The sequence below is a fragment of the Halichoerus grypus genome, chromosome 6 (assembly GCF_964656455.1).
Source record: "Halichoerus grypus chromosome 6, mHalGry1.hap1.1, whole genome shotgun sequence".
Taxonomy (NCBI): Eukaryota; Metazoa; Chordata; class Mammalia; order Carnivora; family Phocidae; genus Halichoerus; species Halichoerus grypus.
Window position 1 is genome coordinate 116,322,739 of NC_135717.1, and position 51,712 is coordinate 116,374,450.

At 54.4% G+C, this 51,712-nt stretch overlaps 3 protein-coding genes across 4 annotated transcripts; all 3 read left to right on the plus strand.

Annotated features, from left to right (window-relative positions):
* Positions 1-18,213: 18,213 nt before the first annotated feature.
* LOC118548830 (aquaporin-2) lies at positions 18,214-23,151 on the plus strand. Its single transcript, XM_036112965.1, has 4 exons — positions 18,214-18,573; positions 21,648-21,812; positions 22,165-22,245; positions 22,942-23,151. The coding sequence occupies exons 1-4, from the start codon at positions 18,214-18,216 to the stop codon at positions 23,149-23,151; spliced, it is 816 nt and encodes a 271-aa protein (XP_035968858.1).
* A 6,987-nt stretch (positions 23,152-30,138) lies between these two features.
* LOC118548838 (aquaporin-5) lies at positions 30,139-38,968 on the plus strand. 2 transcript variants are annotated; one of them, XR_013449186.1, is made up of 5 exons: positions 30,139-31,237; positions 32,296-32,460; positions 32,871-32,954; positions 36,797-36,980; positions 38,670-38,968. XR_013449186.1 is itself a non-coding variant. In XM_036112982.2 (4 exons), exons 1-4 carry the CDS (start codon positions 30,476-30,478, stop codon positions 33,953-33,955), a joined length of 1,197 nt encoding a protein of 398 aa, XP_035968875.2. In that variant the 5' UTR covers positions 30,139-30,475; the 3' UTR covers positions 33,956-34,493. The 2 variants fall into 2 exon arrangements, 1 of the variants encoding a protein (XP_035968875.2); XM_036112982.2 differs by lacking the exons at positions 36,797-36,980; positions 38,670-38,968 and adding an exon at positions 33,770-34,493.
* Positions 38,969-40,755: 1,787 nt separating this feature from the next.
* AQP6 (aquaporin 6) lies at positions 40,756-43,933 on the plus strand. The gene is made up of 4 exons (XM_036112980.2): positions 40,756-41,715; positions 42,498-42,656; positions 42,920-43,000; positions 43,657-43,933. Exons 1-4 carry the CDS (start codon positions 41,353-41,355, stop codon positions 43,867-43,869), a joined length of 816 nt encoding a protein of 271 aa, XP_035968873.2. The 5' UTR covers positions 40,756-41,352; the 3' UTR covers positions 43,870-43,933.
* The last annotated feature ends 7,779 nt before the right edge of the window (positions 43,934-51,712 follow it).

Genomic DNA, 51,712 nt, shown 5'->3' on the forward strand with positions numbered 1-51,712 from the left:
TGGTGCTTTAGATGTCATATCTAAGAAAGCACCTACTCCAAGGTCAAAGAGACTAACCCGTATGTTTTCTTCGACAGTTTTATAGTCTCTTACATTAGGCCTTTGATCATTTGACTTAATTTTAGTCAAGGGGTCTAAATTCATTCTTTTGCATGTTAGACATCCAGGTGTCCCAGCATCATTGGTTGAAAGATTATTATTTCCTCACTGAATTGTCCTGACACCTTCGCTGAAAATCACTTACCCATAAATATATGGGCCTATTTCTGGATTGTCAAGTCCATTCCATTCATGGAACCACAGTCTTGATTCAGAATACCACTGCAGCTTTTAGTAAGTTCAAATCAGGAAGTGTGACTCCTCCAACTTTGTTCTTTTCCAAGATTTTTTCGGCCATGCTGAAGCGTGAATTACTTTTGTAGAAAGAAAAAAAAAATCCTATTTAAATAAATCCTACATATTTAACTCATTCCAACCCCAAAGCCACCTCCTCCAGGGAACTTCTCCCAGACTCTTCATTCAGGATCTGCCTTCCTCTGGACATCTCACTAGTAGGATACTTCTCTTACAGCATCTTGTACTCTCGTGGGGTTGGTGGGATCACCCATCTCACTGAAAGACAAGCTCACTGAGGGCAAGGCTGGTGTCTTCTTTACTTGAAAATATTTCCCATGGCCCCTGGCATGGAGCCCAGGACTGTGGTGGGGTTGAGTATATGCTGTGTGCATAAATGAATGAGTGGACAAATGAATGAACGCTATTGAGTCACTCACATAGTTCATACTCTGATCAGAACCTGGACAAACACCCTTTACAAAAGACTTAGGAAATGCATTCATTAAATTCACGGTTACACCTCTATTGAGAAGTGTAGTCATGTGTTGTTTCACCTGAGGTTTCCATAGCTTATTACAGTCATTACAATGCTTGTCAATAAGAGAAAATTGTGCCAAATTACTGGAGGAATTATGTGTGAATTGCATACTCAGGCATTCCACAGCGAGGGCCTGGCTTCAATCAATACTGTAACAATGACAGGTCTTACTGAAGCATCAGAACTTGCTTAAACTAAAAGATTATTAGCCTTTGAATTAGCACTCCAAACAGGGCTCTTAATTAATCCGCTAATGATTTTCTTTGTTTAGAGGGATTAGCCCTGATCAATCCTAATACATGCTCCCAGAGCTAGGTGCGTGCATTTGTCCCTTCCATGGTCCTTCGGAGAGCTGGGGTTGGAGCCCCTGCCCTCGGGAGCACACAGTCCAGGAGTGGAGCTGGCCACACGCCACCCCTCGGAGTCGGGGGGCCGCGTCCTGGCTCACACAGGGGCCCAGAGCAGGAGGGCAGGAGTCATTCTGGCTGCGAGGCAGGGAGGTGTCAGACCACATCAGGCCTTTGAACTGATCCTGGACACCTGCCTAGGATGCTGTGAGGTGGAGACTAGGACGGGAGGGTTGCAGGCAGGGTGCGTAAGGTGTTTCCGGCAGATGGAATGGCTAGAGCACAGGCGTGTTCACAAGCACACACGGGAACCCATACACACTCTGGCGCTCAGATGCGTCCTTCTCCCAAGAACCGGGCAAGTCCGAAACTGTCTAAAAGATGTCATTATGTCCACCTGAGTCAGCACACGGCTCAAAGTCCCACCAGGCTCTGGATTCCAGTGGTCCTTTCCTCAAGAGGGCTTTCAATGTCTGCCATCCCCAGCCTTCCTTGCCATCGACGTATCTCTGTCACCAGCTGGACATTCTCCTCAGGGTCCTTACTCACTGCACACTTTGACACTCTCCCGGGAGGCCCGGTGGGAACTGGGCCAGAGGTGACCGGTCCTGATGAAGCTTGGGTGTTGCAAGATGCGGACTTTTCCATCTGTCCCTGGGGGGGCCTTTGGCTGACCGGCCAAGCTGTGGGGGCAGGGAGAGCCTCCACAGCACTGTGGACCGCTGATGGGGGCGGGGGCTGTAGTTTTGTCCCATATTTAAAGCATGGGTTAGAAACAGTCCCAAAGTGCTTTCTTCCATCTATCAATGACAAGTGTTTATTGATCACATACCTCTTAAAGTTTTTAATTGGCATATTACAAACATACGTCAAGATGCACATGTCATTAGTAAAAAGCCTGATGTATTTTCACCGACTGAACACACCTGTGTAACCAGAACTGGATCAAGACACAGAACGTGACCAGCACCACCGAACTCCTCTCGCTCCCTCCCCAGCACCACCTACCCCAAGGATAACCACTGTCCCGGCTTGTGACAGCATAGATCAATTTTGTCTGATTTTGTACCTTATATAGATGGAATCATACAGTATGAACTTTCTTGGCACTTACTCTTTTTTTTTCAATTGAGATGTAATTGACCTGTAACATTCTATTAGTTCCAGGTGAACAACGTCATGATTTGATATATATATATACATTGCAAAATGACCACAAATCTAATTACCCTCCGTCACCATGCCAACTTACAATTTTTTCGTCTTGTAGTGGGAACTTTTAAGATTTACTCTTAGTAACTTTCAAATACACCATACAATATTATTGACTATAGTTACCATGCTGTACCCCATGACTTAATGTATTTTATAACTGAAAGGTGGTACCTCTTGGCCCCCTTCACCCATTTCACCCGACTCCCCAACCCACCCTGGCAACAACCAATCCATTCTCTGTATCTATGAGTTTTGTTTTGTTTTGTTCATTTGTTTATTTTGTTTTTTAGATTCCACATATAAGTGAAATCATATGGTATCTGTCTTTCTCTGACTTATTTTACTGAGCACAATATCCTCCAGGTTCATCCATAGTATTGACTTTCTCGGCACTTACTCTTTTTCTTTTATTGAGGTCTAGTTCACATACAACATTATAGCAGCTTCAGGTGTACAACATGACCCTTCGATATTTGTATACACTGTGAAATGATCACTGCAATAAAGCCTAGTTACCATCCATCACCATACCGACTCACAAATTTTTTTCTTGTGGTGAGAACTTTTAAGACTTACTATTTTAGCAACATTTAAATATGCAATATAGTAGGGGTGCCTGGGTGGTTCAGTGGGTTAAGCGTGGACTCTTGGTTTCGGCTCGGCTCGGGTCATGATCTCAGGGTCGTGGCATCAGCATCTGCTTTGGGCTTCTTGCTCAGCAGGGAGTGTGCTTGGGATTCTGTATCTCCCTCTCCCTCTGCCCCTCTCCCTGCTTGTGCACTCTCTCTCTCAAGTAAGTAACTAAATCTTTAAAAAAAATAAATATGCAATACAATACAATTGACTAGGGGCACCATGCTTGAATAAATAGATTGGTCAAGGACTCTAAAGAGGGTGTTTGAAAGACTGACTCTCATAAGGAATAGGGACCCACAAATGTAAAATGGAGCCGATCATGTGTATTGGGGTGTAGTCTCTATTCTCCCTGGGAGGAGGGAGAGGGCAGGTGGCCTGGTGGAAAGTGCTCTGGTCTGGGAGTTGGAAACTTGGATTCAAATTTGATATTTATCAGCTGTGCCACCTTGGAAAATCTCTTTCCCTCTCTGGACCTCAGCTGCATCCTCTGTAGGGTTGGCATGGATAATAATATCCTACCTTTTCACCATCAAAGACACCTTCTGTTATCTATTCCTACCCCCTACTAGTGCCATGGACATCATGCTTTGAAAAATGTTTCCAACCGAGCGGACCACATGTAAGTAATGATTAATTTGTTCCCTCATTTGTCGTTAATGGAAGATGTATGGAGCAGACTCAGGTCTGTAGCAGATAGAAAGCGGTGCCAACCTGGCTTGATGGAATTCCAGGAAAAAGCAGAGGCTCTTTATGGCTGAGTTACTTGATGGCAGCTTCATGTCAGGGAAATGTTCAAAGCCTGGTGCACCTGATGAATTATAGTGAAGAGCTTGAGAACCCCCACCCCAGCCTTCGTGAAGCCCTGGACGCAGGAACCACTGATGAGACAGGTCATCACCAGCTTTCCTTCTGGCTCTCATGAGCCAAGGGACTGGGCGTTGTCCAGCTGCCACTAAAATTGACTGCAGAGGTGTGGAGTGGGGACCTGCTTCCCAGGGTGACCTCAACCCCCAACCCCACTCTGTGTCCACAGCTAGACAAGTCCTCAGGGGCTCAGGACTCACGTTGCTCCCGGGGACTGTTTGGAAGGCGCTGATGGAACGTGAATCCCTGGGGCACTGTGCTAACTGCCCTCTGCAGCTCCAGGCAGCCCCCACCAGTCTGGGGAGAGAATTCCAGTGTGCTCTTCAGGACTGTGACCTGCTGCCTTCTTCAGGGACTGCCTCCTCCTCCAGTCCTGGCTGCTCAGACTCAGGCTCTGGGGCCTCACTCCACTTTGTGCACCCCCAAGAGCTCTCTACTTTCCAGCCCTGCCCCCATTTCTGTCCCTGAACCCAGGATGGGATGAAGCCTGCTTGAGGACAGGACTCGTGCTCGCTGATGGGGTATAGCACCACACCCACGAGAGATCAGAATCTGTCCAGAGCTGGGGGCAGCGAGGGAGTTGGGAGGGGTAGAATTTGGTCAAAGAGAGCTTCTTGGCAAAGACGTGACTGTGGAAGGAGGAGGGGGCAGAGCTAAACGGAACGAGGTGTTGTGGGGGGTCATTTGGCTCAGACAGTCTCCATGCAGGATTCTGGGCAGGATGAGGGTGTACGGGGCACCCAAGGAGTCACCCCTACAGGAATGAGGTAACCAGAAATTCTCTAGGGGGCAGTGGCCGTGGTGGTCGTGGTGAGGGCAACATGGTGTGGAGGCTACGGGCAGCGGTTTCAGAACTCAGCACACCTTGGTTGAACCCCAGCGATGGTTGTTATCACCTTGAAGATGGCCCAGAACTCAGCCTTCAACAAGCAGTTTCAGGGAGGCTGGGAGGTGCGAAGGGTCAGCATCACCCAGGGAGCTTTCTCAGTATGTAGGCGCCACCCCTCCCCATTCTCACCCATACGTGATTCAGACAATATGACCTCCAGGGAGGTTGACAGTTGTATGGTGAAAAGCCATCCCGGTAACTCTGATCCATCCCAGACACTGTCTTTCTACCCCCCGAACAACTATCCAGGGATGCCATTGGAAGAGGAACAAGACACTATTCCTTTGAACTAATTAGACCACCAGTAGCTCAGCCCAGCCCAATTCAACCAACTAGTACATTCATTCAAGACACTTTTATTGAGCTTCTACACTGGGCCAGACCCTAGGCCTGGTGTTAGAGACCTAAGACCCAGCTCTTGTACCATCCATGGTGGGGAAGGCAGGCCAGAGCAGAGACGTCACAATGTTGTGATGGCTCTGTGATAAGGAAAGCCCAGAACACTCTAGGAACACCTAGGAGGGGCAGTCTTGGATCATTCGGGAAGGCTTCTTGGGGGAAGAAAAGGATGGGGCCAGGAGCCAGCCGGGAGGTGGAGAAGGCCTTTCAGGAGGAAGGTACTGTGTGCACAGCCTGGAGGCGAGAACAGAGACTGTTCAGGGAAGTACAAGTAGTCCCAAGCTCAGCCTGTGTGGTGTAAGAAGATTTGGTGGTGGGGGGGGGGGGGAAACGGGGTGGAGTTTATCCTGTGGGGGGATGGAGTGCAGGCAGGGAAGGGTTCTGGGGAAGACTACAGGGCCAAGGTTGCTCTGGGGAATAAAGGGGCCTGGAAAGAGAAGTCTGTGGGGTCAGGGGATAGATACATTTGCTGTTTGGGGGATCAGAGCAAAAGATGCTGAAGGCCTGAATGAAGAGAGTGTCCATGGGGCCAGAGAAGAGGGCCTGGGTTCCTCAGAAACACAACTCCAGCTGTGGCTGACCCCTCCTGAGAGGCCTGCTGCCCCCATGCAGCAGGGGCCCCCAGAGGGGGTTGTTCTGGAAGTATTGTATCCAGGCTTCACCATCTGAGCTGAGTCCATGTAGCCATCCAGCTTTTCCCTGCTTTTTCATCTCTCTGCTTCTCTTCTCTCTCTCCCTCCCCAGCCTTCCTGTCTCCTCAGCTTTGTCCTTAAACCTCCTCTCCACCTGCTGGAAGCCCAGCTCTCTTCCTGTGTGGGGAAGATCCACCTCTGTTCTGTCCATTAACCTTCTCAAACCCAAAGGCCTCCTCATCTCCACCTCAGTGGAGTCCCTCCCATAGCCACGGCCTAGAGCTTGTCTTTCCTAAAATGTTTGCACGACTCAAAGCTTAGATTAAACACTTGGTTCATTGGTCACATCCCTCTGTGCTTCTGATTTTCACTCCCTCATTCCTGCCTCCTGTCCCAGAGTCCCGCTCACCTAGACTGCCACTGTGCCCGGCCTCCACCTTCTCCTCCTGCCCCAAGGCCCTCTGGCCTTCACACCCTCCCCAGCCCCTGCCTGGCTGCCCACTGTGCCCTCCTGGCACCCGCTGGGCTGATGAGCCGGCTGCCTTCCCAGCTTCCATGCCTTGGCTGCCTCATCCAGCTGGAGAACAGCAAGCCCCCAAGGAGATCCTGGCCTCTTACCTCAAACAGGCCCTTTCCACGGCTCCCCACGGGTCCTCTCTCAGTTCTGCACTCTAGCTCTTTCAAAGCCTCTCCAGTGCCCTCTAGCCTCCACCTTTCCCAGACCCTCTGAGCAGCTGACCTGCCTCCTCATTCACAAAGAAAGCAGAAGTGCTAAGACGGCAATACCCTCAAGTTCTTGCCACGCACCTTCACGTTGCAACATCCCACCCATACCCTGCCTTTCTTTCTTCGGAAACACACATTTCCCCCCTCCTGACAAGGCCGAGTCTGGAGGCTGGATCCCAGCTCCTCCCTCCTCCTTGGGCATGGAGCACCATCTGTTATCCCCTCCCTCATCCCTCTCTCCAACTGCGTATTCTTCCCCAGCTCCTCCCATGAGCCCTGAAACCCCCTCTGGCCTCCCCTTCTGTCTCCTCTCCCATTCGCTCCTACCCACTGCTTTTGGCTTTGGCAACTCCCCCAGAAACTTCTTCGAGCCATCCCAGAAGCACCTCAACATCCAGACCCATCTCATCATTTCTCTCCCAACCTGCTCCCCCTCCAGGCCTCCCCATCTTGGTAAAGGGCAGCAGGGCCCAACTACACACCTGGAGTCACTCTGTCCTCGTCCCTCCCTCGACCCCACATCTCACCACCCACCAAGGCCCCTGGAAGCTCCTTTCTAATGTGCCCAGAACCCACCTTTATGCTCTGCTAAGTGCCCAGCACTTACCCTGCAGGTTCTTGGTTTATTCTTTCACACATTCGTTCAACAACCATTTCTTGGAAAGCCCAACTGAGGCAGCCCCGACTGACGCGTTCACGAGTCCAACTCAGACAGACAGCCCACTTGCCACCTGACTTCCCTCATCCTAATACCAGTGATTGACCTGAACTCCACCCTTACTGACCAACTCTGTCTTACCTCCTAAGCTACCCGGGAGTTTGGCTGTTCCTTCTCGTTGCCATGTCTGGTTTCTGCAGCCTCATCCTGACTGTCCGTGGCGATTGGATGAGTTGTGGTGCTCATGAATGCTCAGTGTGGCAGTGGCAGTAATGGGGAAACCATCAGAGCTGGCGCTGCTGGGGGAAATGACTTGATCAGATTTCCCTTAGGGACGTTTATTAATCTATGCACTCAATAAACATTTATCAAGCATCTACTGTATGCCAGGCACTAAGCTAAGTCCTAGGGATACATCAGGAAGCCAACCATACACAGGTTCCCTTTTCTCTCCAGAATCTTACAGTTTAGTAGGGGAGACATTCATCATATAAACGTCATAATTATGACCAAGACAAGTGCTCCACCAGGGTGGCCCATGGTGGTCAAGCATGTAATAGGGGGCTTGATCCTCTCTGTGGAAGTCACGGTTACACTGAGATCTGAAGGATGAACTAAAAGAAGACAGGAGGGATGAGCATCCCAGGTAGCAGGAACAGCATGTGCAAAGGCCCTGGGGTGGGGGTGGGGGGAGTAGAAGCAATACATGGAGCAAGAAGTCCCACACAGCACACCCTTTTGGTTTTTAACTGTAAAATAACATAACACAAAATTTTCACCATTTCAACCATCTCAAAGCGTGCAACTCAGTGGCATTGGGTAAATTCACAGTGTTGTGAATCTCCAGTTTCAGAATATTTCATTAAGCCCACAAGGAGACCCTATACTCATCAAGCAGTCGCTCTCCCTCCCCTCCTCCCCCAGCCCCTGGCAACCACTCATCTGCTGTATGTCTCTCTGGATTTGCCTCTTCTGGACATTTCACATCGGTGGACTCACCAGTTTGTGGCTTTTTGTGTCTGGCTTCTTTCCCTCGGCAGTAATCTCAAAAGGTTCATCCACGTCATTGCACGTATCAGTGCTTCACTCCTTTTTATGGCTGGATCATACTCCATTGTGTAAATAGACTGCATTTTGCTTATCCACTCATCTGTAGACGGCCATCTGGGTAGTTCCCACCTTTGGGCTATCGTGAATGGAGTTACTATGGACATGTGTGCACAAGTTCTTGTTTGGACGCCTGGTTTCATCTCCTTTGGATAAACACTTAGGAGTGGAATTGCAGGATCACGTGGGAACTGTCGAACTTTTGGAGGAACAGCACACACTGATCATTGCGCTCGTGTGACACGACTTAAATTCGAGCTGTGGCAGTAAGACGGGGGCGAAGGTGACAGCTGAGAGGAGACACTGTGATTTTCCAATATTTTCAGTTTCTTTTCATGTCCTGTCGTTCATGTTGTTTAACATGGAGAAGAGGGGCGCCTGGGTGGCTCAGTCGTTAAGCGTCTGCCTTCGGCTCAGGTCACGATCTTGGGGTCCTGGGATCAGCCCCGCATCAGGCTCTCTGCTCCGCGGGGAGTCTGCTTCTCCCTCTGCCTCTGCCCCTCTCCTCACTCATTCTCTCTCTCTCTCAAATAAATAAATAAATTCTTAAAAAAAAAAAAAAGTGGAGGAGAACAGGCTGGGAAAGGCCATCTAATAAACTGCCCCTTGGACTGAGAAACCGGCCCATAGAGTCAACCCTGCCAGGCAGGGGATCTTTGTCAGTTTCGTTCCCTGACGTATCTCAAGCCTAAAACAGTGGTTGGCGCACAGCTGGTGCTCAGTAACTGTTGCTTGAATAAATAAATACAATGAACTGTTTCAAGTGCCCTAAAATCCTAAGAAAATGGACATTCGTCAGCTAGAACCAGAGAGAATGGGCCAACATTGCAGCCAGAAGGTGGGTGGTTAAATAAGGAAAGGACTTCCCAGAGCCATGGGCCCTCAGCCCCTGGGGAAGTGAACACGCACCACGTGCAGGCACTTTGACGTTTGTTTACCTGGACGCTGGGAGAGCCTGTGCGGCTTTGGATCCCAGAGCCAGACAGCCTAAGAGGTGGGATCAGGATCCACCCCCAGGCCGCTGGACACCCAGGCCTTGCTCCCTTAGTGGGGACAGCAGTCCCTCCCTCCCAAGGTCAATGCTCAGCTCTCAGCTGAGCATGCCTGGGGTGTGGTCAGCCTCAGGGACTTCCAGGGGGCCCTCAGAGGTGCTATAGGGAGTCCTCAGTCCTCCCTTCCCCCAGCAGAGGCCGGAGGGAGGAGGGTAGGATGGCAGCAGAGCATGAAAATTGGAGGCTAGTATTAAATTGCAGCAAAATGAGCAGAGGATTAGGTGCCCCACCTGGACCCACCCCCGGAGAATACCAAGGCCTGGGCTGGCTCTCGTGAGAAGCTGGCAGGCCCAGTACCAGGTGGAAATCTGGTTGGATGAACAGGGGTCACGAGGAGGTAGCCGAGGCCACAGGCAGGAAACACAGTTGTTTTGGCTGAGGTCTTCCTGTCCAGGGCCCCGCCCCCCCAGGCCTGGGCATCCCACATTCACAGAGCTCCTCTTGGGTTCTGGGGGCAGAGCTGGGGGGTCAGAACCAGGCTGGGATGCCGTCTCAGGACCCTGCCTTCAGGGACTGTGGGGGAGAAGGGGGATAAGAACGCACCAAACACCCAGTATTCTGGGGAGTGGGGTGGACAAGGCTCCCTTGATTAAGTCAAGGAAGGCTTCCTGAAGGAGGGTTAAGGGTGTGGGGCTGGGTTGGGCTTCAGGAAGATCTGAGTTTGAGTTATGACTTAGCTATTTCCTAGCTATTTTGACCTTGGGTAAACAGTTTATTTTACAAACATTCTTTTGAGCGTCTACTATATGCCAATCACGTGCTGAGCAGTGTGACTACAAAGATGAATCTGACAGTACCTGTCCTCAGAGCTTAGCAACTCAGCCAGAAGCATGTTCTGTGCTCTCAGGGAGGTGAGGCAGGGGGCTGTGGAGTGGGGGCAGAGGAGGTGGTAGCCAGCTTAATGTTCCCGAGCCTCCCTCACCCTAATCCTTAAAATGGGGTTGGTACCCACTTCACCACACAATTGAGATGACCGGGTGAGAGGAGTGTGAGCCCAGCACTTCACGCGATGGACGTGCAGGGCAGGCCTCAAGGAGAGGTGTGAGGCCGACAGAGGCTGAGGCCTGGGAAGGACACGAAGGGGTGAGGCGCCAGGGAGGGAGGAAGGTGGGCACGATGGCACGGTGGGGAGGAGAGGGACCCGGCACAGAGTCTGAACCGGGTTCTGCAAGTTACCTAGTCACTGGAGCCCACAGAGCCCTCACTGGAGGCCGGCACCCGGGAGCCAGGGTGGTTTAGCTGCCGCTGTTCTGAGTGAGGAGTTAAACAGGTTTGGGTGACCTTTGCGAGCAAGGTGGTGGGGCGCTGCCCGTAACCCTTCCAGCTCATTACCACCCCTTCCCTGGTAATGACCCCGGCGTGCCCTGGCATTTGCAGCCCCTCTCTATCCCTATAGGGCAGAGACACAGGCTCTCCTGGCCATCTGGCGAATACTTTCCCACTCTGCCCTTGAGCCCTGTGGGAGGAGCCCCCCAGGGTGGGTGGAAACCCAGGGAGCCATGGGGCCACTGAGGCACCCTTGAGGGACACCTGTGTGGCTCAGTCAGCTAAGCATCTGCCTTCAGTTCAGGTCATGGTCCCAGGGTCCTGGGATTGAGCCCCACGTTGGGCTCCCTGCTCAGTGGGGAGTCTGCTTCTCCCTCTGTTCCTCCCTGCCCCGCTCTTACTCTCTCTCTCAAATAAGTAACATCTTAAAAAAAAAAAAAAGGGCACCCTTGGCTCTTTGGGGCCTCCAGCCTGGCCGCCTCCCCCAGATGTCATAGGGGATGAAGCCGGGGACTAGGAGGAGTTCAGTCAAGGGAGGAACAGTATGCCCTCCTGCAGCCCCCAGCCCCAGCTGGTCTCCCTGCTGCTAGCACCCACAATGGCTCCCAGCTGCCCCCTGTAAGGAGGCTCCATTAGCTTGCAGCCTGGGCTTCTCCATGCTGCAGAGCTAGCTGTATTGGTCCCCATTAGGCAGTTTGTCCAGCCTTCCCCCCTCACGCAGCAACTCCTGCTGCTGCCCCAGCTTCCCCGGTGTTTGCTCGGCTTTTGTGGGACTCCCCGAAGCGACTGGGAACTCCCTACTTCACGAGGCAGGGTTATTAAAAGGTCTTCCTGCCCCCAGCCCCTTACTCACACCTGATCCTTTTCAAATGAGGACAAACTTGTTCCTGACCCTTCCTTACCCCACCAGAGCACAAATACACACTCCCCCTTTCCACCCAGGCTCTGAGTTCTCTCCTAAATCAGGTCCCTAAAGAATGCCATGTGGCTGCAACATAGAGGGCGTGGGACAGGGTGCAGGGAGGGGGGACAGGGGGGCTTGGAGGGACAAGAGCTGATGGTTTTGCTCATTTATTCCCTTGATGAGCATTTATCAAGTACGTATAATATGCTAGGCCTTGTACTAGGCCCCGGGGGTGCAACGGGGAGCAAACCCAGATAGGGTCCCTGCAGTCTGGGAGTTCACAGTCCAGGGGAGGAGTCAGACATGAGCAGATCATTACAAGCCTCTGAGTGATACGAAAGGGCAAGGCACACCATGGGGTTGTCCTAGAAGTGCGTGTTACTGGGGCTATAGGAAGTCTTCCCCAATGAGAAAGTGACTTTTGAGCCAGGATCAAAAGCAGTATTTTTCAAACTGTGAGTGGCAACCCATTAGTAGGTCATGAAATCAATTTAGTAGTTGTGACCTAAATTGCTTTTTCAGTGAAATAGAATAGGATTTTAAAGCCTCAGAATGAGGAAATATTGTTTGGGAAATAGAAGTTTCAGCTATCTATGGCCATATCCACATCTATATTATCCATCTACCTACTGAGATCACGTCGGTGGGTTAGGGTATCAAGTGTGTGTCTTCTGTCAGAAAGGCTGGCGAGCCACTGGCCCGGAGTTCAAGGAAGAGGTACCCACGAGAAAGTGCTGGTCACACGTGTCCCAGGCAGAGGGCACACACTTATCAGGACCCAGAGATGATGGGCTTGGAAGGAGGATGTGCCAAGCTCAAGGTCCTGCCTTGTCTTGTGGGCAGTGGGGAGCTCTGCGAGGCTAGGTGAGATCCCTGGGCCCCACCCCCTGGGAAGGAGACAGAGGGCTGGAGTTGCAATTGTCCCCGCCTAGACCCTGGCCGTGGCCATTGGGACTGCCTGGCCTTTGAGGTGGGGTTTGGAGGACAAAGGCAACCAATCAATGGAGGTAAAGCCTGAACTTCTTTTTTTTTTTTTAATTAAATTCAAATAATTAACATATAATGTATTAGTAGTTTCAGAGGTAGAGGTCAGTGATTCATCAGTCTTATGTAATACCCAGCGCTCATTACATCACTTGCCCTCCTTAACATCCATCACCCAGTTACCTCATCCCCCACCCCCTCCCCTCCAGCAACCCTGTTTCCTATGATTAAGAGTCTCTTATGGTTTATCTCCCTCTCTGATTTCGTCTTGTTTTATTTTTTCCTCTCTTCTCCTATGATCCTCTGTTTTGTTTCTTAAATTCCACATATCAGCAAGATTATATGATAATTGTCTTTCTCTGATTGACTTATTTCGCTTAGCATAATGCCCTCTAGTTCCATCCACATCATTGCAAATATCAAGATTGCGGGGTTTTTTTATGGCTAAGTAGTATTCCATTGTATATATGGGCCACATCTTCTTTATCCATTCATCTGTTGATGGACATCTGGGCTCTTTCTATAGTTTGGCTATTGTGGACATTGCTACTATAAACATTGGAGTGCAGGTGCCCCTTCGGATCACTACACTTGTATCTTTGGGGTAAATCTCTAATAGTGCAGTTGCTGAGTCATAGGGTAGCTCTATTTTCAACTTTTTGAGGAACCTCCACACTGTTTTCCAGAGTGGCTGCACCAGCTTGCATTCCCACCAACAGTGTAAGAGGGTTCCCCTTTCTCCTCATCCTTGCCAACATCTGTCGTTTCCTGACTTGTTAATTTTAGCCATTCTGACTGGTGTGAGGTGGTATCTCATTGTGGTTTTGATTTGTATCTCCCTGATGCTGAGTGATGTGGAGCATTTTTTCATGTGTCTGTTGGCCATTTGGATGTCTTCTTTGGAGAAATGTCTGTTCATGTCTTCTGCCCATTTCTTGATTGGATTACTTGTTCTTTGGATGTTGAGTTTGATAAGTTCTTTATAGATTTTGGATACTAGCCCTTTATCTGATAAGACATTTGCAAATATCTTCTCCCATTCTGTCGGTTGTCTTTTGGTTTTGTCGAATGTTTCCTTTGCTGTGCAGAAGATTTTTATCTTTTCTTTTTCTTTAAGATTTTGTTTATTTATTTGACAGAGAGACACAGCGAGAGAGGGAACACAAGCAGGGGGAGCGGCAGAGGGAGAGGAAGAAGGCTTCCTGCCGAGCAGGGAGCCTGATGCAGGGCTTGATGCAGGGCTCGATCCCAGGACCCTGGGACCATGACCTGAGCCAAAGGCAGACGCCTAACGACTGAGCCACCCAGGCACCCCGGAAGTTTTTTATCTTGATGAAGTCCCAATAGTTCATTTTTTCCCTTGCTTCCCTTGCCTTTGGAGATGTGTCTAGCAAGAAGTTGCTGCGGTCGAGGTCATAGAGGTTGTTGCCTGTGTTCTCCTCTAGAATTTTGATGGATTCCTGTCTCACATTTAGGTCTTTCATCCATTTTGAGTCTACTTTTGTGTGTGGTGTAAGGAAATGGTCCAGTTTCATTCTTCTGCATGTGGCTGTCCAATTTCCCCAACACCACTTGTTGAAGAGACTTTTTTCCATTAGAAATTCTTTCCTACTTTGTTGAAGATTAGTTGGCCATAGAGTTGGGGGTCCGTTTCTGGGCTCTCTATTCTGTTCCATTGATCTATGTGTCTGGTTTTGTGCCAGTACCATACTGTCTCGATGATGACAGCTTTGTAACAGAGCTTGAAGTCTGGAATTGTGATGCCACCAGTTTTGGTTTTCTTTTTCAACATTCCTTTAAGCCTGAATTTCTGTATCAGACAGACCTGTATCCATAGCTCATTTCCTCCACTTACCAGACTTGTGATCCCAGACAACTTTTACAACCTCTCTCTGCCTTAGTTTTCTCCTGTATAAAATGGGGCTAGTGAGACTCAACCCCAAAAGTCCTTGTAAGACTTAGTTTGAAACCCAGCTGTCCCCAGGTCTTCAGACCTCTGGGTTCCCCCTTCACTTTCAAATAGAATAGGGTTGCCAGATTTAACAAATAAAAATACAGGACAACCAGTTAAATTTCAATTATAGATAACAGGTAACTTTTCAGTGTGAGTATGTCCTAAATATTGCTTGGAATATACTTATGCTAAAAATGTATTTGTTATTTTTCTGAAATTCAAACATACTCAGGCATTGTGTATTTTATCTGTAACCCTATGTAGAAATCCAATGGCTTACACCTTGTCCCCGAACTGTACGGACTTGACACCCTACGGTACTTCTCATGCCTCCTACGGGGCTGAGCCCCAGTCTCCCACCCTTCCCTCCACTGCTGCCCGGAGTTGCTCTCTTCGCTCTGTTCCACTTCACCTGACCATGGATTGGCCCTGTCCCTTTTCCCTCATTCCCTGAAGTCCCAGCCTCACAAGCTGTAGAGTGTGACCCACTTTTACTGACCTTGTGGGGAGAATGGAGGGCATTTGCAGCTCAGCTCAGAGCAGGAAACACACCTTATGTCAACTGTCAGACAGCACCAGCCCTGAATTCTGTCCCTGCACTCCCTCGTGGGGCAGCCTTGCTGGCCCGGCTCCCCACACACACCCTCTTCCTACCTCTGCTTTTCCAGGCTCTCAGCCCCTCCTTCGGGCCACCAGCAGATGACACACACACTCATATTTTCTCACGAAACAACAGCCAGCTGTCTTATAGGACCTAGGAAAGGAAGAGTCCCAGATGTAGATGAAACTGTGTTATGTCTGATTACCGAGACCAGGGCCAAATGATTGCCAGTCACGTGTGAAGCAAGAAAACACGTGTGGCAGAGCCTACGGAATGAGTGTCTGAAGCTTGGAAAGAAATTCTGGACATGATCGCGGACACTCTTGTAGAAAATGGTACGTCACCATACTCCTGATGGCACAGAGGGTGATGCCGTGTAGGAAAACCCTGAGTGCTCTGAATCAAAAAGAAATTTAAGAAATGTGGACTCCGAATGTGAAGACATTTGGGGACTATCTTAGCCAGTTTGCTTTACCGATCATTTCCTTTTCGATAATTGCAAAAGAGTGATTTTGACTTAAAAAAAAAAAAACAACTGATATCTAAATCAATCCGAAAGATTTCTTTCATTAGATATAAACCAAAATTGGTAAGAAAGCATTTTTTGGGTCGTTTTCCTTCATGGCTTTTTAAAATTATTTTTAATTATGGCAAAATACACATAACATAAAACCATTCTAACCATTTATGACTACACAGTTAAGTGGTGTTAGGTACATACACATTTTTGTGCAACTGTTACCACAATCTATCGCCAAGAAGGCATTTTTGCAATACTAATTAATGATGCCTCATACGATTGATGGCACCTTGGACCTCGTGAGACATGGCGTCGTGGTCACCGTAGACAAAATGCAGTCCTCGCCTGGGGGAGCTCCACTGCCCACCAGGACCCACAGCTTGAACTCCACCCCCCACACCCTCCCACCCCGGACTCTGGCAGGTACACCTTCTTCCTCCCTGGCTCAAAAGGAATGCACAGCACACGTAGGGCCCAGTCATGGTTGTTGCTCTCCCCTCCTCCCAGTCCCGGGCCCAGACCCGAACGTGAGTAAGTCTTAATCTCTCTGGACTGCAGGTTCTTATCTGTAAAGTGAGATCCGTAGGCTAGATGACCTTTAAGATCCCATTGGGTTCTAAATTTATGACTGTGACTGAATGACCACACACACACACACACACACACACACACACACATACACATTTGGGTTGGGAATTAATGGGCTTACAGAAAGAAACCGTGACACTTCTGGGTTTATGGGGAGGTAAGAGATTTTCACTTGACGAGGTGAGGGCAGGTCCTGCCCAGAATCAGGGGTCAGCAGGCCACTCCCTCTCTCCGTCTCTCAAAATCATAAACACCTTGACCAAAGAGGAGAGACCAGAAGGGGTGCATGGTCCGTCTAAGGGCCCACAAACGGCTCCACTCTGCAGTCTCCGATCCCTCCCAGACTTCTGTTCCTACGACTGTGACTTGTCTGGGGTCCTGCTGGACAGGAGGTAGAGCAGGGTCTGGAGCCAATCCTCCTAACTTCCCTCTGAGCCTGACCCTGTGTTTGGGTCCCCAGGAGAGGGAACAGGGCCAGAGGGATGAGGGAAGAGCAAGGGGAGTGGGGCCTGGGGACTCCCAGACCCAAATGTCTCCTAGATCCCAGGCCAGGGCAGCACTGATGGTGGGAGGTGGCATTGCCCAGAGGCTGGGCTGAGTGGGCAGCAAGGCCAAAGAGTCGCTTCCGGATCATTGTGGCCTCCCTAAGCCTGCACAGCTCACTGCCTCACAGAAATGTCCTCCCCATGTGGCTTGGGTGGCTCTGAGCTCCAGGGGGTGCCTACAACCTGTCACAGCTTCTGGGACACTCTTTGTGAGTTTAGGGAGACCTTTTCTCCTCCTCCGAGTATTCAGAGTATAAATAAATAACGCTATTAATAATAGCTGATATTGGGGCGCCTGGGTGGCTCAGTCATTAAGCATCTGCCTCCGGCTCAGGTCATGATCCCAGGGTCCTGGGATCGAGCCCCCACATCGGGCTCCCTGCTCCGCGGGAAGCCTGCTTCTCCCTCTCCCACTCACCCTGCTTGTGTTCCCTCTCTCGCTGTGTCTCTCTCTGTCAAATAAATAAATAAAATCTTAAAAAAAAAATAATAGCTGATATTAATTGATGGTTGACTGTGGGCCAGGTGAGGCTCTGAGCACTTTACATTATTTCATTTAATCCAAACCCCAACCCCATGTAGGTTTATTACCCCCTGTTTACAGAGACGGACAAGAAAGGGTAAATCACAGAGATGGACCAGGGTGATGCTGGAATGGAAGCTGGAAGCTTCCTCAGGCAACTGCATGTTGATCCCATCACCCAGGACAGGGTCCCCCTGCCACTGATACCACCCCCTCCCTCCAGGCTATGGGAGTTGCCTTTTGGCTGGAGTTCCAGGGAGGACATGAAGCTTAAGAACTTCTGGGTAATTGACTACAAGAAAGTGAGCCCAGAAGAGACGAAATCTTTATGCCTTGGAAGGTTCACCTCACAAGCCAACCTGTTGTTTTCCATTCCCTTCAAGAAGGAATAATTGAAGGTCAACAACAGGAAGAACTTCCCAATCACTAGAAGGAGTAGCATGGACATCCTCCCTCATGGTCAGTCTTGGGTGAGGTGTTGTCCCTGCCTTGACCAATAGTTGGAGTCAGAGGGAGGGGGTTTGGCATCATCCCCTCAGAGAAGCCCCACTCACAGAACCAGTGGGGGTGGGGGAAGCCCTGGGGCCTCAGCCCTAGGGGAACCAGGGAACAAACACGGAAAATCAGGGGACGTCAGTCCTTATCTGGAGCTTATTAATGGGGAACATTAGTCAGCTGTGAAGGCCAAGATGGGGTGATAGGCATGCGGGTGGGCAGGGGTGGGGGTGGGGGCAGCCATAGGAGAGACAAGCTACGGACCCAGACTCCACCTCCGCCTCACGTGTCCCAATCCGGGATGGAAGAACCCTATAAATGCCCCTAGCCCAGCCTCCCCAGAGACCCTGAGAGAGAGAGAGAGAGAGAGAGAGAGCGTGCCCCACAAGCTTCCTTCGGCTGTGACTGCCGGGCCAGCCCACAGAGGGCACAGCATGTGGGAACTCCGGTCCATAGCCTTCTCCAGGGCCGTGTTTGCCGAGTTCCTGGCCACACTCCTCTTCGTCTTCTTCGGCCTCGGTTCGGCCCTCAACTGGCCACAGGCCCTGCCCTCTGTGCTGCAGATTGCCATGGCCTTCGGCCTGGGTATTGGCACCCTGGTGCAGGCTCTGGGCCACGTCAGCGGGGCTCACATCAACCCTGCCGTGACCGTGGCCTGCCTGGTGGGCTGCCACGTCTCCTTTCTCCGAGCTGCCTTCTACGTGGCTGCCCAGCTGCTGGGGGCTGTGGCAGGGGCCGCTCTGCTCCATGAGATCACACCACCTGACATTCGAGGGGACCTGGCTGTGAATGCAGTGAGTAGCCAGAACTTTGTTCCTTCCCCAAGGGGCAGGTCCTGGGGAGTCCCTTGGAAAGGGTGAGATGGGGGGGGACCAGATCTGGGTGAGGGTCTGGATGGGGAGAGAGAAAGATGGAGGGCGGGTAGGAGGGAGAGAGGGAGAGATGCTGGAGCCAGAAACACAGGTGCCATAAGGGAGTCGGGGTAGAAAGAGCAATAAGGTCTGAGCAGAGGCAGGATCCAGGCAGGTCTGCTGGCACCTTCTGCCCTGAGTCTCATGGGGGAAGAGCAGCATCAGGGTTGACCTGACGCCTGCTTTACAGTGAGGGCTGGGCTAGAACTCAGCAGAAGACAAAGTCCCAAAGCAGATGTGCTTTCTGAACTGGGAGCAACCTCAGAGTGCTAGTCCCAAGGGTCGTCTCGAGGGAAGAAGGATCCAGTATTTCTCCAGCATCCGTGTGTGAGCCTCACAGCAGGGGCTCCTCACAAGCCACACGTTGACACCTCACAACAGAGCTTCGAGGTAGGGATGGGTGTATCCATTGCGTAAGGTGCCAGAAGCCAGCCTTCAAACCCAGGCTTGACTGCAAAACTCATGATCTTTCCACCTGACCAATGTCCCCTCCCTGAGCCATCAACTAAGATTTGTTTAGCACACAAGGAAACTAAGGCTCAGAGAAGGGAAGGGATGGGCTAAGAGTTCTACAGTATGTCAATACCAGAGAAAGCACCAGAACTCAAGGGAAAGCTGAAGAGGCAAGGTCTCTCCAGACCCTGGAGAAGGTCCCCAGAGCCCGTGACTAACTGCTGATTACACGAGCAGTGGCTAATCGGACACCTTAGGCACTTTGGGAGCTGGGAGGACACCACAATCCCTCCCCCTCCGCATTCCTGCCCTCCCTCTCTCCTGGGTCGTGCAGCACCCTGGTATCCGAGGTCATGGGTGGGGAGGCCGAGTCTGTGTCCCCTCAATACACGTCTCTCTCCACCCCCATCCCAAGCCAGGGCTGCAAGAGCCTCTTTCATGCCTCGATGACCTGCCTTTCCCTGGGCCACTGGATAAAAGCGCTGATGTCTCTGAAGAGTCCTACACGGTTTCTGTGGCCACTCCCTCCTTTGCACAGGTGGCCCTTCCTCATGCAAGGGGCAGAGGTATCCCAATTGAGGAACTTATTTCTTCTTCAAAATGGAAAATATGATGAGGCTGAGGCTCAGGGATGAAGAAAGGCTAGAGTGGCCATGGTGGGAGACAGATTGAGGAGTGTGACTATTTCCAGTGAGAATGAAATTAGTTCTGTTCCCAGTAAGGAGAGGTCCAGTTAGACTGCGGAGGAACTTCCTAAGAGCATGGCCAAGAAAGTAAATGTGTGGCTAGAGAATCTCCTCTGATAGCAGAGCAATGGGAATGCTAAGGGGCCATGGGGACACTCACTCCTGCTCCTCCATCATTTGACAGTTAACTGGGGCCCTGAGAGGAAAGGGTCTGGAGGGGGTCCCCCAAGTTACTGCTCAGCATTTACCATCTTGAGGAACTAGGGAGAACCCTGCCTTGCTGGAATGGTGCAGCAGTGGGGCTGAGTTGCCCTGAGGCTAGAAAGCTAGATGACCCCCAAGACTGTTCCAGGCATCCTCTGAGGTCCCTGGAGAGGCCAGCCTAGCCGCCAGGAAGTTACCACTGATGTGCACCTGCTCTTTGCCAGGCCAGATATCACCTATTTCTTGGTGCAATACTGTAAGATGAATTCTGTGAACCCTCTACCCTGATTGGTAAATTGAGGCCCCACATTCAATTGACTCAAATCATAGAACTAGCTGATGTCAGCACCTGGAAGTGGATGCAGAGCTATCTGACACCAAATCCGTGTCCACACCTCTCCCTTAGAAAAGCCATTTACCAGTGGGAATGGGGCTGGGGCTCTGCCCTGGTCATTTCCAGTCCTCACACAGTCCTCCGGAATCTGTTATGTTGTCCCCATTTTATGGAAGGACAAACTGAGGCTGAAGTAGTAAATAGGGCCCCATGGCAAGTTACAGGCCTCCAAAATATCTGCCTTCAAAGCTCTTTTCACTGCCCCCCACTAGAGGCTCTAACATTGGACGATGGGAGTGGGGTGCCTGAGGTTAGACCCTAGAGACCCAAGGGTGCCAGCCTGATGGCTAGGACCCAAGAATGGGGGTTCAGGGCCTGGAGAAGGAGTGTGGGAGCTGAGAGCTCTCCTAGTGCCAACCGGTGCAGTGCCCAGTGCTTGAGGGCAGGGTGTAGGGCACAGGATGACAAAACCCAGGGAGAAATCCAGTGCTGGGTGCGGCCCAGTTATGAAATCGCCTCTTTGCTCGGCCCCAAGTTCTCTCATTACCCAAGGCAGGGTCTGCCAGGACCATGAGCACCCCACCTGGTCCACAGGCCCCCTTGCCACAGTACAGGGCAGCAGCGCGCCCACCCCAACCTCCGCACGATGTGCAGGGAACAAATCCACGGGGCAAAACTCAGGCCTGAAGCACGGTGTGGAACAGGCAAGATCCAGGGGGACAGGCAAAGGTGAAAGGAAAGAGTTGTACACTGGGCTCATGGGGTGAGGGTTCGCACTAGGACTGTCCTAGACCCAAGTCCTAAGACCCTTCCCTGGGGGCCCTTTGCCCACATGGAGAAAGAGCACAGGCCTCTCATTACACCAGTAGTATCTTATGGCCTAGAGAGCGAAGAAGGCCTTTCTGTTACCTGCCCTAAAGCTTCCTGCTGCAGTCAAGAGCTCTTCCCTTCTTGTTCTGGAAACAAATTGTGGACCTCAGCATCCTTTTCCTCTCACATGAGGCACGTAATCACAGCCCCCAAATCTAACGGGCTGTAGAGTCAGTTTTCCTACCTCTGGCCTAGGGACCACCAGCAGTCCTGGGGTCCATCCCCCTACCTTTGGGCCACAGCCCAGGAAGAAGCCATCATGCATTTGAGCTAAGGTGGCTGGTGAGCCCCGGTGTTCCAGTCCCAGCCCAGAAGCCTCTCTGGAGCCTTGACTGCAGATGGGTGGGAAGATGGAGCCGGAGTGGGGAGCCCGCTCAGCGTGCGCCCACCCACCGTCTCTCTTTCCCCAGCTCAGCAACAACACAACAGCAGGCCAGGCGGTCACCGTGGAGCTCTTCCTGACCCTGCAGCTGGTGCTCTGCATCTTCGCTTCCACAGATGAGCGTCGTGGAGACAACCTGGGCACGCCTGCCCTCTCCATCGGTTTCTCCGTGGCCCTGGGGCACCTCCTTGGGGTAGGTCAGGGCCACTGCTTCTAGTCCCCCCACGGACAGACCTACAGACCTTCCCCAAAGAAGCAGACACACAGACCCCCAAAAGTGACAGACACAAAGACCCCGAGGGGACAGATACACAGAACTCCCCAGAGGCACCGTCATGTGGCCACCCCAGAAGGTCTGACTCCCAGATACCCCCCAGATCTCACTCCAGCCTCCAATGAATACAGAACCCTGTACCTATGCGGACTAACCGCCCATCACAGGGGTTCCCTTGAGGTTGAGGGCAAGGGCTAGAGAGGGGCACAAGGACTCCCTGCGCCGTCCTCATCAGCTGCCTTCCCTCCCTGACCCCTGCCTCCCCTTGTAGATCCACTACACTCGCTGCTCCATGAATCCCGCCCGCTCCCTGGCTCCTGCTGTCGTCACCGGCAAGTTTGACGACCACTGGGTAATGGCTGCAACCTCCCCCGCCTTCCCCTCCCTCGGAAACCCATCTCCGCTAGGGCTGGAATAGAGGGGGTGGGAGCGCAGCGAACCCTCCGCGCTCCTCCTGGGGAGCCTGGGCTTCCTCCCTCGGGTCTGATGCAGAACACTTCCTTCTTCCTTTCCACATCCCTCAGTGAGGATAATAGCAGTTGTTGCCTCGTTGGCTTTCCGGAAGAGTTAAGTGACGTTCCTTAAGTGAGGTGTAAAACAGCTCGCACAGTGGCTGGAACCCCGTAAATGGTAATATTTGTACTAGCTAACGCAGACATTTGTATTACTCAGCACTCATCTAGCCTGAGCAGGGGCCAGGCCTTATTCTAAGTGCTTTGTTGGTTTTCACGACCACCCTAGGACGTAGGCATTATCACAATGAAAGGAAACTGAGGCCCAGACAGGGTGGGCAATTGCCTCTGGTCACCCGGGCAGTCCGCTTGGAATTCGCACCCTTAACCCCCAACTAGCCCGCCTGCCCCAACAGCCGCTGCCATCATTACTAAGTCCGCCAATCCGCCCCCCCCACTAGTCCATGAATCGCGTGGGAGACCCCCTTTCCGACACCAAGTGGGGGGAGCGAGTCTGGAGGCTGCGGGGCGCGGGGAGTCGGGGCTCGCCCCCCCCACCCCATCCGCGCCCCGACCGGCCTCTCCGCCCGCCCCAGGTCTTCTGGATCGGACCCCTGGTGGGCGCCGTCCTGGGCTCCCTCCTCTACAACTACGTCCTGTTCCCGCCCGCCAAGAGCCTGGCCGAGCGCCTGGCGGTGCTCAAGGGGCAGGAGCCCGACGCCGACTGGGAGGAGCGCGAGGTGCGGCGGCGGCAGTCGGTGGAGCTGCACTCGCCGCAGAGCCAGCCGCGGGGCAGCAAGGCCTGAGCGCGCCGCCCGCCCGGCCCCGAGGCCCCGGCCCCCGGCTCCGGGGGGACGAGCTCCGAGGGACTGCCCGCCCGCCGCCCAGCCCGCCCCTCCTGTCCCCAGGTCCGAAGGCGGTGGCGGTGAGCCCGGCAGACCCCCTGTCCCCCAGGCTGCAGGCAGTGAGCAGTCCGGACGCTCTGGCCCCTTGCGGGGAGCTGGACGCTTGGGGAGGGAAGCCAGCAGGCAGAGGAAGGCTCTGGAGAGGCCGCACCGGGTACGGCGGGGGAGGGGGGTCTGGGACCGGTGCGGCAGGTTTTGCAGTGTGCAAGTGTGCGTTCCTCCCCAGTGTCTCTCTGTCCCCAAGTGCACGGAGGTGCACGCTCCTGAGTGTGAATGGCTGGGCCTGTGGTGGTGGGAGTGCGCTGGCTGGCAACCTCTCCCTCCCCTCTTGACCCCTTCCTCCCCCCAGGGCAATAAATCTCCTCCCTCTGCAGCGCCATCCTCCCCAGGAGCTCTAAGACAGTGCTCCTCAGGAGAAGGGAAGGGGAGGGTCTGGAGGCCCCTGAGAGGGCTGAAGGGAGGGCCCTGATGGGCAACCCCTACCCTGCCTCTCCTGGAAAATTCCCCCAAGCTGCAGCGCTGGGCCCCAAGGTTTGCCAACTTCCATTGCTAGAGACAGAGACTATCAGCCAGAGAATGGCTTCCCCAAAAGTGGCCTCTGGGAAAAGGGAGGGTTGGGTGGCCAAGGACCTCCTTTCTGCCCTGAGGGAAGACCTCTTCAAGGAAGGAAGCCGGCACACGAGTGTGCATGCCCGTATGTGTGTGTACGTGCCTACATGTGTGCAGGAGACCCCCATCTCCACGGTGCTCCAGACCCAGAGATTAGCCTGTGGCAGAGAAAACAAAAGCCCTCTGTGGGCCCGGCCTTTGTCTTGGGAGAGGGGGAGATTTGCAATTGGACACTTGGTGGAAGGAGACACTCCGTTTCGCAAGTGAGGCCTCTCTCCCGGCACGCACCTGTGGCTGGCTGGCCAGGGCGGTCAGGCGGGCGGCCACAGGCCCCGCTCCCCAGGAATCTCTCTTCCTCTCCCTCCCTTCAGGTTTCCAGCCTAGTTCAGTTACTGGGGGCCAGAGCAGCCTAGCACTCGCAGGACCACGGAAGGGAAATGACTTGTCCAGGCAGAGGCAGGTCTGCGTCTAGAGCCTGGGCTTCTACATTTCCAGGCCAGTGCAATGGTTCTCAAATGAGATTAAATGGGATTAAGTGAGATGATGCATGTAAAGATGCTGTGTGAACTGTAATTCCTCATACCATTAGCACGCATTATTGGGATTATTTCATTATTTCCGCCTCCTGCGGGTAGAGCACAGAAGGGGCCTGATCCTCAGCCTCTTTTACCTTCTTTAGTTGGTGGCCAGTGCCAAGGATAGCCCTGAGAGTCAAGGCAGAAGGAGATGGGTTTGGGGGTGACCCCATCCTGGTCCAGCCTCTTCACCTCTCCCGGCCCTGAGTGCACCCTAGCTGTTCTAGCACTTTCCTCCTCCCATCACCCAGACACCCTCCATTCTCTCCGTCCCTCTCCAGTCTGCTGCATAGCTAACCTCAGAATCACATCTTGAGCCCCTTTCTCCATGCACTGGGGCCTCCCTGCTTCCAGGCTTCTGTCGCTGTCTGTCTCACAAGGCACCGAGCACCCAGTGTACCGGAGTCTCCAGCCCCTTCCTGCCTTCCACTCCCTTCAAAGATGGACGGTGTATGAGGAACATCTCTGGGAGTGTGCCTACCTTCTCATCTATGCTTTTTTCTGTCTTCCTTGACCAAAGTTCCCTCTGGGGTCAGAAAAAGGCTGCCTTGGCCCATAGGTGCTATGGAAAAAAGGGTCCCGAACCCCCCGACAGCTGGTGACAGCCACCTGGCCTCACTACCAGAGGAGAGGTTGTATCAGAGACCGAAGTGACCTCTGGGGCTGTACTTTGTATGCTCTCGAAGTTCAAAGGCAGCAAGGCATTGAGCTGTGAGCCAAGCCTCCATGTGTCTCAGGCACCTCATCCCTACCCCACCTCATCCCCACAGATCCCCCTAGAAGGTGCCAAGAACTTCTCTTTATGTCTATCCCGCTTCCTGGATTGCACCTCACCTAAAACCAAATGTGACATCACCACAACTTCCTGCCCTGATTGCCCAGATTGGGGTCACTAAGGTCAGAGGTCAAAGCCGATTCAAAATGATGAGGATGGAGGGGACCTGACACCTAGCCAGTATCTCTTGTGTCCCAACCTCAGGCTAAAACCTCAGGCAGGTTAGGGAAGGAGGGCAGCTTCCAGGTCCGCAGGGTTTTAGCATTTCCAACGCACTCCCTATCATCCCCCCTGATTATCTCCCGACCCGGTGAGACAGGCAGAGCAAATACTGTTCTTCCCATTTTATAGATTAAGGAACTGCATTTCAGAGCATGATCTAACATCACACAGCTGTATGTAGTGGACTCAAGACTTGAACTCAGGCCTTCTTGTTCAAAAATCCCATGATCTGGGGGTATAGCTCAGGGATAGAGCATTTGACTGCAAAATCCCATGATCTGTCCATTCGGAGCTCAGGAGAGACCAGGTCTGGTCTGGGGCAAGTCCTAGTTGCCTCCTTGGGCGCCCCTGGCAGAAACCAGAGCAGACAACTGAGGCTGTCCAGCCCAGCCCTCTGTCTAGTGGTGGACACAGGCCCTCGGGGAGGGCCGCAGCAGGGTAGAGGAAAACGGACAAAGAACACCAGGCTGGTTTCTGCCCTTGAAAAGCTCCTAGTCTGGAGGAGGATGGAGGCCAGACACCCAAAACCAGACAGGCGCCAGGCAGCATGGAGGCAGGTGGACAGGCTTCCAGGCCCTCAAGCTGGGGACAGAGAAGGCTTTGAGCTGTCCCAGCAGCATCCATTCCCACATCCCCACTTTGTGCCTGCAAATATTGCTTTCATGTGGTGATTCTGTGTATACGCAGTGCCTCCCAGGCAAGACTGTAAGCCCTTTGGGGGCAGGGTTCCTTCTAGTTCTTGGATGGCATTCTCCTACCTATTTTCCTTTATCTGTCTGGTCTAGCACAGTGCACTGCATATATTAAGCACTCAATAAATGTTCATTTGCCAGTAAGTGCTATTTCTTCCACAACTTAGTGATGGTCAATATCCTCCAAAGTGCCAGAAGACAAACCGGGGTCTCTCACATGTCTTGAGCCCCCCAGAGCTGCTGCTGGGTATGGTGCAGAAGGAATTTCGATGCTGAATAAGCAGCCCAACGAAGGGAGCCTGTGATGGCAAATTTCCACAGCCAACCTGGCCAAAATGGGCATCCCAGGCTTTGTGACTCAGGTGGCACCATGGAGGGGGCACCAAGACATGGGCAGGCTGTGTGGCCTCCAGAGAAAGTAAAGAACAGAACAGCCCCTTTTGGTCTCCTCATGCTGGCCTTAGCACCGTGTTGGAAAGTCAGGACAGGACAACCCCTAATACTCAACATGTCCCCAACTAACAGACCCAGACCTGCTCCTGCCACCGTCCTCCCCATCTCAAATGGTACAACTTCAGTCTTTCAGATGCACGGGCCAAACAGCTCCAGTCCCCCTTGACTCCTCGTTCTCACCCACCACGAGCACTCCCATCAGGCCTTCCGGTCAGGGTTCCATGCACAAGGGATCCAGAATCTGATCATTCTCACCATCAGGACCTCCACTGGGGTCCAGGCCACTATCACCTCTCCCTGGGTAGGCATCTACCCATCTCCCTGCTTTAATCCCTGTCCCTCTGGTCTCTTCTCAACACAGGAGCAGAGGGGTGGGGTTAAAAACTGTCAGACCATAGCAGTCCTTGGCTCCGCAACTTCTTCCTTCTCGCCAGTGAGGCCTGTGGGCCTTTTGCTGGTGCACAGTCTGCCCCCTCCACCACCTCTGCTCTCATCTCCTTCTGCTCTTCCTTTTTCCCTCTGTTCCGGCACCATTGGCTGCTCCCTCTGCCCAGAATGTTCTTCCCCCAGATACGGGCATGGACCTCTCCCTGTCTTCCTTCAAGTCTGCTCAGATGTCACCTTCTCAGTAAAACCTACACTGATACCCCATTTAAAATTTCAAAGAACCTCCACTCCCACCCCAGCATGCCCAGCCCCCCTTAACATATTCTATTTTTCCATTAGCACTTACCAGATTCTAACACACTGTATAATTTACATATACCCATTGTTTATTGTCTGTCTCCTTTCACTAGAATATTAGCTCCTCAAGGCAGAGAAATAGTCTGCTAGTTCACGGCTATATCCCCAGTGCTTCGAACAGTGCCTGCCACATAAGAACTGTCCGATAAGTCTTTGTAGGAAGGAATGAATAACTCTCTTCCCCCACACTGGGGAATGCGTGGAGCCCCAGAGGAATATTCTGCTGCCAATTACCCTACCATTTCTGCCTCCAGCCCTCAATGGCTCCCAGGGAATACAGGGGTCCCTATATCAGGAGAGGAGGGAAAGGGCTCTCCCTGAGGGGTTCTAACTCTCCCTGCCACAGATGGGGAGATCTATCTCCCAGTCCAGAGACATCCCAAGGAAGCATTCCTCTGGGGCTGCCAGCGCAGAGCCCAAGTGCTCAGGGCAAAGACAATTCCAGAACATAGTAGCTGCAGTAATTTCTTGTGACAGCCTTGGAACAGAGTGACCCAGATGGTTGGAGAGAGATGGAAGGACCCTAAGCACAGGCCTAGGAAACGTAACCAACTGCTCCCTCTGAGTCTATGGAGTCATCAGGGTCACTATTCCAGTCTGGGACAGGCCTGCGCTGAGCCCTGAGCCGCGAGCCCAGATGAAAATCCAGTACACACCGGCCATGCTCTTCCAGGGGCAGGGCTCCAGGACCCATGGCAGAAAGGACAAACAGACCTGGGTCAAGAGGACAGAAATGGGGGAGGCCTGGGTGGCTCAGATGGTTGAGCGTCTGCCTTCGGCTCAGGTCATGATCTCAGGGTCCTGGGATCGAGCCCCGCATCGGGCTCCCTGCTCAGCAGGAAGTGTGCTTCTCCTTCTCCCTCTGTTCCTCCCCCACCCAGCTCCTGCTCCTCCCCCCCTCCCACAAGCTTGCACGTGTGCGCCTGCGTGCTCACTCTCTCCCTCTCTCTGTCTCAAATAAATAAATAAAATCTTAAAAAAAAAAAAAAAAGAGGAAAGAAGTGGGAAAGGAGCTGCTCCAGCAGGAAACACGGAACTGAGGCGGAACAATAGTGGGGTTTCTTTGGTCCCTGTTTTCTTTGGCATCTTAGCTGCCACGGAGCCCAGAGCCAGATCCTCCAGGTCCTTGGCTTTCCTCCGGGCCCCTCCCCTTAGCCCCTGCTGGAGAGACTACCAGAGGAGCACCTGTTCTCTCCTTCTGCGGCACCCTCTGTGTAACGGCACACAGAGCCCTCGGGGGCTGTAAAATTATAGTCACACACACAACATGAGGAAACTTTACTGAGCCTTACTCTGTAGCAGGCACTGTGCTGAGTGCTTCCCAAGGACACGTGGTGGTAGCAGGCGGTGGGGTCTTTTGTGGAACTCCTCTCCCCGGATCCCTCTTCCAAGCCCTGGAGGGCTCTCCAGCCTCATTGCCTACATGCCTAACGTGGGGCTGGGAAGAAGGAGGGCTCGGAAGGCCAGTGGAGAGCAGCTGGGAGTTCAGAGGGAAGGGATAAGGACAGGGGGAGGGGGAGGGGAGCTGGAAGAGAGTGTCACCTAGTCCAGGGGTGGGAGCAGTAGAAAAGAACACATGTAAGAGAGACGGGCCTGGAAACTGAGGTAGAGACAGAAAAGAAACGAAGAAAGTCACAGAAATTAAGAGGCGGAAGAAGTAAAACAGGAGACAGAAACAGAGGCAAGGAGAGACTGAGAGCCTAAGGCTAAGACTGTAAACAGAAAGCAAGGGGGGAAAGAAGGGAAATTGGAAAGAGAAAAAGAGGGAGAGCCTAAGAGACAGACTGAGACTGCAAGGAGATAGAGGGACGGGGATTTCGAGGGAGACTGAGACAGAGATGAGAGAGAAAGAGACTGCTAGAAGGAGGACAGGCCAGGAGACTGAAGAGAGAGACAAGAAGTCTGAAAAAGGAAGAGTTTGGAGGGAGAGGCTGAAGGAGAAAGAGCAGAGGCAGGAATTGCAAGACGGAGAGAAATCAAGACTGAGTGAGGGGCAGAGGGGTGGAGGGGCATGGCTGGCTCAGGTAGAGCCTGAGACTCTTGATCTCAGGGTTGTGGGTTGGAGCCCCATGTTGGGTGTAGAGATTACTTAAAGATAAAATCTTAGGGGCGCCTGGGTGGCTCAGTCGATAAACGTCTGCCTTCGGCTCAGGTCATGATCCCGGGGTCCTGGGATCGAGCCCAGCATCCGGCTCCCTGCTCAGCAGGAAGCCTGCTTCTCCCCCTCCCACTCCCCCTGCTTGTGTTCCCTCTCTCGCTGTCTCTCTCTGTCAGATAAATAAAATCTTTAAAAAAAAAAGAAAAAGATAAAATCTTAAAAAAAAAAAAAGACTGAGGATTTGAAGGAGGGGAAGACTAAGGAGACAGAGGAGGAGGAGGTGAGCGGTGGGAGGAAGAAAAGAAAAACCTGAGATATGCAGAGTAGGGGGCCTCCGGCAGGGGCAGAAAAGCGGGAGAGGCCAAGCCCTGGCATGGGAGGTCAGCACTGCACCCGTACCCTCCTAGCACCAAACTCCGACCCCCAATCCCAGGGGCTCTTCCCTGACCCAAAGCAAAACCGCCCTCGGTCATGCCCCTTCGCGTCCCATGAACGAAGTGAATTCCCGGCCCCCATCCTCCTGGGGACTCGCTGGGATCCCCAGCAGTTCTGTGCTCCTGGAGGGGCTCGCTCGGCTGCCCGGGAGAGGGCGCCTCCTGGGGCTACTGGGCTTCGAGGATTGCCAAGCGCGGGCCGGGCTGGCACTGCGCCTGCTTTTCCCAAAATGCTCCCGCTCCAACCCGGGAAGCCAGCCTGGCCCGGCCAGGGAGAGGCCCACGACGGCCGGCCGGACCGCCCCGCGCGGCCCAGCCCGGCCACCCGCCCCCGCCACCGCCGGGCAGGGAGCTGAGTGACGCTGTCCTCGGAGAATCGCCTCATTCCAGCCCTGCCGGGGGGTGAGGCCACATCAGGATGCCCGCGTCGCAGGAGGAAAAGGAGGAGCTGGACCCAGAGCCCGAGGAGAAGAAAAGGGGAAGACAAGGGACGGAGATCGAGGGCCAGCGGAGGTAGGCGCCCGGAGCACTGTAGGACCCGCGAGGCCGAACTCGGCGAAGTCTCCCAGGGAGCCCGGGACCAGCCGCGCGGAGGAGAGCGCGGGAGCCGTCGGGGGCGCACCATGCGCTGGTCCCCCGCCGCCCGGCCGGCCTACACGGCCGCCGCCTGGGTCACGTGGCCCGGGCGCGTCCGCTGCCGCCCCGGCGGGGGGGCGGGCGCCGGGCCGGGGGCGCGCGGGGCCCGGGGCTGCTGCGAGCAGGCGCTGGCCGCCAGGTTCCCTCCCTGCGCGCTGCGCTGGGCCCCGGGCGCCGGAGCCGCCCACTGCCCCCCCGCGCTCACCCCCCCGCGGGGCGCCCGCCCTCTATATAGCGCACCCCTGCACGGCTCGCGCCAGGTCGCTAGCCACCCAGTGGGCGCCGCAGAGCGCGCCGCGCCCGGGAGCCAGCCCCCCGCCCCCTGCACCGCCGCCCCGACGGGCGTCCTGCGCCGCGGCCGCCGCCGCCAGGCCCCCGCGGCCACCATGAAGAAGAAGGTGTTCTCCGTGGCCTTCCTCAAGGCCGTGTTTGCTGAGTTCCTGGCCACCCTCATCTTCGTCTTCTTTGGCCTCGGCTCGGCCCTCAAGTGGCCGTCGGCGCTGCCCAGCATCCTGCAGATCTCGCTGGCCTTTGGCCTGGCCATAGGCACCCTGGCCCAGGCCCTAGGGCCCGTGAGCGGCGGCCACATCAACCCTGCCATCACGCTGGCCCTCCTGGTGGGCAACCAGATCTCCCTGCTCCGGGCTGTCTTCTACGTGGTGGCCCAGCTGGTGGGCGCCATTGCTGGGGCGGGCATCCTCTATGGGCTGGCACCGCCCAATGCCCGAGGCAATCTGGCCGTCAACGCGGTGAGTGCACAAGGGGCTGGGGTGGGATAGGGACCTTGAAGTGGGCTCCTGACCAGATCCCCGGGCCCCATGTCAAAGACGGGTGCCACAGAATGGGCCAGTGTGGCCAGGAAGGTCAGAAAGATGAATCTCCAGGCTGGGGTGTGCCCCTGCTAGCGTCCCTGGTTCATACCCACCTCCGCTGCCCACTCCCCTCCTGCTGCGCTTCCTGGCCTCTCTCCTGGTGCCTACTGTCCCTCCTTTCTTGCCTGAAACTTCTGGCTTTCTCCTGTCTCAGCCTTGAGTTTTGCCTTCCTCTTGGGACCTTCCCTGCTCCTGTCTGCTCCTCATTGGAGTGGTTTCATGGAACCACCAAAGATGGGCTGTAATCCTGGCTTTGGGTGCCCCTTGCTCCTCTGGGTCTCATTTTTCTCAGCCATTCCGTAGGGGTGGTCATAACCTACCACAGCAGGTGTCAAGGGGGTTACATTTAGAAGCCACGCATGTGAACCTCCTAATGTGGTGCCCGTGTGTAGGGTCTGTTGAATATGGGTTCCTGTTCCTGGTTCCCTGCTCTCACCCCCTCCCACAGTCCCAGATTCAGTCCCCATGTCCCATGCAAACTGGGTTCATTAATCAAACACAGAGGAGGATTTTCTCGGCCATTGTCAAGCCGTGAGTCAGCCCCACCGGAGAGACGGGTTTGGGGTTGGCGCTGGCAGCGGGTCAGACACAGGCGGGAGGCAGTCTGGGCTGCAGTAGGCAGACTGGGCAGCTGCCCACAGGCGGGAGGGTAAATGCCAGCTTGTGGGGGTGGGAACTGGGCAGAACCGTTGACAGGACCTTGTCCAGGAAAAGCTCCTCTCGCCCTCAGCTCCTTGGCCACAGGCCTATGCTCCAAGCTTTGCGCACACTGTCAGGTCTTTTCAGTCTTTTCAGCAAATGACCTTCCTGATGTGCGCAGGGCTTGGCCTCCAGGTACAATGACTCTAAGTGTCCTCGGAGGCCAAAAGCCCGTCCCCCAAGCCCCCGGCCATAGAGCTGGAAGGCAGGGGTTCTAACCCACCCTCCCCTTGCAGCTCAACAACAACACAACCCAGGGCCAGGCTATGGTAGTGGAGCTGATTCTGACCTTCCAGCTGGCACTCTGCATCTTCTCCTCCACCGACACCCGCCGCACCAGTCCTGTGGGCTCTCCGGCCCTGTCCATTGGCCTTTCCGTCACACTGGGCCACCTCGTGGGGGTGAGCAACAAGGCCACTTGGCTGGAGTTGTGGGAAGCCCCTCGGGGCAAATAATGGGGCCCTAGAGCAGCACCCTTCTGAACCAGGAACCCCAGCAGTTAAGGCCTGGAGTGGGGTTGCTGTACCCTATCCCGGGCTGGATCCCCCGAAATCTTCTCTAGCCTGAGGGAATATGGCAGTAAGTGGGAGTTGGGGTGAAGGCAGGAAATCAAGCCCAAGCACAGGACTTGAGAAGAAAGAAGGGTGCATGGGGACCCGTGGAGGGAGAAGTCACCAGCCTAGGAATTGGGAGACTTGATTCAGAGACCTGGCTGAGCCCCTGAACTTCTGGGTGACTGTGGGAAAGACCGGGCCTTTAGGAGTTGGACAAGCATGTTGCCCCCCTTCGCCACCTCCCTCCCTCTGTCCAGATCTACTTCACCAGTTGCTCCATGAACCCAGCCCGCTCTTTCGGCCCCGCAGTGGTTATGAATCGCTTCAGCGCTGCTCACTGGGTGAGTCTCGGCCCTACCCTGGCTCCCTGGCAATGAGGGCCTGGAAACCTGGCCAAGAGCCCCGGGACTGTCCGGATGCTGTGGGCCCAGAGCTTGGGGGTGGCCCTGGGAGGTGTGGCTGGAGAGAGAAAGGGATATAGAAGGGGATGGGACACAACCAGAACAAGGACAAGGGTAGTTAAATGGCAGAGGACCCTGGTTTGGGGCTCGGGTGGGGTGGGGGGGTATACCTCTAAAGAAGGGAAGGAGATCTGTTCCTCTGTGTAAATCTCTGAGGACTTTGTGTCTGTCCTTCTGGGGTGGGACGGGGGTGGGGGGGGAGGGCAACGTGTCTGTGTGTCTGTCCTCTCTGATGTTTTATTTATCTGTTCCAGTTGAGGGGGTTGAGAGTCTTCCTTCCTGTGGGCCTGTCCCTCTGGACAGTCTATCTGTCGCTTTCTCATGTTCTCTCTCTCCAGGGTCTGTTTCATTCCCTGTGTGGGAAGGAGGGGAGTTCTGTTGTCTCTCTGGGAATCTACATGTCTTTTTCCTCCGAAGGGTCATTTGTCTCTCTTTAGGGTGAGGCTGGGGGGCCCTGTCCTTCTGGGGATCTGTCTCCTTTGAAGATCTGAGTGTCTGTAGGCCAAGTCCCTGTCACTGAGGAATAGGGTGTCAGTATATCTGTTCCTTGGGCAGGAGGAAATCTCTCCCTCTGGAGGTCTGGAAGTCTGTAGGTCCACCCCCTCTGATGGTCCATGGGTCTGTCCTCTGGAGGGGAAGCTGTTGGTCTCTGAGGCCTGAGACTCAGCCCCCTGACACTGCCATGTCCCCGCCAGGTGTTCTGGGTAGGGCCCATCGTGGGGGCCATCCTGGCTGCCATCCTCTACTTCTACCTACTCTTCCCCAACTCCCTGAGCCTGAGTGAGCGTGTGGCCATCATCAAGGGCACATATGAGCCTGAGGAGGACTGGGAAGAGCAACGAGAGGAGCGAAAGAAGACCATGGAGCTGACTGTCCGCTGACCAGTGCCAGGCAGGGGCCAGCCCCCCAGCCCCTGAATCATAGGGGCAAAAATATATATATATGACAGCAAAGCTTCCTTCCCCTACAGCTGGGTCCTCTGGGCTAGGGAGGAGGTGCTGGCTCTCCCAGCTTCACAGTTAGGGATGGGAGCAGTAACCCATGATGGGACTCTTGGGTTGGGGCCAGGGGCTGGTGTCTGATGGGGAGGGGGTCTCTCTGGGACAGGGCAGACTGCTGCCGTGAGGTCAGACCTCAGAGACTGTGAAAGTAGCACCAAGCTTACAGGCTGCGCTGGGGCCAAGCTAGGAAGGGGTGGCCAGCAGTCTGTATGCCCCTATCTTCCCCCACCGCCCCCCTGTTAGGAGCCAGAGGGGTCCCGGTCCCTAGGACTGCAGAGGCTGCCCCTCCCCAGATTGCCTAAGGAGGGAGACAAACTGGTTCATTAAATGCTGCCTTATTTATTTCTGCTCGAGGATGCATGGGGTAGGGCTGCTGGTGTTTGGAGCAGGGGCTTACCAATAAACCACTGGCATTCATGCTCTGCCTCGTCTCTCCCTAGACCCTCTCCTTGGGACACTCTGACTGATCGTCTCTGTCCCTCTGGACAGTCAGTCTCCTCTTTGTCATCCCTTATGCTCTCCATGGTCTGCACAGTTCTCTGTGGAAGGACAGGGAAGCTGAGGCGAGGGAAGGCTTAGAGCGGCAGAGAGGTGAGGTCGGGAAGAGAGAGAGGGAGAGACCAAGACGTAGAAACAGAGCTAGAGGTCAGGAGGGGGCCGTGGGAGCAGAGGAGTGGTCCTCACCCAGTCGCTCACCTGCTCGCCCCTCCCACCTCAGCTATGTCAAGTCTCTGCCACTTGAGGAGGGCCTGGCCCCAGTGCCAGGGTGTGCCAGGCAGGGTGGAGAATTGAACCAGCTGACAGCCCCTTGAGATGCCAAGGGGCTCTGTCATCAGGAAGGAGACACAGCCGTGGACTCCCCTCTCTGCACCTCACTGTTCCAAAAAGGTGCCATGTTGGGAGCCTGCGGTCGGAGGGAGAAGCTCCCTGCCTCACCCCCCAGCATACCCAGGTGGCACAGCCAGCCCTGCCTTTCTCTGGGTCTCCTCACTCCTGCCTCGGCCAGCCTCTCTTCTCACTGTCTTCCCCTCTGGGCCTGTGGCTCTGCTCTGCCCTTGTCCCCTTGTCCCTGACACTCCTTAGGAAGCCGCCTTAAACCCTCTGAGCCTCTGTCTCTTAAGCTATGACACAAGGATAAAAATGCTTCCCTCACAGGGTTGCTGAGGGACTGGTTTAAGATTAAGGGAGTGAGATACCTGGGCCCATTCTGCTCTCTGTAGGGAAAATGGAGAGCAGCTCGGGACACAGCCCTGCATCATAGTTAAGGAGTCTGGCTTGGAGTTCAAATCCTATTTTGCAACTTTGGGTAACATGGGTTCTCTGAGTTGTGGTTTTTTTGTTGTTTTGTTTTGTTTTTTGCAAGATGTTTTATTTATTTATTTGAGAGAGAGAGAGAGTGCCCACATGAGCAAGAGCAGGGGGAGGGGCTGAGGGAGAAGCCGACTCCCCGCTGAGCAGGGAGCCCTCATCTATAAAATGGGGATACTTGAACCCACCTCATGGGTTGCTGGGAACATAAAGTGAGACAGGGGACGGAAGGAAAACAGGGCCAGCACCTCAGTGAGTGTTCAATAAACTAGTGTGAACAGAACACAGCACATACGCATCTGGTACCCCAGCCACACTCCAGTTCTGGGCACCTGCTCTCCTGGGAGTGTTTGAACCTGAGTTCCTGCTTCTCCGGAATGGGAACCTCTCCTGTGGTCTTACAGCTTTGCCTCTGAAGAGGAGGGGCCAGTAGGGTCAGGAGAGGGACTGAGGCGGCGTGGAAGAAGCCATAGACCCTGGCTGGCCAGTGTCAGTCCCAGGGACCGTGGGTGAGGAGGGCCAGACTTCCTAGCCCTCCTTCAAACTTGAGCCTAGTATCGGTAAATGGGAGGGTGTGTGTATGTGTGTACCTCACAGGGCCCCCTAAAGGGGTGTGTGTGTGTGTACCTCACAGGGCCCCCTTAAAGGAGTAGTCCCTCACCTGCCCTCATCCACCCCGGCCCCTACCCTCGAGCCAGGCCGCAAATCCCAGCTCCGACCAGCAGGGGGGGACCTCGTCCACCGAATCCGCAGCCGCGGGGCTTCCTCTAACACAAATCCTGGGTCTGGGCCCTAGCCCCGCGGGGGTAGGGGGAGTCCCTCAGGCCTGTGTCCCCTAGGCCACCAGGAAGCAGCTACCCCCAGTCCACTATCCGGGAGGGGATGCAGAAGAGAGAGGACCCCTACCCCTCTCGCCCCCACAGGCCTCAGGTACAGGCACAGACATGACTGGGCCTCTCCCTCCAGCCTCTCCCTCCAGCCCAGCGACCTGCGTTCCTTTTTTGATGGGTCGGAAGGGGAGCATAACGTGGTGAACGGTGGGCCTACGGGAGACAGACCCTCAGGGATGGGTGGGGCACCCAATTCGAGGGAGTACAGGCCTGGCCTGGCCAGAGGGTGCGGGTCCCCGTAGGGCTTTGGGCCCTCAAGATGCAGCGGCGGGTGGTTTGGCCAGCAGGGGGCGCTGTGTTCCTTGATGTGTGAACTTGGAGGCCGCTCGGGTCCGGAGCGCACAGAGGCCTGCGCACGCATGAACACGCACACAGTAGCCCTGCACATCTACACTGACCTTCAGTTGTACTCAAGGGGCTGTGTCTGCTGGGCATAAACTGCTCACGCGGGGTGTGTGTGCGCGCGTGTGTGCGCGCGTGCGTGTGTGAAGAGCCACATCAACCCTCCCCCATTCTCTCACAGGGCTGCTGAGGACCAGACCTGGGAACCTGGCTCCGTGCATCACACCCAAGTACACACGTGCTCAGTCACCCCCTGAGCCTCTGCTCCACCTGGAAATGGAAGCCGGGAAAAGCCTTGGTTCTCCTAAGGGAGGTTTCCTACTCCTCCCCTCCCCCTCTGCCCAGGGCCTGCTGGTTTTCACCTGGTAGGAAGGTGGACATGGGGACATGATGGGGAGATGGAGGAGGGCTGGGGGTAAAGGAAGAAATTGGCCGCAGGTGTCTAGGGGGATGGGAGGAGGGGTTGAGGGGTGGGTGAGCTCTCGAAGCCCCTCCGGAGCCTCAGCTTCCTCTGTCAGGTGTGGACGAGGCTTCCACAATTCTGGAGGATTGGTGAGATGACGCGAGGGAAGCCACCTTGAATCCTTCCCTTTCTGGGTGCTTTCGTTCTCCCTCCTCTGCTCTCCTAGTACCTCCCTCCTTCCCCTCCCTTTTGCTCCCCCTCTGTTTCCCGAGCTGAGAGCACCTCAGTCAGAGCCCCCATTGCCCCTTGTGCGCACACCTACACACCCCACTCCCCGCGGACTTAGCCGCCACAGCAGCTGGACAGGCCTCTAGGGGGTTAAAAGCCCACGGCCACCGACAGGCAGCTGTAGGCAGCTGGGCATGGGGCCTTGGCAAAGGGCCTCTGAGCATGAGGGACCTGAGAGCTTCGCAGTAGAGCCCAGGACTGGCAGGGTCCGGGGAGGTGCTGGCTGGAGCTGGAGCAAAGCCCTGGCCCGTGCCCACCTGGCCTCAGGGGCTGAACGACCTTGTGCTGGGCCAGACAGGGCCCCAGGAGGCGCTGCTCTAGACCAGCTGGACACCAGGGCTCGGCTGCCCTTGATTCTCTCAGCCTCCAGGGCCCAGAGCAGGGGCCCCGGGAGCTGCTTGTCTGGGAGCTGCCATGGCAACCAGGACCCTTCCCACCCCACCCCAGTCCTCACACCTGTCTCCCTGGAGGGGTGAGGGAGGGCGATCCGAACAACCAAAATTTTCTTGGCTCAGAGACACTCTCCTAGGTATCAGCACATTTACCCCAAATGACACATGGGGCAACGAGAATTATGTCCATTTATAAGTGGGGAAACTGAGCTCACAGAAGTTACCCACTGGTCAGGGGTGCGGTATACACGGCGATGTGTGAACGCTTTCGCCCGTGCTGCCTTATCAAAGGCGCTCACCAGCTAGGCGTTAGCGCTGCCGGCTGCTTGGCGCACAGGTGCGCTTCACGGCGGCTAGGTGGGGTGTAGGGGAGCCCTCCGCGGCCCTGTCTGCAGGAAGGGAGGGAGAGCGATGCCCCGAGGTTCCCTGGGACAGCCCACCGTGCCAGGGAGGAGGGTCGCCCACGCTGCCCCCGTGGCCACATTCCTTCCTCCCTCGAGCATTTATTGAAAGCCTCTTTGAGACCAGGCAAGCATGGGTCTCCACCGGAACAGGGGAGGCCCTGAGGAGGTCAAAGCCAGAAGTAGCCACTGGCTGGAGAGGAGAATCAGGGCAGGCTTCATAGAGGAACTGGACCTGAGCAAAGTCTTGAGAGAGAGACAAAGAGGAAAGCCTTCCTCAAACCCACAGTCTCTCCACTACTCTGGGATTACCCAGGCCCCATTTTCAAGTCTCGGCCTTGAGAGGGAGAAGTGAAAAACCCCAGATGAGACTGGGACCAGCCCAGAGAGGATCCCAGTCGCTAAAAGGGAGCCAGGAGCACAAGGAGGGGCCCCTGACTGGACAGGAGAAGGGCTGCCTCTTCTTCAGGGCCAGAGGGAAGCTGGTGAGGGCATGGAGCAGTGGCAGGTGGGTTTGTGGCTGGGGAAGAAGGATGGGAAGAAGTCTTACCTGCTAGTTTCTCTTTCTAGGTAGGACAGGGGGCAAGCTGAGCTGCTAGAAGAAAGCTGGAGTAGGGCACTTGGAGAGCGTGGGCAAGGTTGGAAGTCGGCCTTAGAAGAATGGGGAGAGAGAAAGCCGACTGAGGACGGTGTAAGGATTGCTGAGCAGAGCTGTGACCCCCGCTGAAGCCAGGGACCCGTGGACTCTTCGTGGCAGAAGCTTGCATGCTGGGCGAGTTGTTCCAGCGGCGCTCAGCGGCGCAGATCTGGATGGGGCCGGAGGGCGGTGGAGGAGAAAGGAACGGAGACATGCAGGGGCTGGGGTGGAGAGAGGGGGGGGGCAGGACAGTGGAGGCACTGATGCCAGGGGATCTGGCTGGGGAGGGGAGGGTGAGGCCAGGAAAGGGAATGGAAGAGGGTGCATGGACAGAGCCTGTAACCAGAGCTGGGCTATTCCACTTGAAGATTTCAGAGAGCTCAGTCCCAGGTGGGATGGGTATAAGGCCGGAAGAAGAGGTGGCTGGAATGAAGTAGATGTGAAATTCACCTGCCTCCAGGAGGTCAAGAAGCTTTTATTCATTCATTCTTTCATCAATAAATATTTATTGAGCACGGGGCACCCGGGTGGCTCAGTAGGTTAAAGCGTCTGCCTTTGGCTCAGGTTATGATCCCGAGGTCCTGGGATTGAGCCCCATATAGGCTTCTTGCTCAGCGGGGAGCCTGCTTCTCCCTCTCCTTCTGCCTGCCTCTCCTCCTACGTGTGTGCTCTCTCTGTCAAATAAATAAAATCTTTAAAAAATATACTTATCAAGCACCAACTATGGCCAATCCCTGTGCAAGACACTAGATGTAGGGATGAGCAAAATTTGGTTCCGGCCCCCCGAGGGGCTCACCGCCTCATTAAGGAGACACATTATCACCATGACGGCACTCTGCAGTGACTGAAGTGTACAGAAGTGCCCAGATGGGGGGGGAGCACACGGAGGGGTCATCACCCAGCAAAGGAGGAGATGACTCTGAAGCTGAACTTCAGGGATGAGTTAGGAGTTACCCAAGCAAAAGATGTGGGAAAGGCTATCCAAGGAGAGGACAGAGCGTCCTCCAAGGAGTGACCAGCATAACGTGTTGCGGAACCACTGGTCATTTGGTGAGGCCACAGGACAAAGCAAGGAGTGGCGAGAGGTGAGGTAGGAGGAGCAGGATCCCCGAGGACCTTGTAGGCCTGGCATGAGGGACACTTCGAAGGGATTTTAGCAAAGGAGCAGCAGGATCAGATTTGCATTTTAGAAAGATCTCTCAGGCTGCAGTGTGGATAATTGATTGGAGCTGAGTGAGGAAGCAGACAGAGAGACTCGTTCAAGGCCACAGGGCAGCAGGGTGGCAAGAAGAGGGCCCAGTCAGGAAATATTTAGGATTCCAAATCAGCCAGACTTGATGCCTTATTGGTTGGGGGCAGGAGGGAGAGAAGGTTCAAGGATGCTTCCCAGGTGCTCCCAGCTGAGCTGGAGAAAACAGGAAGAGTGCATGGGGGGGGGGCACAGAGAGAGATGAGGATCTCATTTTGGGACAGGTCGCATTTGAGGAGCCTGAAGACAACCAGGGCATATCCACTGAGCAGGAAGTTATGGCCAGGGGTGAGGTCAGGGCCCCCCGGATGTGAAGAGTGAAGACTTACGTCAACAGCTCCACAGATTCTTCTTAGGGAGGAGATCCCTTTGTTTGGGAAAATAGCTTGATATGCTGCCGGGGTTAAAAGGGCAGAGCCTAGGGCCTGGCTGACCTTAGGGCCCGCATTGTCACAAAAATGGCTCAACCGCCCTGTGTGAGACTTGAGAGGAATTGTTCAGGCCCCTGAGAAGGAGGAGAGCAGGGCATGGAGGGGAGAGGGTTGAGAGGGAGGGGGCGGGCAAGGGAGACAGGACGGGGCAAGGACAAGGCAGTGGAAATTCCCAGCTCGCAGGGGAAATTCTCCACTGCTGCGTGTGTCATCTGATCAGCTGTGGAATAAGCCCCTCCTCCCTCTGTCGCCCCTGCACCCACACAGACCCAGGTCCTTAGAAAATTTGACTCTGTTCACATCTGCTTTCTGTGAATAGGGATTTAGGTGGGAATGGAGGAAAGAGCTTCATTTCACATCTGGGTTTATGGGGCATCGGATAGTGTGAGCCCATTTGGAGGCAGAGCCTGCAGGCAGAGGGGGCCAGGGGAACAGGAGCCTCTGGGAGTGCATGGGACCCTCGGAAGCAGGCCTTGGACTTGGGGATCTGAGGAGCTTGCTGCATCTAAGCTGGAATCCCATGCCCACCATTACTCCTGCACCCGCTACGCTCAGGCTGGGCCTCTGCCTGCAGCAGCGTCAGGTCTGTCGGGCTTGGGAACCTGCAGCTTCCAGCTCGGCGCCTAGGGGCTGCCCCCCTCCCCTAGCTGTGGGGGGGGGGGCGGAGCAAGCAGGGGAGCACCAGTCCTCATACGGGCCTCACGCCTCCCACCGCCCCCCCCCAGACGCACACAAGCCTGTCAGCCTGCTCCTGCCAGTCTGACCAGCAGGCCCCTGGGTCAGCAGCGAAGGAGAGGAGCAGGCCAGAGACAAGAGACCCCCGGAGACAGCCGAGATCAGAGGCCAGAGAAGCAGAGGTCCCAGGAGAAGTAGAGGCAGCTGCCAAGGCAGCCGGGCCCGGACCCAGGGCGGCCCGGCGGGTGACGCAGGGCCAGGATGCTGGCCTGCCCGTTGTGGAGAGCTACCAGCAGGGCGCTGTTCGCCGAGTTCCTGGCCACGGGGCCGTATGGGTTCTTCGGCGTGGGCTCAGCCCTGCCCTGGCCCTCGGCGCTTCCCACGGTGCTGCAGATCGCCATCACCTTCAACCTGGCCACGGCTGTGGCTGTGCAGATCACCTGGAAGACCAGCGGGGGCCACATCAACCCCGCCGTGACTCTCGCCTTCCTTGTGGGCTCCCAAATCTCCCTGCCCCGTGCTGTGGCCTATGTGGCTGCCCAGCTGGCCGGGGCCACTGTGGGGGCTGCTCTGCTTTATGGGGTCATCCCAGGAGACATCCGAGAGACCCTCAGGGTTAACATGGTAGGTGCAGGGAGGGGCACCTGGCAGGACCAGGAAAGGGATGCCCACCCGGGTGGTAAGGGTGGACGGCCAGGCCTGAGGAGAGGGGACAGGGAGGAAATAACTCAGCCCCGTGTTCCTTGCCTGCTCTGGGCTGCGCCCTGGGACCCAGGGGAACCAGACTGTGGCCTTAGTGCAGGCAGAGCGGGAATGGGGTTATGGTACAAGGTGGCACAAGGGCAGGAGTCAGGAAAGGACCGGGCATTGAAGGGTCAGGGTAGCCAGGGACGCCTGGGGCTGCAGGTAGTGGCAGGGGACCCGGCATGCCCTTCTTCTCTTCCGGTCCACCCCGTGTGCCCTGCTCTTCTACGTCCCCATGTTCCTCCTTTCCCAGCACCCTGAGGCCTGTCTCACTCCCCCAGATTCCCCTAATCATCTATCCTTCCACCTACATCCCCCCCCCTCCGTCCCCTCCTTCCCTTCCTACCCACGGTCTCCTCCCAGTCTGCCCGAAAACCTGCACCCCCCTGCTCCGAGCCTTCCCTTCCCCGACAGAACTGAGCCCTTCGCCAACTACTGGCTGCAGCCCCCTGGGGGGCTAGGAGGGCGGCCACTCCCTTCCGCAGGGAGCAGGTGTCCAGGGCTGACCCGAACTGCACTGTACAGCTCTCCCCGCTCCATCTCCCCGGGGCCTGGAACCGGGGTGGTGAGGCATCACCTCCTTACGGTGAGGAAATGAGGCCTGAGCGGGTCACCACCCACTGGCAGAGCCGTGTCACCTACAGCCTAGCCTCTGCACCCAGGTCCGGAGCAGCGTCTCGACGGGCCGGGCTGTGGCAGTGGAGCTGGTTCTCACCCTGCAGCTGGTGCTCTGTGTTTTCGTTTCCACCGATAGCCGCCAGGCATCGGGCTCCCCGGCCACCATGATGGGGATCTCTCTGGCACCGGGCCACCTCATTGGGGTAAGAGGCCAAGGGGACACCGTGTACATGCACAAACTGGTCCCTCCCTGAGGAGGCTGCAGGGACCCTGAAGGCCAGGAAGGGTCCCTCCCTAAACCCCTCATGCGTTGGGTGGAAGCTGTGTTCCCACAGTCCAGGTCTGGGATACGGCGCCGCAGTGGCCAAGGTTGGGACCAAGGCTCTAAGCCAGGGCAGAGGGGGCTGTCCCCTCCTGGGCCTGCCCTAAGCCTCCTCACACCCTGAACCTGCACTCTCCCGCTCAGGTCTACTTCACCCGCTGCTCCATGAACCCGGCCCGCTCCTTTGGCCCCGCGATCATCATCGGGAAGTTCGAGGTCCACTGGGTGAGAGCCTCTGCTGGCCGCTGTGAGGTGGGGAGGGGCTGGGCAGGGGCCCTTAGGGACAGTGGCCTTCACCAGCGGGGGGTCCACAGGGACTTGGGGAGACAGGTCCCCCTACCATGGACCATCTTGACCCCCAGGCGAGGTTTCCCTAAGCTCAGAAGACGAAGGCGAGTATCCTGGCTTGTACTTCCTTTCTTTCCAGCTTCAATAGCCAAGGGGACCCAGTAGACTGTCGATAAATGGGCCAGGGCGGGAGATGCAGCCTCAGCCCAGGCCTCAAGTCCTGGCTGTTTCCTTATTCACTTCCTCCAGCTGGACCAGTTTCCAAACTTGGATAAAGAAAAAGACAAACAGAAATAGACACACACACACACCAGCCGAAGCAGGAACAGCACTTAGCCAGGGCTCCTGGTTGGAACAGGGGAGGCGAGAAGAGGGAAACAGGAGGGGTGAGGAGACTGGGCCTGCCCTGTGCAAGGCAAGGTCACCTCACCTGCAGAGACTTGGCAGGCAGGATGCCTGCTTCTCCATTTTGTCATCGTGTAGACAGCTCGAGGGGTCCTGGGAGACCAAGTTAATACTAGGGAACCAGGCGAGGGTCCCAAAGCTACCCTATGATCCTGATAACTCATGCCCACTTCTCTCTGCCCCCTCAGATCTTCTGGGTGGGACCCCTGACAGGAGCTGTCCTGGCTTCGCTCATCTACAACTTTATCCTGTTCCCTGACACCAAGACCATGGCCCAGCGACTGGCCATCCTCATGGGTACTGAAGAAATGGAGACAGTGGCAGAAGAGGAGCCCAAGAAGAGAGAATACCAGTCCAGTTCAGGGGATACTAAAACGGGGAACGTGTGTCAGATGGTATAGAACTTGGCCTTCACCTTTGGGCTTCTGAGAGGAGACCTTTAGGTGGGTAGCTTGCCTTGTACAGCCAGACTTCAGGTTTTATAGGGGGTGGGGCCAGGGTGGGGGAATGAGGGCAGGAAGGATGGGGATGCTAGGCCTCTTGTCCTAACAGGGTGGGCAGGGAATGCCAATCCCTATCCCTGGCGTTATATTTCTAGACAGAAAGAATCTGGGGAGCAAATCTGTTCAGTTTCCTCCTCCTACATCTCTTAATGGGACAGAGCAGAAGGAGGCAGGGAAATTCATGATTGCCCTCCCCTTCTCTCGTCCATCTGGATCCTAGTGGGCATCCTGAGCCTCTGGATCACCTTGCCTTGGGTATTGGAGCCCAGACAGCCACTCAGCTTAGACACTAAGGGCTATAGAGACCTTGGGGAACCCCAATGTCTTACCCATCCTTGAGGGGAAAACCAGAATTCCCAGAAGAATTGGATCCTGGGACATTCTCTGAGCTCCTCATAAGGCTATCTCTGCTCCTGGGTATGGTTTGCGGGCTACAGACCAGCCCTCAGGGTGGGTGCTTCCTGAGGACAAAGACTGTCCTTCTGATCGATCTTCATTCCTCACGCCTCTAAATGCTCAGGAGAGGACCCTGCCTTTGGGAAGAGCTGACACAGAGAGGAGCCTTTTCTAGGGCTGGCAGAGGGGCAGGATAGACACAAGGGAGGTTTGGGCCAAACAGGCCTTTCCCAGGGTAGGCTCTCCCCAGATGTTTGCCCACCTTCCACCCCACAGCCCCATTCATGGGAACAATCCTGAGAGGGGTAAGTCCCTATCCCAGCCACCTGTCCCTGATCTGGGCCACAAGCTGTCTCCAGCCTCATTCTCAATTCTGCCAGGATCCTCAAAAAGCTACTGAATGAGTCCCAAGGATGGTAAGAACTCAGGAATGACCCAAGAAACCAAGATTTGCAGTTCAGTGCCTCTGAAGGACTATTAGTCTCAGTTGGTTTGTTAATATTTATAAGCTGCTGTAAATATACTCTCCCCATGACTTGGGGCCCTATCTGGATCTCAGCTTCCCCAGCTATAAAATGGGCACAGTCCTCCCCCAGGGCCTGCTGTGAAAACAAGAGACTGGAAAATGTTTTCGGAAGTTAAAATGCTAGAAAAACAAACCCAATAAATGATGATTATTGTCACTGTTACTGTAATTATCGGGTTTGAATACAATTGCTGTTGGTAATGGGAGGGAGGAGGGAAGAAGGGAGAGGGGGATGATTGAGAGGGAGGGAAAAGAGAGTAGGCTTTTCTCCTTTCATCTGTTTCACTTACTTGCACTGCCTCCTTCTCTCCTGGATCTACTGACCCAGGAGCTGTGTGTGTGTGGAGGGGGTTGAGGAGGGCCACTGGAACAAAGAGACAAGCCAATAAAAGTCAGTTCTTCTCATCTCTATGGTGCCCATCACCATGGTACCCTGAGATACAGCAACCAAATCCATAAAAAAGATAGGTCCTTTTCCATGATGTCTCCAATGGCACTGGGGATGGGAGGGGCTCCCAAAGTCTTTCAAGGGTAGGGTGACAGAGCCCAGCGGGTGACCAGAGTGAGAGCTGAGTCCCCAAGTGCTCATGGCCACAGTGGCCATGTTCAGGATTCTGTGATATTGTCAATGTGGAGTACTATTCACATCTGTCCAAGCCGGGCCCCACTCATCCATCTTCACAATCTCTCCGGGCCCAGGGCTTCTTGTGCCCTTTTATGAGCAGGGACAGCTGGGTGTGTGGGGGGGTGGGGGGGAGGTGGGGAGGGATGTGATTTACTTGCTAAAGGTCACCCAGCTCAGTACCACAGCCCCCTAAGGTCTCCTCAGCTCCCAGCTTAGAATTTTCCAAAACAGAGCTCCGGGGGGCTTATACAAGTTATATAGCCAGAGGAAGGAAGGAAGGAAGGAGGGAGGCAAGAACTAGAAGGTTGACAAGGGCAGGGGGGTGGAGCTCCTACAGTAGGGCTCTGAAGCTCCTAGACAAATTATCTCTGCGTCCCCAGAGCTGAGCACACACTGGGTGCTCAATAAAAGTTTGATGAATGAATGACTGAGGCTAGGTGACTGGGGAGGGAGGGGAGGCGGGGATCGATCACGAGAATTCAGGAGTTACAACTTCAGATGCGCCAGGATGAAAGCAGCTGAGACACCTATGCTCACAGGGAGGGGTAGCTGGGACCCCCAGCCCCTACTCCAGAGCTGACTGCGGAACCCCTGTCTCCGGGCCCAAAGGGTGAGGGTGACTGCTCAGAGAGAGTTGGGGGCTATTTTCATGACGAGTTCTTTAAAGCTGCGCTCTGTCAGAATAGACTAGAGCAAGGGGGAGACAAGCTTCGTGAAAAGTGAGGAAATAGGTTAGAATCTGAAGAGCGTCCAAAGTTAGACATAGGAATGAGTAACCAAAGGTTAGCTTCTCCTTCTCTGGAGCCCTTTAATAGGACAGCCAGCCATCTGTTTGGATGGCCCTTGGGGAGCCAAATTCACAGGTTCCAGCCTGCGACAGCAGGGCTTCATAGCCCCAGCCCCTCGGCCTGGGTGGAGGGGGCGGTGGGAGCATGGGGAGGACTGAGACCCAACCAGGCCTACCCTTGGTGTGCACTCCCTTCCTCCTGGTTGTCAGGGGAAGTTTTTAATTAATGGTGTGTAATCTGATCTGGCCCTTCTCCCCGCTGAGCACTGCCTTCAATCAGCAAAGCCATCTGCAATTGCAATTCATAATTCTCCCGAAAGGGAGGGGGGGGTGCCTTGGTGATTAATACAATTAGCCTTTTATGTTGATGATTGTCTTAGCAGGAACAGATGATGTGAGCCCAGAGCCTAGGCTGCAGCGTCCCCATTGGCTGGCAGGAAGCCCCTCTCCACCTCCCACCCCCACTGCTACCTCTGGCTGGGAAGAGGACACACTGGGACCACACTGTGGGGGGGGCGGGGGGGGGGTGTTGCGGGGAGCCCACGAAGGGGCCAGGCTCTGGGACACATCTGGGCTGCTCAGACTGAAGGCAGAGGAGGAGAAGACGATGATCCAGAGACTTTCACTTTCCGAAGAAAATCACTTTGACTTAAAGGATTCTATACACCATATTAAAAAAAAAGAAGAAGACTACATAAAGGTATAATAGGGGTTGAAAGGGTTGAAAAAGTTTAAATACAGGCTCAAGCAGTTATAGCTGTGTGAACTTAAGCAAGTTACTTAAGAATCCTGAGCCTCACTTTCCTCATCTGGAAAATGGGATCTAATTCAATAAGGGGGCTGGAACCACACGGGATGTATGTGGTTAGCAAGGCACCTGACACAGATCTCAGTCGGTGGTACGGTTGTCACCATCATTGTGGCAGACTGCCGTTCCCTCTGTTGCTGGCTCAGCTGCTTCCCCACAGTTCCTAACGCAGCCCAGCAGGCCAGGCGGCTATTACTAAAGAAGGACCCACTCCCTCCCCATTCCCCATCCTTAGTTAGCTTAAGCAAAGTTGAGTGTGTGTGAGTGTGTTGGGGGAGGAGGATCCCAGAGGAAAGAGGAGTCAAGAATCACACCGAAAGGGCATCTGGCTGGCTCAGTTGGAAAAGTATGCCACTCTTGATCTCGGTGTTGTGAGTTCGAGCCCCACGTTGGCTGTAGAGATTACCAAGAGTAAATAAATTTTTAAAAAAAGAAAAAACGAATCAAACCCAAGAAAGAAAGAAAGGTCTCCCCAGAACAGAGAGGTGGAGCACTGGAGTGATTGTGGCAAGTGTTGGTTTGCTGGAAGATCCAGGGAATGAGAGTAAGGAGGCCGGGTGGGTATAAAGGGGTAAAAAGACGCAGGACTTTGAGCATCTGGAATTTCATATGAAAGCTAAGAAAACAAAAGGGAAGCAGCCATCAGAGCTGAGGGTTTAAGAGGCAGCACAAATCAAAGTCTGGGATCTCTCATCTATAATAAGGTCAAATGATCTGGAACAAGCTGACAGGGGACTTGATGGGAGAGTACACTGGGTCAGGAGAGGGTATCGCCTCAGTCCCTCCCAGCCCACAGCACTGCACTCCAGCACCCGGAGCAGCGCGGGAAGAGAGCTGCTTATCAGCAGGGACGCTGACCTAGTGCTAATGGCAGGCCCGGCAATGTTAGGGGGGAAGACAGGGAGCGAAGAAGGGAGGGGAGAAGTTAAGGGCTAATCAAGAAGCATCCATCCGGCTAAACAGTGGCCACTCGTGGCAGCTGGGGCAGGGGGTCTGCACCTCTTGGGGAGGGGCGGTGGCAGTCAGCCAAAGCTGGAGGGGAGGTGCGGTTAGGGAAGGGGGTTTAGGAGACTGTGGAGTCTGACAGCACTAATTAGTAGGCTGCAGTGAATGGGCAGAAAAGAGAGAAATGCAAACTGTTTCAGAGCTCTGATTAAGTCAGCGAAAGGGGCAGTTACTGCCAAAACTGGGGGTGGAGGATGCCACTGAGGGCGGCAGGGACCAACAACCCCCACCCCCCCACAGCTCCGCGGAAGGATGGAACAAGGCCCAGCCAGGCCAGGGCCCAGCGTGAGATCAGAGGAGAGGCCGGGATGGTCGTCGGCGTCCAGTTATGCGGCCCCGGGCTGGAGGTGCCTCTCCGTCCGGAGTATGCTTCCCGGGCCTCTCTAGCTGCCCTGTGCATCCTGAGACGCTGCCTAATGTCATCACCTCTGAGGCTGGTAAGCCTCCAGCCCCTCCCTCCTGAGCTCCCCCAGCACTCTGCACACACCTCCATCCTGGCACTGAACACACTACTTCACAGTTATTTGAACACCTCTCTCTACCGCAACAGGAAGACGATTCTTAAACAAAATTAGATTTTTAGTCTACTTCTCATCTCAGGGCAACGTTTCCCTAACTTGACTCTCTGTCCTTTCTTTGTTGGTCCCCAAACCATGGCCTTCCAGTTTCACGGGAGGAAAGACCTCTGATATTCTGGAATTGGTGAGCAAATTGGACAAAGGATTGCAATAAACACTCCCAGCTCCCTGCTCGAGCGGACCTCTAACCTCCTGTGTTGAAGCACCCCGGTGTTTTGGTGCTATACTCACTTCACAACTCCATCGGGGAGGACTAGGATTTTGTTCATAGCCTCACTGATCCACAGGGGCTTTTTTCCTACCCTTCCCAGACTTGAGGGTCACATCTAATGGCTCTAGGGGTCATGACTGGACAGATTTTGATCCTATCATACATATTGCCTGTCTGTCTCTTGGTGCCAGATGTTCTGGGGCTGAGTCCTCCTTTTCCCCATCCTGTGGCTTCTCTCAGACACAAGGAATTCCCTGTTTTAAAGCTCTTGGACCACAGCTAAGAAGGAGGTTCCCTGACCTCCACATCTGGTCTAGCCAACAGCCTGTCTCCTGCAAACAGCTAACACTTCCAACCCAAATAACGTCGATAATAAGATGCTTTACTATTCTGAGTCACTAAAGAAGAAAAAAGACTACATTGTTTTTGTAAGATGCCATTGATTCTAAGATATCCCAATTCTCAGAAATATTAAAACATATATTTTAAGTGCATCTTACAACCAAGGAAATGATCATTTCTCCTTCAGATCTTGGCTCTTTATTATGATTATTACTTTTTAAGATTTATTAGAGAGAGAGAGTGCACTTGCAGGCACTCGAGTGGAGGGAGGGGCAGAGGGGGAAGGAAGGGGAGAGGGAAGAATCTTAAGCAGACTGTGCCGAGCACAGAGCCCAACGCAGGCCTCTATCCCACAACCCTGAGATCATAACCTGAGCCGAAACCAAGAGTCGGACACTTAACCAACTGAGCCACCCAGGCGCCCCAAATCTTGGCTCTTTAAGTCAGATTTCTTTTTTTTTTTTTTTAAAGATTTTATTTATTTATTTGAGAGAGAGAGAATGAGAGACAGAGAGCATGAGAGGGAGGAGGGTCAGAGGGAGAAGCAGACTCCCTGCCGAGCAGGGAGCCCGATGCGGAACTCGATCCCAAGACTCCAGGATCATGACCTGAGCCGAAGGCAGTCGCTTAACCAACTGAGCCACCCAGGCGCCCAAGTCAGATTTCAAAGTGAAGGGGAAGGGCACCTGGGTGGCTCAGTTGGTTAAGTGTCTGAGTCTTGATCTTGAGTTTAAGCCCCAAATTAGGCTCCATCCTGGGTGTGGAGCCTACTATGAATGAATGAATGAATGAATGAATGAATGAAGTGAAGGGGAATGTAAGGCCAAAGTGGGGACCACACTGGAGGGTCTCAGGTCTTCTTCCTCTAAGGGGGATGGGCACCATTGCCCTCATATGCTCTCAACTCTATTGCAGGGTTTCAATACCCAGGCCGCCCAACATGGTTAACATCACTTCTCCCTCAGTGCCAGGGAGGCCAGTGAAGAAAAGCCCACTTTTTTTTAAGGAGACAAAGTAAGACACAAGCCATGCCAAGCAGTGACCACCATTTTTGAGGGGATAATCGCCTAGCACTCCAACACCATTTATCCAACCACTTCCCACCCTAGCGGGTTATCTTCCCCAGAGCCTCCAGGCCAGTGCCAGGAGAAGATGCTGAGATTAGTCATTTCCTCCTAATCGGGCTAAGACAGCTCCGTTAAGCGGCCGCCTGCAGGCAGTGCCCGTTAAAGCAAAGCAGCTGGAAAGGGCTTAGCCCTTTAATGGCAGCCGCTGTATCTCCACAGTGCGGCTTCTCTGCTGAGGGGCTGGGCTCTGTCCATAAGCATCAGGCATTTAGCCCCAGTCAACATCTATTAACCTAGGAGGAGAGAGCAGCCAGCTCCCTGGGGGGACGAGAGGTGGTTCATTTAAGCACCCCACCTGAGGCCTTGTTTTCCAATGAGGAAGAAAAATCCCAGTCCCTTCGTATGTCTTGCTCTACTAAAATCTGGACAAACTGTATCATCTTACAGGCAGGAGCAACTCCATTTTAAAAACTCACCTAAGGACAGATCCGCTTGTTAGTTTTGACAACAAAAGACTTTAGGCCACTAACCACACAGACGCATTCTCCTTTGAGCTGATTTTTTTTTTCTTTCCTCTGAGGTCTATTCTTCTGATCCCAGGTGTGCATATGTGTGGACACAACAGACTGACTACCTCTTCTTGGACAGCACTGGGCCCTGGGGTGGATGAGGAAGAAAGCTGAGCAGCCCTCAGAAAGCCCTGGCACAGAGCAGGCTGCTGAAGAGAGATCACTCGACGACTTCTTACTCAAAGCCAGATGGTGAACATGAGACAGGGTGAGAGCTAATGCCACTCAGGGGGAAAGCCAATAAGCTAATCCGCTGACACGTTTCTAGAAGCAGGCTGATGGCTTTGGCTCAGAGACTCGCCTGTTTTTGGCTCTGAGCTTCAGAGCACTCAAGATGCACATGGGTAACCCGGGAACGGACTCCCACCAGGAGGAACCTCAAACACTCACACCAGCTCATGCACCTCCTTCCACACAGAAAGCAGCCCTGGGTCACCAACCAAGCCCAGGGCTCCCACTCTACAAGACAATAAGCCCAACCATTAAGACATTTCATTCTCCTGTCCCAAATGCTTTTCCCAGCAGTCTGGGCCTCCCTGCTCCTTCTGGGTCATCTGTAAATAAGCACATCCGCATACAGCCTTGAGTGGAATCATTTATGTACCTAATAATATATCAACAGACCCCACAATGCTGATCTAAAATAGCAAGCACCACAGCTGAACTCCAGTAGGAGCTGTAATCCCCAGGTTCTTATCCCTGCTAAACTATAGATTAGTTTGTGGGAATTTAAGCCAAATCACCCCTCTGAATTTGTCAACTGGGATAAGATTACCTGCCCACCCTACATGGATGTGGTGACATCAGGTAAGATGATGAATGAAAGC

Bases quoted from the DNA above. Each gene is read 5' to 3' on its own strand.
- LOC118548830 (XM_036112965.1), top strand. From the start codon at position 18,214: ATGTGGGAACTCCGGTCCATAGCCTTCTCCAGGGCCGTGTTTGCCGAG. The intron at 18,574-21,647 runs GTGAGTAGCCAG...CTCTTTCCCCAG, and splicing joins GGGACCTGGCTGTGAATGCA to CTCAGCAACAACACAACAGC. The intron at 21,813-22,164 runs GTAGGTCAGGGC...CTCCCCTTGTAG, and splicing joins CCCTGGGGCACCTCCTTGGG to ATCCACTACACTCGCTGCTC.
- LOC118548838 (XM_036112982.2), top strand. From the start codon at position 30,476: ATGCGCTGGTCCCCCGCCGCCCGGCCGGCCTACACGGCCGCCGCCTGG. The intron at 32,461-32,870 runs GTGAGCAACAAG...CCCTCTGTCCAG, and splicing joins CACTGGGCCACCTCGTGGGG to ATCTACTTCACCAGTTGCTC. The intron at 32,955-33,769 runs GTGAGTCTCGGC...TGTCCCCGCCAG, and splicing joins GCTTCAGCGCTGCTCACTGG to GTGTTCTGGGTAGGGCCCAT.
- AQP6 (XM_036112980.2), top strand. From the start codon at position 41,353: ATGCTGGCCTGCCCGTTGTGGAGAGCTACCAGCAGGGCGCTGTTCGCC. The intron at 42,657-42,919 runs GTAAGAGGCCAA...TCTCCCGCTCAG, and splicing joins CACCGGGCCACCTCATTGGG to GTCTACTTCACCCGCTGCTC. The intron at 43,001-43,656 runs GTGAGAGCCTCT...CTGCCCCCTCAG, and splicing joins GGAAGTTCGAGGTCCACTGG to ATCTTCTGGGTGGGACCCCT.